A 60,948-nucleotide genomic window follows, 5' to 3' on the forward strand; every position below is an offset into this window, starting at 1 on the left:
GTTTCTGCAGAACACTAGACTGATATGAACGTCCCTCGGGGCGTTAGACTGATATGTACGTCCCTCGGGGCGTTAGACTGATATGTACGTCCCTCGGGGCGTTAGACTGATATGTGTATCCTACGGGATCACAAGACTGCGACTGTACAGGGTGTCCCAATAGAACTTTAACAATTTATTTTCCCCTGACGAGACCAGTAGAGGGTCTCTTACTGAGTATTGTTATACTCACCCTTCTTATGTTTAATTTTCAGGCAAAGGAAATAAAGGTGGCAAACCGACGAGGGGCAGGAAGGAAGCGTGATTGCCATAGGAAATGTGTCATTTTGCTTCCGCTTACGGTTTCTTTTGAGGTTTAAGATGTACTAAAACTTAGTTTACAAACTTTTATTTGTAAATAGTGTTATTTTTAAGTTTTCTTGAATATTTGAAAATCAGGCCTGAAGATGTATTGTTTTTAAATTGACTTACGTTTCGTTTTGTATCAACCAAAGTCTTTTGTTAAAAAATTAATGACCTCGACTTACCTAAAAAAGTTGGGTCGTTACACAAATATCTCACAAACTTCAAATTTTACGATATGATCTTTATAATCTCCAACCTAATATAATAATTTCAAATGGCAAGACTAATCCAACTATGCTATTCCAAAAATCACAAGATTACAATTTTAGTTGAAGAGAAACAAACTTAATTAAAGAAGCTTGAAACACGTGATCTTGGATGATCTTGGCTTACATCAAAGATTTACACTTCAACCACATGTATTTAAGACCGTTTCCAAATCCAACTATATTTACTGAAATATACACTAACCATATTGTATTCAACATGTTTAAGAAAGTATTTTCTTCCCTACATGCATTTCCTAAGAATAGGATCATTGGCCATTTCATCAAAGAATGGGACCATTCTACTAATAACACACTATTATTCTTTAGTAATAGAACCAACATGAACAATAATATATTGAACCAATGAATGTTATTGGCCATTTAAGTAATTTGAACAAAAAAATAATGTAAACAAGAATAGATAGTGAGGATGAAAGAGATGTGACTATTTTTTTCAGCCTCATACAATACTATAACTTAGAAAACTACTAAAGCTAAGCCAAAGTTTAGAAAAGTGAAAGTTAGGAGGATGAGTTTGAAAATATATATTGAAGAGGAATATAATGCAATAAGAAGTCCAATAAATGACACGAGAAGAAGCCTAGCATAAGCTATGTAAAGAAACCAGCTAGAGAATCAAAACATTTTTAAATAAGATACTAAAATTCAAGAACCAAAGTTTGGAATAATGTGCGACAAAGAATGAACAAGAGTTGTAAGTGATCCACAAATGCTCACGCTTAGCTTAACTACATCATCTTCCAAACAATTTTCAAGAATGGAATCAATCAACGACAAATAAGAACAATAACGTACTATCAAATTCTTCTTCCATTGTCTAGCTACAATAGAGTTTCAATGGTTAAAACTAAATTACAACATTGCAAATAATATTAAAGCATATCAAGTTAAAAAACATAAAAGAAACATAAGAGATTCAAATCAATGGAAGTGGTAAAAACAATTACTTGAAATGCTAAAATAGTCATGCCTTTGGAGATTCTAAACCCACGGGAGAGAATGATTTTGAAGCTAACTTTGTCTTTAGAAATTCAACACCTTTCTGTGTATAAGCCACAAACCTTACATCACTAAATTTAATTATTTGAGAAGATGAAGAAGATCGATTAATTATTTGTGAAGGAAGAAGATTGGTATCATCTCCATTTGGATATTGTAAACAAAAAGAGAGATGCAACGCAACAATATCCTAAAGTATTTATGAAGTTCATTCTAAGATAACAATAAAAAAGAATTTCCTATATGAACATAAAGCACAAAGGTTAAAAAGTTAAAACAAATCAATATCTTCTTGGACCTTCTTCAACAATATTAAACAAATCAATTCTTGAAGCACAAAGGTCTCCACAATAAACAAAATTTAAACTTCTTCAACAAATTCTTAAAACAAAGAGAGATCCTTTGCATGACTGAAATTAAACCTAAATGATAAATGGGACATGACAAGAAACCACATAAATGAAATCAAACCAAATAGAAATTTCCAAAACAAATGATTTTAGGGAACAAATTAGGATTTTAGGACAAAATTTAAATCTAGCTTAACTAATAGTCACACCGAAAGAGCTACGGGTGGCAGTGGCATTGTAAGATAGAGGTGACACGAGAAGAGACGAGGCAGGGGACAAGGATGGTGGTGGTGGTTCGTTCTCGGTTGCTTTCCCTTCTTGACAGAACCTGTGAAATACGGATGTGCAAAGGGATTTTAAAGGCACACTACAAACACATCCCAGCATGCACCGGGCATTCCCCTTACCGTCGACACTCTATTGGAGGCATTGGTAGTTCTCAACATCTTCCGAAGCTTTTACTAGTGTCGTAAGAAGTTTTCATCTAAGTTTTCACAAAATCAGTTTTTAAATGGTTTCTTTTCACCCAACGCCTAGTGTTATGCATCGGGAGTTTGTGTCTTATCTTCCAACGCCAACACAACAAGACGTCAAAAGATGTTTCCTGGTTTTCATAAATTTAGTCACATCCGCCTTTTCAATAGTATCGTCGGTGAAAGGTGATCCACTTGTACGTCTCCACATCCATGTTTAAGTTACAGAAGATAGCCTTGTATGTTAGTTTATTGGTTCTGTGTGTTAATGCAATTGTTTGTCAAATAAAATAAAATACATTATTTTATTAGATAAATAAAATGATTGTATCATACAACTACAACCTACAAGACTACAAAACCACAAAACTTAGGTATCAACCCCAACAATCCATATATATATGTAATTAATTAATTTCAATTCCACCAAATCCAATTGAACTTCAGATTTAAATAAATTAACACCCAATAAATAAAATTTAGTTTTAAACTAAAATTAAGGTAATTAATTAGATTAGAAATTATCTTAGTTTCTACAAAGTGTTTCAATAGCGTAGTAACATCATGTCTAACAAATGTTATCGTGTGTTAGATAACCTAAAACTTCACTTTTGTTCTACAAGCTATATCTAAGATTGGTTGGATTAATTTAATTTTAATGTAAATATTTATTAACTATTATCATGTTTAATCACTCGTTAATCTTCATATTACACAACTATAATTTTGGTTGTCATATCTATCTTTCGTTTTTTTACTGATCAATCTAGTAAAATATGTAGGATAATTTTGCATATTTATAACTTTGGGTGTAGTTGCATGTTTTAAATTTTTTTATGAACTTCATACTAGGGGTAATTTCTTAATAATTTAATGGTTGAATTTATGGTTAGAGGTGTAATCCTAATAATTTTTTAAATAACTTCGCATTCATCAATTGAAAGGAGAATTGCAAACTAAGGTAAAAGTAAATACCATGAAAGTCAAGCGATAAAAGCAAATATTTTTTTAACATAAGACTAATATTAATATTGCCTATACAAAATGACACAAGACATAAAAGAGAACAAAATTGGCGGAAGAATAAGTAAAATTCTCCTTTTTAAGACCCCAAAACCCTTGGGGTATTCTTCAACAATGGTGTCTAATTTTGGAGAAGTTGAACACCTTTTATGTGGAAGGGTTATTATTGGTGCTAATTCAACACAATTTTGCATTCCATTCATCATATCTATTCTTTAGGTATTGTTTTGTGTGGTGTTTTTGTTGGCAGGGATGCAAGTGTGTACTAAATAGTCTCTTAAAGCAAGAACTAATGAGATTTGGGAGAACGGAAGATGAACTTTGATATATATAGAGAAATCATAGGTGAATGTAAAGGCTAAAAAAGAATTTAAATCATCATAGTTGGCAAGCTTCCAAAATGAAGGGTGGAAAATGGTCATAATATCTCTTGAGAAATTAAAGAAACAGTTGAACTTTTTACATCCCATATTTAGGCAAAAAAAGTAGTTTTAAGCATGGTAAACTATTTATAGTTTCAAATTGGTGCTTTTTCAAAAATATAACAAACCGGAAAAATATTTACATAGTAAAGAACAATTTTAAAAATGGAAAAATGCCAAAGTCCCACAGTGAAAAAAACAAAAAATGCCCTAGCCAATAGGCGATTAATTAACCACACCTGCACATGTATATCTTCTTCTAAACGATCATAATATGGGATCGTGTAGGAAATTATACACGATCACGTAGGAAATGATACGCAGTTGTTAGTTTATAATAAACGATGATTTTGAAAAAGCCCTAGTAAACGATCGTGTATCTCGCCAGGAGATACGCGTTGAATGTCTAGGCAGTCATGCCTCTATGTAGTTTCGTGAAGTGACATTGTTGTGGGGCGTGACACTTGACATTTTTTAACAGTAAAAAATTATTGCTCTTAACAATTTTCAAACCATCCTTGAAGCCAGCTTTAAGAAACTCGAAGTTCATAACAGTTAATAAACGTCGAGAATTATAAGCGTTGACATTTTATAAACGTCAAGTAGTATTAATGTTCATGACATTTAAAAACATTCAAGTATGCTGATGTTAATGACATTTAAAAAATGTCAAGGATGCACTTGTTTATGACATTTAAAAAGCGTTAAGAATATGCTTGTTTATGATATTTGAAACATGTCAAGTCTGTTTTAGATTTATTTTATAAAATTGTAATTTAATTATATTTTTGTTCATGTATTGCCTTTGTAATCCCTGTAGTGTGGTCCAACAATCTTAGAAATATGCATGAAAGATATTCATTAGATAGAATCTCAAAGTTTTAACATATACAAACATCTCACCAACTTCAAATTTTACGATAGGATCTTTATCATCTCCAATCTAATATAATAATAATTCAAAATTGCAAAGCCAATCCAAGCGATTAACTAAAGCTTATGGACCTCAAGTTGATTGTCTTTGACGTTTAACGCGTCAAAGTTACTCAAAGTCATATCGTGTCCCACATGGCAAGCAAGAGTGTGTGTGGTCCAGGATGTGACACGCTGTCGCCAGTATGCTCACAAATGTCGATGGTTGAAAAATTGCCATCTTGAAATTTAAACAAGTATTCTGTTAGTGTTCCAAAATTTCTTTCTTTAGAGATGAAGTTACCAACAATCTTCAATGGGTTTTAGAAACCCCTTTTATCTCTCCAAAGAACGAAAAAGAACTTTCCCATATCATTGAGTTTCTTGATGAGAGAGTAGAAGTTCAATTTGAAAGTAATCGACTAGATTTTCTATTATCAAAGAAAATATTCGTTCTAAAGAATTTATAAGTTTAAAACCAAGTATATCTAGTACTCGAACAGAGGTACAACATGAGCCAGACAGATCAAGCTCTCTTAGAGTCAAATATGTAAAATTAGATCATGGTATACCAAATATTGAACATGAAGAAGACCATTGAAAGTCTCCTACTCAAATGGACATGGACGTAGGTTTGTCTTTCAAGCTAAATAAAGAGGCCTTTCAAAAAAAGTTAATTAACGTCAAAAGAAAATTAAAATGAGAGAGTAGCCTTCTTAAACATTATTATGAAGAAGAACAAAGTAGTTTAAGGAAGATTATTTCAAAACCCTTGAAATACTTTGAAATACTCCAAGAACATATATATTTATTCCGAGGGTTAAATCAAAGAAAAGATTTTGATTATCTATGTACAATTTGAGAAAAATAAACTTTGAGGACCGTACAAAAGAAGGAAATAAGAGCCGACTCTCTAATAGAAGATGTTGAATTAAAATGTGTTTATAACCAAATTGTTATTGCACAACCTTTTCAATTGATAAAAGAATTATCAAATGAACATAAAACTCTTCTATTAACTGAACAAATTTATAGAATAGAAGACATAATAATTAATCCTCTATAAGTCTCATAAGTGTGAAAGCTCTAAGCATGCAATCAATCAATGTATTCAATGAAAGTGATGCACAATCACTTCAGAAAAATCTAGAGAAACTAAATTTTGAAAAAACCAGTGAACAAATAAAAAAAATAAGTTTTAAACAAGATAAAAAAAGTCTACATCCATGTCTATTTTAGAATAGAACAAATAAAGAAAATGAGTTAACCGGTGGCTTTATTCCTATTAATGAGCTAGTTATTATGTGCACGTAATGAGTAAAGACAACCATGAAGTGCAAGGCTCACATGACATTAACAAGCTGGCCAATGCATGTTGCGATAGCAACCTAAACAACGAAAAATGAACCGAAAAGTTCTTCAAGGGATACTGGTGACATGGACCACATTAGTCTATATCGAGAATGATTCATGTTCTTGGCAAAAAGGAAAAAGTACAAGTTAATGTGTGATTTATGATTTATGATTTTAAATGAGGTGTTGGGAGCCTGTTTTATGAAAATGAATTTGTTGATTGTATTGTATTCCCCAAAAGATTTTCGAAAATGTCACTCACTAAGTATTTGATTTATGTGTTACATTTCCCTTCATCAGGTTATCAGGCATTGAGGCTGTTAAAATTTAGATTTTCGAAAATGTCACTCACTAAGTATTTGATTTTAAATGCGACTTGCTTTCTAGTTAGTACAAACAATGTGATCCTGAAACGTTCATGTAGAGATATAGAGGTGGAGACATCCTATATAAAGAGAGTTTACGTAAGACTGAAACCAGGACATAGCCACTTTATAGCCACTTTTAAGTTATAACACCGTTTGAAAATAGTTACTTTTAAGATTAGAAAGAAACAATTTTTACAAAGAGCAAAAACATTGGCTTAACTAATTTGATTCAGAAAAACTATTTTTCTTCTTCATATTTATGATGTACTTTCATCGAGGGAGTATGAAAGAATTACAATATTCTATTAATTTAATAAATATTAACCTAATAGCAATTTAAATCATATAATTAATTAATTAACTATTCAATTAATATATTTAATTAAAATCATATTTAATTAATAGGAAAATTGCATTGGATAACATTTTGAGAATATGATATAGCAATTATAGCAAATTTTTTTAGAATTTTTCAACTATGGCAAAAAATTCACTTCTCTATCTTTTAAATTTGATATTATTCCTAAACTACCATTCAATAACTTATTTCTCTTTCTGTTTTTAATGTCCTACTTATTATTTATTCATGCTTCCACTTTTTAAGGCTCTAATTATTTTTTTATTCTTCTACTAGAAAAATTACTCATGTACAAACACATATATAACACGTTCCATATTTAATTTTATATGATTAATTTCTTTTTATAGCTTTATCTACTTAGCATATATAATAAGTAAATAAAAAGATATTTCTAATCCGATAAGAGAAAGGTCTTTGAATGGATTCATTGTTTGTCCCTTATAAGAATAGAATCCATTCAAAGACCTTTCTTTTATCGGATTAGAAGTATCTTTTTATTTACTTTTTATATATGCTAAGTAGATAAAACTATAAAAACAAATTAATCATATGAAATTGGAACATTTGATATATCCGTATGTACGTGAATAAGTATATATATGCTAAAGAAATTATAATAATTTTAACCATACAAAGTAAAAATAAAACAAGAAAAAGATTGTATATTAAATTAGTTACAAAAATAAAAAATGGCTTTTAGATGCGTATCATCATCGTGATACATATATATTGTAATGATCAAAAGAAAGCAATACTTATATGCTAGCAAGAATTTATCTTGAAAGAAAAACAGAAAAAATGAAGTCTAACATTATTTCGGTCATATTTGTTCTATTCCTCATTTTCAATGGTAGGCACCTCCTTCCTTATCATTACAGTTTTAGAAGAGATCTTGTTTATATTAACAATTATTTTGTATTTCAATCGAATTTTACATATCTCGTTTTTTCTTTATATTTAAAATTTGTTTTTGAAGTGTTTGTTTGTATTATTGAAGGAGAGAAAATGGTGATTGTAAGCGCCCAAGGATGCTCGACTGTTTTGCCGTTGTCTGATGCAACACCTTGCGTCGATTCACAATGTTATTTCTTGTGTAGTCTTAATTATCATCTATTGCCAGGAAAGTCTGCAACATGTGATGGTCCTCATAGTTGTCTTTGTGTACACAAGTGTTGATGTTCAACCTCCTAATTTCCTATTTCAATAATTTTATTATAAATCTATAATTGACTATATAAAGTTTATTTGGAAATTATAATATTACCACTTTTTCAACCTTTCACTTTTGTTTCAGATATAGATATATATATTTGTTTCACCAAGTTAATTTTTTAATTAAAGCATTAATTCAAGGGTTTTGTGTGGATGATTAGTGTCACACGCCCTTCTAGGTCACTCACTTTGAATCTTAAAGGTGGCGTGATGTCAACTGAAAGCATGCATTCTCCCTTGAAACAACTTCAACTGACCCCTAATGTGAAAACACAAACATTTGCAAACGAAAGTCTTTAAACTTGGAAATAACTCAAAACTGTAGTGTATCCCATTTGGAAACGACTTTAAAAAATACCAAGTAAAATGTATATAAGACATGGAAATATAGATATTAATTTTCATAAAACATAAGGATACTTCTAAGAAATCATTTCCTTTCATGAGTGAAAACTAACTGGCTTAGCAGTAGTAAGTTCAACACATGGAGATTCACAATCTGTACTTGAAAAGAGGAAAAACATTTTGAAAGTGTAAGTTGATAGACTTAATGAGCCTAAGTTTTATAAAACAAGTCTTTATATAAATAGTTTAACATAACATTTATTAATAAACAGTCATTTCATAACATGAAACTTGACACATTGAACTTTTATAGCTTTTGGAAGACAATGATCCATAGCCATAGACAGTATTAAACCTCTTCATCCTAAGACGGAACAATCGATAGGAAACAACTTTCACCGTAATCCTCAATTTTTAAGGCATAAAAATATATCCTTTCTGATGGCTCTTAAACTATAGGCTTGTCAACCCTACCGACAACAATATATACTGACTAGGAGTAGGAGCAAACCAAATTGTGTAATAAGTAAGAATAACCTATATCCCTGCTTTTATGAAAGGAAGAGGAATGTAATTCTTAGAAGCAAAATTGGTAAACTGAATGCCCAAGCTGTGTAGAATAAAAAATATCATTGCTCGAAGAATGTTGGAAGCCTAAAGTTAGTCAAACCCAACTCTTTCATTCCATTAAACATGACATTCACGAGGTTAAAGAAAAAAACCCCTAAGATCTTGTTTCCTAAGAAAAAAACATGGATGGAAGATTTGAAGTACTGAAAAACTCTTTGGCCAAATATTTGAAGTACTGAATAACTCTTTAGCCAAGTATATCCGTATGTACATGAATAAGTATATATATGCTAAAGAAATTATAATAATTTTAACCATACAAAGTAAAAATAAAACAAGAAAAATATTGTATATTAAATTAGTTACCAAAATAAAAAATGGCTTTTAGATGCCTATCATCATCGTGATACATATATATTGTAATGATCAAAAGAAAGCAATACTTATATGCTAGCAAGAATTTATCTTGAAAGAAAACAGAAAAATGAAGTCTAACATTATTCCGGTCATAGTTTTATAATAAAATTAAGATAATTAATTAGATTAGAAATTATCTTAATTTGTACGAAGTGTTACAATAACGTAGTACCATCATGTCTAACAAATGTTATCATGTGTTACATAACCTAAAACTTCACTTTTGTTCTACAAGCTATATCTAGGAATGGTTGAATCAATTTAATTTTAATGTAAATATTTATTAACTATTATCATGTTTAATCACTTGTTAATCTTCATATTACACAACTATAATTTTGGTTGTCATATCTATCTTCCCTTTTTTACTCATCAATCTAGTAAAATGTGTCGAATACTTTTGCATATTTATAACTTTGTGTGTAGTTGCATGTTTTAAATTTTTTTATGAACGGCATACTAGGGGCAATTTTTTAATAATTTAATGGTTAGAGGTGTAGTCCTAATGAATTTTTAAATAACTTCGCATTCATCAATTGAAAGGTGAATTGCAAACTATGGTAAAATTAAATACCACGAAAGCCAAGCGATAAAAGCAAATATTTGTTTTTAACATAAGACTAATATTAATATTGCCTATACAAAATGACATAAGACATAAAAGATAACAAAATTGGCGGAAGGACAAATAAAATTCTCCTGTTTAAGAACCCAAAACCCTTCGGGTATTCTTCAACAATGGTGTCTAATGTTGGACAACTTGACCACCTTTTACGTGGAAGGGTAATTATTGGTGCTAATTCAACACACTTTTGCATTCCATTCATCATATCTATTCTTTAGGTATTGTTTTGTGTGGTGTTTTGTTGGCAGGGATGCAGGTGTGTACCGATTAGGCTCTTAAGGCAAGAACTAATGAGATTTGGGAGAACGGAAGATGAACTTTGATATATATAGAGAAATCATAGGTGAATGTAAAGGCCAAAAAAGAATTTAAATCATCACCGTTGGCAGGGTTCCAAAATGAAGGGTGGAAAAATGGTCATGGTATCTCTTGAGAAATTAAAGAAACAGTTGAACTTTTTACATCCCATATTTAGGTGAAAAAGTAGTTTTGAGCATGGTAAATTATTTATAGTTTCAAATTGAGGCTTTTTCAAAAGTAGAAAGAACCAGACAAATATTAACATAGTATAGGACAATTTTAAAAATGGAAAAGGGCCACAGTCCCACATGGAAACAACAAAAAATGCCATGGCCAACATGCGATTAATCGACCACATCTGCACAAGTAATTCTTCTTCTAAACGATCATAATATAGGATCGTGTAGGAAATGATACACAATCACGTAGGAAATGATACACAATTGATAGTTTATAATAAACGATGGTTTTGAAAAAGCCCTAGTAAACCATCGTGTATCTTGCGACGAAATACGCGTTGAGTGTCTAAGCGGTCATGCCTCCATATAGTCGCATGAAGTGATATTGTGGTGGGGCGTGACAGTTGACATTTTTTAACAGTCAAGAATTGTTGCTCTTAACAGTTTTCAAACCATCCTTGAAGCCAGCTTCAAGAAATTTGAAGTTGATGACAATTAATAAACATCAAGAATTATAAACGTCAAGTAGTATAAATGTTCATGACATGTAAAAATCGTCAAGTATGTTGATGTTAATGACATTTAAAAAATATCAAGGATGCACTTGTTTATGACATTTAAAGGCGTCAAGAATATACTTGTTTATGATATTTAAAAAATGTTAAGTCTGTTTAGTGTGGTCCAACAATCTCATAAATATGCATGAAGATATTCTTAAACTTTTTTCGTCGTGTCCGCTGACATACGTCGGGGAAAGTGAAAATTTTTCGTTACAATTTTCAATTAACTCAACGTGTGATAGGGTGCATGTCGTTGAAAGTGTAAATTAAAAATCAATATTTAAACTTTCAACGACGCACGCAAAGTTACATAAAGGAAGGGACTTTCCGCAACGTACAGGAACACAACTTCACGAAAGGGGCTTTCCACGACGTAGCATTGCGTGCATCGGTGAAAGGTAATCAACGACGACGCACCTTTCACTGACGTTTTTAGCTTCACAATTTTTTCGATATCTTGTAGTGTTTCAATTTTTCTTATCGCATCCTCCTGTTAATATACATATATACTTATACTATTATAATCTCATATTAATGTACCTATAATGCGGAGACTGATTTCATCTTCCTTAATACAAATTTGTTCACATTTCATCATTATTCCATTCCATTCTACTCTACATAATCATTTATGTAAATATTTAGATTAGCATAGTTTTATACTATATAGAAATTATATCGTCTCGAAATTAAAAGTAGACTTTATAACTAAGTTGGATACAAATTCCCTTGTTTGACCCTAACTTACCTAGGAAACCTCTCACTATGCTTACACTTGGACAAGCTCAAGAAAAACTTGTACTAAACATTGATCAATATGTATTTAACAATGCATACGTAGGACATGCACCTTTTATTGAATAATCCCAGCCTAGACGCCAGTTGAGTCACAGTATTAGAACCTAGCATGACATATCTACGAAAGAGTTTTTATAATAAAATCAACAAAATAAAGCCACCAAACAATCACCAAGATAAGGTATCCAACCTTGTCCATCTACTATAAACCATTTAGGCTATCACTTAAACATGATCCACTTAAACATCTCCACATACATGTTTAAGTTACATAAGATAACCTTGTATGTTAGTTTATTGGTTTTGTGTGATAATGCAGTTAATTGTCAAATAAAATAAAATACTTTACTTTATTAGATAAATAAAATACTTTATTTTATTAGATAAATAAAATACTTTATTTTATTAGATAAATAAAATGATTGTATAATACAATTACAACCTACAACACTACAAGACCACAAAACTTAGGTACCAACCCCAACGATCCATATATATTTGTACTTAATTAATTTCAATTCCACCAAATCCTTAAGTAATTCCAATTCCACCGAATCCAGTTGAACTTGAGATTTAAATAAATTAACACCCAAAAAAACTTAGTTTAAAAATAAAATTAAGATAATTAATTAGATTAGAAATTATCTTAATTTCTATAGAGTGTTACAATAACGTAGTAACATCATGTCTAACAAATGTTATCGTGTGTTAGATAACCTAAAACTTCACTTTTGTTCTACATGCTATGTCTAACAATGGTTGGATTAATTTAATTTTAATGTAAATATTTATTAATTATTATCATGTTTAATCACTCGTTAATCTTCGTATTACACAACTATAATTTTGGGTGTCATATCTATCTTCCGTTTTTTTACTCATCAATCTAGTAAAATGTGTCGAATAATCTTGCATATTTATAACTTTGGTGTAGTTGCATGATTTAAAATTTTTGATGAATTGCATACTAGGGTCAGTTTCATAATTATTCAATGGTTGAATTTATGTTTAGAGGTGTAGTCCTAATGAATTTTTAAAGAACTTCGCATTCATCAATTGAAAGGTGAATTGCAAACTAAGGTAAAATTAAATACCACGAAAGCCAAGCGATAAAAGCAAATATTTTTTCAACATAAGATTAATATTAATATTGCCTATACAAAATGACATAAGACATAAAAGAGAACAAAATTGGTGGAAGAACAAATAAAATTTTCCTTTTTAAGACCCCAAAACCCTTGGGGTATTCTTCAACAATGGTGTCTAATTTTGGGGAAGTTGAACACCTTTTACGTGGAATGGTAATTATTTGTGCTAATTCAACACAATTTTGCATTCCATTCATCATATCTATTCTTTAGATATTGTTTTATGTGGTGTTTTGTTGGCAGGGATGCAGGTGTGTACCGAATAGGCTCTTAAGGCAAGAACTAATGAGATTTTGGAGAACGAAAGATGAACTTTGATATATATAGAGAAATCATAGGTGAATGTAAAGGCTAAAAAAGAATTTAAATCATCATCGTTGGCAAGCTTCCAAAATGAAGGGTGGAAAATGGTCATAATGAGAAATTAAAGAAACAGTTGAACATTTTACATCCCATATTTAGGCGAAAAAGTAGTTTTAAGCATGATAAACTGTATATAGTTTCAAATTGGGGCTTTTTAAAAAATATAAAGAAACCGGAAAAAGTATTTACATAGTATAGAACAATTTTGAAAATGGAAAAAACCCACAGTCCTACATGGAAAAAACAAAAAATGTCATAGCCAACATGCGATCAATCGACCACACCTGCACATGTAATTCTTTTTCCAAACCATCATAATATGGGATCGTGTAGGAAATGAGACACGATCACGTAGGAAATGATACACAATTGTTAGTTTATAATAAACGATGGTTTTTAACAGTCAAGAAGTATTGCTCTTATCAGTTTTCAAACCATCCTTGAAGCTAGCTTCAAGAAAGTCGAAGTTCAAGACAGTTAATAAACTTCAAGAATTATAAACGTTGACGTTTTATAAACGTCAAGTAGTATAAATGTTTATGACATGTAAAAACCGTCAATTATGTTGATGTTAATGACATTTAAAAAATATCAAGGATACACTTGTTTATGACATTTAAAAAGCGTCAAGAATATACTTGTTTATGATATTTAAAAAACGTTAAGTTTGTTTTAGATTTATTTAAAAAAAATTATAATTTAATTATACTTTTGTTCATGTATTGCCTTTGTAATCTCTTCAGTGTGGTCCAACAATCTCATAAATATGGAGGACGATATTCATTAGATAGAATTTCAAAGCTTTAACATATTTATCTCACAAACTTCAAATTTTACGATAGGATCTTTATCATCGCCAACCTAATACAATAATTCCAAATTGCAAGACTAATCCAACTATTCTATTCCAAAAATCACAATATTACAATTTTAGTTTAAGGGAAACAAACTTAATTAAAGAAGCTTGAAACACATGATCTTCCATGATGTTGGCTTACATCAAAGATTTACACTTCAACTACGTGTATTTAAGACCATCTCCAAATCCAACTATATTTACTGTAATATACACTAACCATATTGTATTCAACATGTTTAAGAAGAATACATTAAAAAGAAAGTATTTTCTTCCCTACATGCATTTCTTAAGAATAGGATCATTGGCCATTTCATCATACAAAGAGACCATTCTACTAATAACACACTATTATTCTTTAGTAATAGAACCAACATGAACAATAATATGTTGAACTAATGAATGTTATTGGTCATTTAAGTAACTTGAACAAAACAATAATGTAAACAACAATAGATAGTGAAGATGAAAGAGATGTGACTATTTTTTTCAGCCTCAAACAATGCTATAACTTAGAAAACTACTGAAGCTAAGCAAAAGTTTAGAAAAGTGAAAGTTAGGAGGATGAGTTTGAAAAGATATATTGAAAAGGAATAGAATGCAAGAAGTCCAATAAATGACACGAGAGGAAACCTAGCATAAACTATGTAAAGAAACCAGCTAGAGAATCAAAACATTTTTAAATAAGATACTAAAACTCAAGAACCAGACTTTGGAATAATGTGGAACAAGGAATGAACAATAGTTGGAAGTGATCCACAAATGCTCATGCTTAGCTTACATCGTCTTCCAAAAAGTTTTCAAGTACTGAATCAATCAACCACAAATAAGAAAAATAACGTACTATCAAATTCTTCTTCCATTATCTAGCTACAATAGAGTTTCAATGGTTAAAACTAAATTACAACATTGCAAATAATATTAAAGCATATCAAGTTAAGAAAACATAAAAGAAACATGAGATTCAAATCAATGGAAGTGGTAAAAACAATTACTTGAAATGCTAAAATAGTCATGCCTTTGGAGATTCTAAACCCACGGGAGAGAATGATTTTGAAGCTAACTTTGTCTTTAGAAATTCAACACCTTTCTTTGTATAAGCCACAAACCTTACATCACTACATTTAATTATTTGAGAAGATGAAGAAGATCGATTAATTATTTGTGAAGGAAGAAGATTGGTATCATCTCCATTTGGATCTTGTAAACAAAAAGAGAGATGCAACGCAACAATATCCTAAAGTATTTATGAAGTTCATTCTAAGATAACAATAAAAAAGAATTTCCTATATGAACATAAAGCACAAAGGTTAAAAAGTTAAAACAAATCAATATCTTCTTGGACCTTCTTCAACAATATTAAACAAATCAATTCTTGAAGCACAAAGGTCTCCACAATAAACAAAATTCAAACTTCTTCAACAAATTCTTAAAACAAAGAGAGATCCTTTGCATGACTGAAATTAAACCTAAATGATAAATGGGACATGACAAGAAACCACATAAATGAAATCAAACCAAATAGAAATTTCCAAAACAAATGATTTTAGGGAACAAATTAGGATTTTAGGACAAAATTTAAATCTAGCTTAACTAATAGTCACACCGAAAGAGCTACGGGTGGCAGTGGCATTGTAAGATAGAGGTGACACGAGAAGAGACGAGGCAGGGGACAAGGATGGTGGTGGTGGTTCGTTCTCGGTTGCTTTCCCTTCTTGACAGAACCTGTGAAATACGGATGTGCAAAGGGATTTTAAAGGCACACTACAAACACATCCCAGCATGCACCGGGCATTCCCCTTACCGTCGACACTCTATTGGAGGCATTGGTAGTTCTCAACATCTTCCGAAGCTTTTACTAGTGTCGTAAGAAGTTTTCATCTAAGTTTTCACAAAATCAGTTTTTAAATGGTTTCTTTTCACCCAACGCCTAGTGTTATGCATCGGGAGTTTGTGTCTTATCTTCCAACGCCTACACAACAAGACGTCAAAAGATGTTCCCTGGTTTTCATAAATTTAGTCACATCCGCCTTTTCAATAGTATCGTCGGTGAAAGGTGATCCACTTGTACGTCTCCACATCCATGTTTAAGTTACAGAAGATAGCCTTGTGTGTTAGTTTATTGGTTCTGTGTGTTAATGCAATTATTTGTCAAATAAAATAAAATACATTATTTTATTAGATAAATAAAATGATTGTATCATACAACTACAACCTACAAGACTACAAAACCACAAAACTTAGGTATCAACCCCAACAATCCATATATATATGTAATTAATTAATTTCAATTCCACCAAATCCAATTGAACTTCAGATTTAAATAAATTAACACCCAATAAATAAAATTTAGTTTTAAACTAAAATTAAGGTAATTAATTAGATTAGAAATTATCTTAGTTTCTACAAAGTGTTTCAATAGCGTAGTAACATCATGTCTAACAAATGTTATCGTGTGTTAGATAACCTAAAACTTCACTTTTGTTCTACAAGCTATATCTAAGATTGGTTGGATTAATTTAATTTTAATGTAAATATTTATTAACTATTATCATGTTTAATCACTCGTTAATCTTCATATTACACAACTATAATTTTGGTTGTCATATCTATCTTTCGTTTTTTTACTGATCAATCTAGTAAAATATGTAGGATAATTTTGCATATTTATAACTTTGGGTGTAGTTGCATGTTTTAAATTTTTTTATGAACTTCATACTAGGGGTAATTTCTTAATAATTTAATGGTTGAATTTATGGTTAGAGGTGTAATCCTAATAATTTTTTAAATAACTTCGCATTCATCAATTGAAAGGAGAATTGCAAACTAAGGTAAAAGTAAATACCATGAAAGTCAAGCGATAAAAGCAAATATTTTTTTAACATAAGACTAATATTAATATTGCCTATACAAAATGACACAAGACATAAAAGAGAACAAAATTGGCGGAAGAATAAATAAAATTCTCCTTTTTAAGACCCCAAAACCCTTGGGGTATTCTTCAACAATGGTGTCTAATTTTGGAGAAGTTGAACACCTTTTATGTGGAAGGGTTATTATTGGTGCTAATTCAACACAATTTTGCATTCCATTCATCATATCTATTCTTTAGGTATTGTTTTGTGTGGTGTTTTGTTGGCAGGGATGCAAGTGTGTACTAAATAGTCTCTTAAAGCAAGAACTAATGAGATTTGGGAGAACGGAAGATGAACTTTGATATATATAGAGAAATCATAGGTGAATGTAAAGGCTAAAAAAGAATTTAAATCATCATAGTTGGCAAGCTTCCAAAATGAAGGGTGGAAAATGGTCATAATATCTCTTGAGAAATTAAAGAAACAGTTGAACTTTTTACATCCCATATTTAGGCAAAAAAAGTAGTTTTAAGCATGGTAAACTATTTATAGTTTCAAATTGGTGCTTTTTCAAAAATATAACAAACCGGAAAAATATTTACATAGTAAAGAACAATTTTAAATATGGAAAAATGCCAAAGTCCCACAGTGAAAAAAACAAAAAATGCCCTAGCCAATAGGCGATTAATTAACCACACCTGCACATGTATATCTTCTTCTAAACGATCATAATATGGGATCGTGTAGGAAATTATACACGATCACGTAGGAAATGATACGCAATTGTTAGTTTATAATAAACGATGATTTTGAAAAAGCCCTAGTAAACGATCGTGTATCTCGCCAGGAGATACGCATTGAGTGTCTAGGTGGTCATGCCTCCATATAGTTTCGTGAAGTGACATTGTTGTGGGGCGTGACACTTGACATTTTTTAACAGTCAAGAATAATTGATCTGAACAGTTTTCAAACCATCCTTGAAGCCAGCTTTAAGAAAGTCGAAGTTCATGACAGTTAATAAACATCAAGAATTATAAGCGATTATATGCATGAAAGATATTCATTAGATAGAATTTCAAAGTTTTAACATATACAAACATCTCACCAACTTCAAATTTTACGATAGGATCTTTATTATCTCCAATCTAATATAATAATTCCAAACTGCAAAGCTAATCCAAGCGATTAACTAAAGCTTATGGACCTCAAGTTGATTGTCTTTGACGTTTAATGCGTCAAAGTTACTCAAAGTCATATCGTGTCTCACATGGCAAGCAAGAGTGAGTGCGGTTCGAGATGTGACACGCTGTCACCAGTATGCTCACAAATGTCGATGGTTGAAAAATTGCCATCTTGAAATTTAAACAAGTATTCAGTTAGTGTTCCAAAATTTCTTTCTTTAGAGTTGAAGTTACCAATAATCCTCAATAGGTTTTAGAAACCCCTTTTATCTCTCCAAAGAACGAAAAAGAACTTTCCCATATCATTGAGTTTCTTGATGAGAGAGTAGAAGTTCAATTCGAAAGTAATCGACTAGATTTTCTATTACCAAAGAAAACATTCGTTCTAAAGAATTTATAAATTTAAGACCAAGTATATCTAGTACTCGAACAGAGGTACAACATGAGCAAGACAGATCAAGCTTTCTTAAAGTCAAATATGTAAAATTAGATCATGGTATACCGAATATTGAACATGAAGAAGACCATCGAAAGTCTCCTACTCAAATGGACATGGACGTAGGTTTGTCTTTCAAGCTAAATAAAGAGGCCTTTCAAAAAAAGTTAATTAATGTCAAAAGAAAATTAAAATGACAGAGTAGCCTTCTTAAAGATTATTATGAAGAAGAACAATGTAGTTTAAGGAGGATTATTTCAAAACCCTTGAAATACTTTGAAATACTCCAAGAACATATATATTTATTCCGAGGGTTAAATCAAAGAAAAGATTTTGATTATCTATATACAATTTGAGAAAAAGAAACTTTGAGGACCGTACAAAAGAAGAAAATAAGAGCCGACTCTCTAATAGAAGATGTTGAATTAAAATGTGTTTATAACCAAATTGTTATTGCACAACCTTTTCAATTGATAAAAGAATTATCAAATGAACATAAAACTCTTCTATTAACTGAACAAATTTATAGAATAGAAGACATAATAATTAATCCTCTATAAGTCTCATAAGTGTGAAAGCTCTAAGCATGCAATCAATCAATGTATTCAATGAAAGTGATGCACAATCACTTCAGAAAAATCTAGAGAAACTAAATTTTGAAAAAACCAGTGAACAAATAAAAAAAATAAGTTTTAAACAAGATAAAAAAAGTCTACATCCATGTCTATTTTAGAATAGAACAAATAAAGAAAATGAGTTAACCGGTGGCTTTATTCCTATTAATGAGCTAGTTATTATGTGCACGTAATGAGTAAAGACAACCATGAAGTGCAAGGCTCACATGACATTAACAAGCTGGCCAATGCATGTTGCGATAGCAACCTAAACAACGAAAAATGAACCGAAAAGTTCTTCAAGGGATACTGGTGACATGGACCACATTAGTCTATATCGAGAATGATTCATGTTCTTGGCAAAAAGGAAAAAGTACAAGTTAATGTGTGATTTATGATTTATGATTTTAAATGAGGTGTTGGGAGCCTGTTTTATGAAAATGAATTTGTTGATTGTATTGTATTCCCCAAAAGATTTTCGAAAATGTCACTCACTAAGTATTTGATTTATGTGTTACATTTCCCTTCATCAGGTTATCAGGCATTGAGGCTGTTAAAATTTAGATTTTCGAAAATGTCACTCACTAAGTATTTGATTTTAAATGCGACTTGCTTTCTAGTTAGTACAAACAATGTGATCCTGAAACGTTCATGTAGAGATATAGAGGTGGAGACATCCTATATAAAGAGAGTTTACGTAAGACTGAAACCAGGACATAGCCACTTTATAGCCACTTTTTAAGTTATAACACCGTTTGAAAATAGTTACTTTTAAGATTAGAAAGAAACAATTTTTACAAAGAGCAAAAACATTGGCTTAACTAATTTGATTCAGAAAAACTATTTTTCTTCTTCATATTTATGATGTACTTTCATCGAGGGAGTATGAAAGAATTACAATATTCTATTAATTTAATAAATATTAACCTAATAGCAATTTAAATCATATAATTAATTAATTAACTATTCAATTAATATATTTAATTAAAATCATATTTAATTAATAGGAAAATTGCATTGGATAACATTTTGAGAATATGATATAGCAATTATAGCAAATTTTTTTAGAATTTTTCAACTATGGCAAAAAATTCACTTCTCTATCTTAAATTTGATATTATTCCTAAACTACCATTCAATAACTTATTTCTCTTTCTGTTTTTAATGTCCTACTTATTATTTATTCATGCTTCCACTTTTTAAGGCTCTAATTATTTTTTTATTCTTCTACTAGAAAAATTACTCATGTACAAACGGATATATAACACGTTCCATATTTAATTTTATATGATTAATTTCTTTTTATAGCTTTATCTACTTAGCATATATAATAAGTAAATAAAAAGATATTTCTAATCCGATAAGAGAAAGGTCTTTGAATGAATTCTATTCGTACGAGGGATAAATTGAAAATTTAAGTGCAGATATGCAATGCTTCTTTGGAAAAAGAGATTGCAAAACTAAAGGATTTTAAAAACTAATGGATTCATTGTTTGTCCCTTATAAGAATAGAATCCATTCAAAGACCTTTCTTTTATCGGATTAGAAGTATCTTTTTATTTACTTTTTATATATGCTAAGTAGATAAAACTATAAAAACAAATTAATCATATGAAATTAAATATGGAACATTTGATATATCCGAATGTATGTGAATAAGTATATATATGCTAAAGAAATTATAATAATTTTAACCATACAAAGTAAAAATAAAACAGGAAAAATATTGTATATTAAATTAGTTACCAAAATAAAAAATAGCTTTTAAATGCTTAACATCACCGTGATACATATATATTGTAATGATCAAAAGAAAGCAATACTCATATGCTAGCAAGAATTTATCTCGAAAGAAAAACAGAAAAAATGAAGTCTAACATTATTTCGGTCATATTTGTTCTATTCCTCATTTTCAATGGTAGGCACCTCCTTCTTTATCATTACAGTTTTAGAAGAGATCTTGTTTATATTAACAATTATTTTGTATTTCAATCGAATTTTACATATCTCGTTTTTTTTTTATAATTAAAATTTGTTTTTGAAGTGTTTGTTTGTATTAATGAAGGAGAGAAAATGGTGACTGTAAGCGCCCAAGGATGCTCGACTGTTTTGCCGTTGTCTGATGCAACACCTTGCGTCGATTCACAATGTTATTTCTTGTGTAGTCTTAATTATCATCTATTGCCAGGAAAGTCTGCAACATGTGATGGTCCTCATAGTTGTCTTTGTGTACACAAGTGTTGATGTTCAACCTCCTAACTTTCTATTTCAATAATTTTATTATAAACCTATAATTGACTACATAAAGTTTATTTGAAAATTATAATTTTACCACTTTTTCAACCTTTCACTTTTGTTTCAAATATGGATATATATATTTGTTTCACCAAGCTAATATTTTATTTAAAGCGTTAATTCAAGGGTTTTGTGTGGATGATTTGTGTCACACCCCCTTCTAGGTCACTCGCTCTGAATCTTAAAGGTGGCGTGATGTCAACTGAAAGCATGCATTCTCCGTTGAAACAACTTCAGTTGACTCTTAACTTGAAAACATAAACATTTGCAAACGAAAGTCTTTAAACTAAGAAACAACTCAAAACCGTAGTGTAGCCCATTTGGAAATGACTTTAAAAAATACAAAGTAAAATGTATAAGACATGGAAGTATAAATTTTCGTAAAACATAACGATACTTCTAATAAATCATTTGCTTTCATGACCGAAAACTAACTGGCAATTCACAATTTGTACTTGGAAAGAGGAAAAATATTTTGAAATGGTAAGTTGATAGACTTAATGAGCAACAATTTTATAAAACAAATTTTTATAAATAGTTTAACATAACATTTATCAATAAACACTTCACACATTTAACTTTTATATAGCTTTTGGAAGACAATGATGCATAGCCACAGACAGTATTAAACTTTTTCGTTCTAACACGAAACAATCGATAGTAAACAACTTTCATTGTAATCCTCATTTTTTAAGGAATAAAAATATACCCTTCCTGATGACCCTTAAACTATAGGTTTGTCAAACTCTACCGACAACAATATATACCGACTAGGAGTAGGAGCAAACCAAATTGTGTAATAAGTAAGAAGAACCTATATGCCTGATTTTATGAAGGGAAGAGGAATTCTTAGAAGCAAAATCGGTAAACCGAATGCCCAAGTTGTATAGAATAAGAAATATCATTGCTTGAAGAACGTTGGAAATTAAACATGACATTCATGAGGTTGAAGAACAAAACTCCTAAGATCTTGCTTCCATCAATCACGTTGCCCACTTTCATTTCAGTCCTAAAAAACACAGTCACCAATGGCGTGGCATAGTAATTGTAGTAGATGAGATTTGAACACAAGATTTCAAGTTTTAAAGGGAAGGGCACAAGCACTATCTCAAAGGTAGAATATGGGAAAAACAAAGCATTATTTAAGATATATTGTAATTTAACGCGTCAAAATTAATATTAAAATATAAAAATCGGAAATGTGGGGAGTGGGAGGCATGTGCTCTTTTGGCCCCTTAATAGATCCGTCCATGGTCATACCAGTGATGGACATGATAGTAACTAATTGGATTGCCCGTCATTCAGAAAACCACGAGGGCAACAAACATTGAACCCACCACCCCATTCAACAAGATTCAATTTCACATCACAATGTGTCATTTCACAGAAAAAATGTTTATCAAAAAGTTAGTTTTTTGTGTGTTAATTATATACTTAGAATTCTACTCATTGTGCTCCTAAAACACCTAAACAATAAGAACAAAGTTTAAGAGGCAATTCTTAGTTGGAAAACGTTAATAAAACTACAAAAATGCCCAACAGACATCTCTTATCTTCAAGGTAGCCTCAAAACTCAATTCAAACACTTTTAATCAATCTCAGACTCTATTAGTGAATTTTCATGCATTATAAACTACCATTAGAGTTGCAAATGATCTTAGTAGAAAATTAAATAGAAAAGAAAACTTTGAAAGTTAAATTAATCGATAATGTTTGAAGTTACTCTTTACCCGATCACTCTTTTGAGATGAAAAAGGATATTGACAATCCATATAAAAATAACTGAAATAGCAAGACAACCACCACATCAACAAAACATATCAATTTTTTTAACAAATATGAACCTTTAATGTTGATGAATTTGGGCTAAAAAGAAACCATCGTCTTTTAAAAACCCATTCCTCCATCGTAATAAAACTTGAGCCGAAGTTAAATTTCAAGGTTGATATCAAACAAATATCATAAATAAAAAGGATGAAAAAGATACAAATTGACAGGGAAAATTATCAAAAGATTCTCAAATAATAACCCTCAAACGTGGAAATGTAATCTATCGTCTATATACTATATATATATATATAAAAGCTTTGATGTAGAGAAACTTTTTTTTTCCAATTTTACCCTTTTTCTCATTAGATTTGTTTTTTATTGTAATTTTATTTTTAATTATTTTTAATTTAAAATTAAATATTAATAAATACATATATATTAATAATTTTAACTTTTTCTTTGCAATTAATTATATCATTAACAATTTTCTAAAACCATTCACATCTCTCTATCTTCCACCCATTCAGATCTCTTTATCTTCCACCTATTCACATTCCCTTATTTCATATTAACTAATTTGTAATTATTTCAACCTTTCAAATTCTTTCGGTTTTCAAATGTTTAGGTATATATATTCCAATTTTTTTTTATTTTTTTTCATGTTCAAGTCACAACAAAAAGTTGTGTGTGAGGAAATTATTCTTCCAACAAGTTCAAATAAAGATTTGTGAGCCAAGGCTACAAAAACCCTCTGTTTTATGGTTGCTGCTGAGGTTACACACAATTTGAGGGTGAGGGGTTGTCTTCTGAGTTTATGCCATCATTTCGATGCTGCTTGCAAGCTTGAAGAGAGATTCCTATGTTGTTTCTTAGTCACTTTTGTTTTTGTCTAACATTATAAATAGAGAGAAAAAAAAAAGAAAATTTTGGATAAGCGAGAAGGGGAAAAAAATTGTTGTTTAGGCCTTATCGAAATTGAATAATAAGAAAATTTATTTTTTGTTAGCCGATTTTTTTATCTATTGATTTGGTCATCATAATGCATTAAAATGATCTTGATTTAAGTGAAAAACAGTTTTTTCTTTTAGAGGTATTATTCAAAATTTAAATTTTAAATGTTATTTTTCTTGAGTAGTCATTGAATTTATCCCAAAATTATTTTTGTTATTTTAAACATTTGATATGTGATTGGTACATGAAAAAAGTTCTACTTATCAATATAAAGTTTGATTGAATGGATTGTTTCATAGTCATACTCTCAAATTCTTTATATCTTTTAGCTCATTCTATTTATACATGCATATAACAAGTCTGGAGGAAAAACTCTCTCTATAAATAAAGTTCAAAAATGTATTTTCAACAATTATTTTCAAAAATCACGAGTAAACAAATATAGTTTCATTCTATTTGTGTGAAAATTAACGTGCATAGCACGTGTTGCCAACTAGTATATATAAAAGTATGGATGAGGATAAACTTTTTGTTTTCAATTTTGTCCTTCTTATTCGATTTGTTTGTTTTCTAAATTGGTTTTATTGTAATTTGATTTTTATTTATGTTTTAATTTGAAATTAGTTATTAATAAATAATTGGGTATTAATAATTTTAACATTTTTATTAACATTTCTCTAAAATCATTCATATCCCTCCATCTCCCATCTATTCACATTCTTTTATCTCATATTAATTATTTTGTATTTATTTCAACCTTTCAAATTCTTTCCGTTTTAAATATCTAGGTATAAATATCTCATTCTTTTTCTTTTCTGTTCATGCTCAAAATCATAACAAAAAGTTAGGGTAGAAAGAAATTAGTCTTCCAACAAGTTTAAATGAAGATTTGTTAGCCAAAGCTACAAAAGTTCACGAACCTTCGTCATATTTTTGCGATGCCCAGGAACAAGCAATCAATCGAATAAAAAAGATGATGAGAATTCAAGAATGAAGGATGTAAAAGTGGAAGAGTAAAAGACAACGATCATAAGCTTCATTTTCAAAAAATAACAAAGTGGCATGGGGATGTCAAAGAACTAGGTTTATCAATTTCTAATTATTGCTTTTGTAATTAAGTACGCTTAAATGTAGAATTTGCTTACCACAATAGTATATTATGGATCTTGTAATTAAAGGATCAAATGAAAAAAAAATGTCTCTCTATTTGTATTATTTCAATAATATATTTTCATTTAAATTTAATTATTCATTTCAAAATAATAACTAAATTATAATTCTGGGAAAATTTGTCAAATAATTATACTTCTCGAATATGATAGAAATGTATAAAATATATTAGAATTAACATAAATTTTCAAATAATAATCAAGTCAATGTCAATGTCCAAAATTCCAATTCATTTAAATATTTGATATGTAATTGATACATATAAAAAAAACTCTCCTCATCAATCTAAAGTTTGATTGAATTGATTGTTTCATAGTCATACTGTCAAATTCATTATATCTTTTAGCTCATTCGATTTCTACACGCATATAACAAGTCTTAAGTAAGAGATCTCTCTAGAAATGAAGCTAAAAAAATGCATTTCCAGAAATCATTTCTAAAAATCATTTTCAAAAATCAAAAGTAAATAGATACAACTTCATACTATTTGTATGAAAAATTAACGTGCATAGCACGTGTTACCCACTAGTATGCTAAAAATTAGGGATAACTGCAAATTTAGAAATTAGATTCAAATAATTAAGTATATAACAACATTTTAAAAAATTTGCAAATATAACAAGATTTGTCAAATTCTATCAATGATACAAGTCTATCACCGATAGACCATGTTGTAAATATTGGTTTATCATTTATAGATCATACGAGTCTATTAACGATACAAGTCTATCAGTGATAATTTTGCTATATTTGTATTTTTTTAAAATATTACTATATTCTTAGATAATTATTATTCCAAAGGAGCATTGCATGTGCACTTAAATTTTCATTTTATCCCTTATATATAAGAATAAAATTCATTCAAACGCCTTTCTTTTATTGGATTGGAAATATCTTTTTATTAACTTATTATATATGCCAAGTAGATAAAACTATAAAAGGAAATTAATCATATAAAATTAAATATAGAACATTTGATATATCTGTATGTACATGAATAAATATATATATGCTAAAGAAATTATAATAATCTGAACCATACAAAGTAAAAATAAAACAGGAAAAAGATTTTATATTAAAGTAGTTACCAAAATTTAAAAAAATGGCTTTTAGATGCTTAACATCATCGTGATACATATATATTGCAATGATCAAAAGAAAGCAATACTCATATCTTAGCCAAGAATTTATCTCGAAAGAAAAACAGAAAAATGAAGTCTAACATTATTTCGGTCATAGTTGTTCTACTCTTCATTTTCAATGGTAGGCACCTCCTTCCTCATCATTACAGTTTTAGAAGAGATCTTGTTTATATTAACAATTAATTTTGTATTCCAATTGAATTTTACATATCTCGTTTTCTTTTGTATTTAAAATTTGTTTATGAAGTGTTTGTTTGTCTTGAAGGAGAAAAAATGGTGATTGAAAGCGCCCAAGGATGCTCGACTGTTTTGCCGTTGTCTGATGCAACACCTTGCGTCGATTCACAATGCTATTTCTTGTGTAGTCTTAATTATCATCTATTGCCAGGGAAGTCTGCAACATGTGCTGGTCCTCATACCTGTCTTTGTGAACACAAGTGTTGATGTTCAACCTCCTAATTTCCTATTTCAATAATTTCATTATAAATCCATAACTACATCAAGTTTATTTGGAATTATAATTTTACAACTTTTTCAATCCTTGGCTTTTGTTTCAGATATGGATATATATATTTGTTTCACCAAGCTAGTTTTTTAATTAAAGCGTTCATTCGGGGGTTTTGTGTGGATGACTAGTGCCACACCCTCCATGGATCACCTGCTCTAGATCCTAAAGGTGGCATGATGTGAACTGAAAGCATGCATTCTCCTTTGAAACAACTTCAAAAGACCCTTAACTTGAAAACATAAAAATTTGCAAACAAAAGTCTTCAAACTTAGAAACAACTCAAAACTGTAGTGTAACCCATTTGGAAATAACTTCAAAAAATACCAAGTAAAATGTATAAGACATGGAAGTATACATTTTCATAAAACAAAGCGATACTTCTAATAAATCACGTCCTTTCATGACTAAAAAATAACTGGCTTGGCATTAGTAAGTTCAGCATACGGAGATTCACAATTTGTACCTGGAAAGAGGGAAAACATTTTGAAAGGGTTAGTCGATAGACTTAGTGAATAAGAATTTATAAAGCAAGTTTTTATAAATAGTTTAACATAACATTGAAGCTTAAATAACATTTATAAATAAACAGTCATTTCATAACATGAAACTTGACAAATTGAACTATTGCATAGCTTTTTGAAGACAATGATCCATAGCCACAGACAATATTAAACCTCTTCATCCTAAGATGGAACAACCGATAGGAAACAACTTTCACTGTAATCCTCTTTTTTTAAGGAATAAAAATATACACTTCCTGATGGCTCATAAACTATAGGCTTGTCAACCCTACCATCAGTATGGAGTTAACAACATGTATACACAATAAGTCTCATGGAATATGCAGACTTGGATAAAACATATTCAAAATCATTGAAACATTTTCTTTTGCTTTCATATTGTTCATCAATAAATCATCAAACATAGCATAGCTTGAGAAATCAGTTCTCGATACTCATTTATCATAGAACATGTCTTTGAACAAATAGTTTGAAAAGCATGCTTTATAAATAACTTTTAAATCAATATGTCAGTCAGTGTACTTGAACGGATCCTTGGTCGGAAAATTCCTCTAAAGACTTCTTGATTTGAAAAGTCCACATTTCATCCTTAATTAATCTTTTGATTATGAAAATATCCAAAACTTTTCTTAAAATTTCCAAAAACAACAAAACAACCCAAAGCAACCTAAAAATGACCTTCGACGCTCATGGCATGGCCTGGGGACCTTGCCGTGTGCTAAGCTCGCTGAGGTGAGTCACGCGTCGTGTGCTAACCTCACAGTGTGGGGTGTCGCAAGTGTAACAAGCATGCTTGTCCCGGGAGTTGTTTGCCTATGGTCGCATACCGAAATACCCCCAATTTATCTTGTCTTTATGTCTTGTATTTAGTTTACCTTTTTTTTTTTTTTTTTATGTCATAAAACTAGAGTGTGACGTTTTGGCTTTTACATATGCAAGCCTACCAAAGCTGAAAAAGTTCAAAATGTACTATATGAGATATATAGTAATTGAATCCACAATCAAGTATTGTCGCACTCTTTGCAATCAAAGCTTTTCTTTGCAATTAACAGTCTTCCATGATTTCTTTAACAATGATTTCAATGATTTTATTTCTCTCTCACGTTTTATAAAATATTTTCTCAAGAACGTGAAGGGAGGCTACATCGTACCGCGAGTTTGGTCGTTATTTTTATATTTTGATCGACTGACTTGTTGACTGTGTAAAACAACTGCCGCATAGTCACCCATCCCATGTTTGAAAGACTACGATTGTGGCAGTTGGTATCAGAGCCAAGTTGGCTTATTGACAGCTAAGACATAAAGATGTCAACCTCGAAACAACCGAGCAAGGCCCATGTAGATCGACTAGTAGAGCTTGAAGAGCAGATGCTCTACCTAGTGGAAGTTCCTGACTCCATCCGTTTCTTGGAGTCCCAACTTGAAATTTCTTAGAAAGTCAATGTTATTGATGTGGTGACCGATCCTCTCGACAGATTGACGATATAGGAGTGGTTAACAAGAGTTGACACTCTAGAGACAAGAGTTATAAGAACTGGAAACGTTACCTACGAGTCTGGGAGTAGTTCGACGGGCTCTGTTGCCCATATAGAAGAATGTGTGGTTGAGCTAAATAGTTCTCAAAAGACGATTTTGGAAATGATAAGTGGCATGTGAGAGGATTTCCGAGCTATCCTCAATGTTGTTAGGAATAAACTCGCAGAGGTGAACACGTAGATAAATCTCACGATGTGAGCAATGGCAAACCAAGCTTTAGTTGGAGGAGCAGTTTCGGTAAGAAAGATAAAGATTCCTGAATCTAAGCCCTTCTGTGATGTAAGGGATGCAAAGGCATTAGAGAACTTCATCTTTGACCTCGAGCAATACTCCAAGGCCACAAGTACAGTTAGGGCGAGGCCAAAGTGACGTTGGCGACCATGCATCGATCTGAAGATGCAAATTCATGGTGTAGGTCCCGATATGTTGATATTCAAGAAAGACATTGCATGATAGAACCCTAGGACACTTGAAAGAAAGAACTCCGCTGGCAGTTCTTTTCCGAGAACGTCAAAATCCAGTGGAAACTCCATGAATTTAAACACCCTAGCAACATTAGAGAGAATGTGAATCAATTTACAGGCCTGATGCTAGACATATGTGATGTCACACCCCACCCCAAGCACCTACTTGTTGTGCTCAAGATGTGGCATGATGTCAACTGAAGCCATTCACCTCTAAAACAACTCCAACTGACACTTGACTTAAAAATGTGAAACATCTAAAAAACGGAAGTCTTTTAACTTTGAAAATAATTTTAAAACCATAGTGTAACCCATTTGAAATGCCTTTTATAAATATATAAAACACGAAGATATAAACTTTTAAGTAAATACAACAAAACAATTTCTTTTATGGTTAAAAACTAAGTTGGCCTTGTAGCAGTAAGTTCAGCACAATCTCTACCTGTAATGAAAAATCATTTTGAAAGGGTAAGTTGAAAGACTTAGTGAGCAACGGTTTTAGAAAACATGTTTTCATAAACATTTTCATATAAAACTGAAGTTTAAATACATTTATGAATAACATTCATTTCATAACATGATACTTTAAACATTTACATAGCTTTTCGAAGACAATGTTTCAGCCACGGACAATATTTACCCCTTTGTCCGAAAACGGAACAGCCGTTAGAAATTATTTCCCCTCCTTTAAGGCATAAAATATACATTTCCTGATGGCGCATAAACTATAGGCTTGTTAACTCTACTATTAGTATGGAGTTAACCACATGTATTCAATAAGTCTCATGATATATTCGGACATGGAGAAAACATATTGAAATATTTTCCATGAACTTGATCAAGAAATCATTCAAACATGTTAAAAATTGAACATCATTTCATAAACATTTATCATAAATCATAACTTTAAATAATAACTTGAAATCATGATTTATAAACCATTTTCACAAGCTATTGCTTGTAAAGCTTGAAACCATATTTAATAAATAGCGCTTAAAACAATTTGTTACTCACAAGCTATTACTTGTAAAGCTTGAAAATATGTTTAATAATTACTTTAGAAATATCATTTAATCAGTATAAAAGAATTAAAGAACAACAAATGTAAGAAATGTAAGAATAAGTTAAACTACAAAACTAAACATCAAGAGTCTGTAAAGAGGGAATGAAAAAGTGGAATGGTAATACGAACTAACTTGTATCCAAAAACTGAAGGAAGAAATGTCTATGCATATCACACAACGAAGTAATGCAATGGCCTTGATGTGATACAACTCACTCAATCATGCTTACGATTAAGGCATCCCTCTCTTGAAGTTACTGTGCATCACATATGGTCACCTTTCGGGATCCATATGCCTAAGCATGCTCAAGTGATATATATCTAGAGGAGTTATTTATAAATCATATAAGATTTCACAATTAACAACAACGACCTCTTGGTTCTTGATGTCCACACTTATTTGCCTCTCGGGATACAAATGACAGAAATGACCTTCCTAAGGTGGAGTTTGTTGCCAAACTCCTCCTTGCACACGTTAGTCATGTCCTAGTTTCTTACCCTCTCGGGTAGTTGACGAAGAACGCTGGACAGTCGATAAAAGTAACTCAACTAACATGATAGAACTTATAAGTAAAACTTCTTATAAAAAATCTACTATCAACTTAACTACCAATAATACATGGACAAGTGAACAGTAAAGAACTAATGGATTGAAAATGGTATAAACATGTAATGTATATATATAAAAAAATGTTGTGTGAAACCCAATATTTCTTTAACCTTTGGATTTGCTAAGATTAGTGAAGGACAAGAGAAAATAAAATTTATGGGTAAAGAAGGTAAAAATATTTAGAATTTAAGTTTAGGTTTGAGTATAAGAAAAAAGTTGAGAAATTTGGTTAAGTATCAAATATTTGGTTTTTGGTTGTTCGGAGGTAATGTGGGCAGCAAAGGAAGGTAAGGTAACCTCCAAAAGGGTGTCATTTGGTGGCAAAGAGAGGCTTGAAAACCTTTAAAGAGTAGGTGTTTGGTCATGGATTAGGTAGCCAAGTAAGGAAACTAACCTTCTTGAGGTGATACTAGGCGTCTAGATAACTAGACAAGGAAGCAATTGAGGTTTGATAGGCATTTGAGGCTTATCTTTGGACAGCCAAGGACCATGTGAGGAAGTGTTAAGATGAGAGATTAGTTGGTGAGGAAAGGTGTCACGCGAGGAAGGATGTTGGGCGGCCAAGGCTGTCACACTAGGAAGGCTTGTAGGCAAGAAAGATTGATGGCCAAGTAGGGAAGATTTAGAGGTTACTTGGTCAAGCGAAAGTGCACAAGTGGAAGGCTTGACATAAGGAAGATTTGGCTAGGCGTTTGGCTAAGTGTTTAGAAGTTAGTATAAGGCTTGTTCATGCGAGGAAGGAAGGTTAGGCGACGAAGGATGTTAGGTGGCCAAGAGCTATGCGAGATGACTTAGAGGTTAGAAATATAAGTAGGAAAAATATGTGGCATGATGAGGGCATTCGGTTAAAAATAAGTCCATATGTATAAACCATGTCATCATTCATTTTTGCGGTCAAAGAGAACATGGAGGAGTTGTTGATGTGTTAACAAGAGCTTAGGAGGTGATTCTAATCAAGGATTAAGTGTCATCTTAATCACATGCAAGGGACTCTATAAATAGGCTAAACTTCAGCAATCAATTTCTCAAAACTTACATGTGCAAAATCACTCAAATTAGATTTTAAAGTTCAGAACTTCAGTCTAGTTTGAGAGAGGGAGTGTTGTGCAATTTGGAATCAAGAAGGTTTGTGATTGGATCAAGATTAGGCGAAAAGGTAATTTCTCGGGTGATTTTGAACAAGGTTTACTTCCAGAGGATTACAAGACTCGTTACTTAGAATTTTACTTCAAAAAATTGAGGTAAGAAGTTAAGAAAATTTAGAGCAACTTTGTAGAAGAAATTTTTATCAAAAGAGTTATGGACTTTTCGTTATGATTTTTCAAAGATGAGTCATGGTTCTAGAAGAAAGTTAAACAATGTCAAGGTAGTGGTCGTGAGTCATCCATGTGTAGGTGAGATGGGCTTGGCGTTTTGGTCATAGAGGTTATTTTGGGTCAGGTTGCAAGCACATGACAAGACCATGACACAACCAAGTGATAAGACGCACGCTCAAGCAGTGTGCATGACACTGCTTTAAGAGGTGTTAGCGCGATATAGGCTGTGTGAGGAGCACCAACGTGCGCGCCATGCACGCGAGGGGCACTGGGTAGGCGACAAGCACACACATGGAACCCCTTGCGAGGTTAGCATGGTAGGCTCAAGGCCATGCGCACGCAACCAGCCCCTTGCACCATGTCAATAGACTCTGATGGCTGTTTTCAAACTATTTTGGGTTCTTTTGATATTTTTGAGAATTTTTAAGGAAGTTTTGAATATTTTCATGTTCAAGAAATTAATTAAGGATAAAATATAAATTTTGTAGGATAAGGAGGATTAAGAGGAATTCTCGAGCCCAAGACTATATTTAAGTGATTGTGAGTAACTCAAGATTTCTAAATTATTTATTAAGCATGTTTTCAAACTTACAAGCAATAGTTTGTGAGTAACATCATGGTTTCTAAAGTATTTAAACATGTTTCAGGCTTTGCAAGCAAGACCTCATAAAATGATTTGCTATACATGATCTCAAGTTTTTATACAAGCCATGTTATTGATAAATGTTTACTGAAATGATATTTTCAAGCTGCGTTATGATTTCATGATTTCAAATACTTTCAAGGAAATATTTCATGTTTTCAAATGTTTTTATCCATGCCCGAATATTCCATGAGACCTATTGTGTACATGTGGTTAACTTCATACTGATTGTACAGTTAACGAACCTATTTTTAACTATGGGGCATAAAAAATGGTATATTATTATGCCTTAAAGGAGGACCATAAAATATGAAGTTATGGAGGACCGTCTTCGAAAAGCTATACAAATGTTCAAGTTTCATGCAATGATTATTTACTAATAAATGTATTCAGGCTCCAATTTTATACTAAAAGGTTTATGAAACTTGTTTTATAAAACTATTGTCACTAAGTCTTTCGACCTACTCTTTCAAAATGTTTTCCCACTTAAGCATCTCTGCGTGCTGAACATACTGCTGCCAGGCCAACGTAGTTTTCATTATACAAGGATATTGTTTTGTTTCAAATTAGTCATGTGATTGTTTGTTCATTATCCATCTTACATTTTATAAAAGATTTCAAGTTGGTCACACTACGGTTTAAAAGCATTTCAAGTTAAAATACTTCCGTTGTAGATATGTAGGTGCTCGAGATAGAGTGTGACATGTAGGCTTTCAGTCATTGTACAATATGAACTGAATATATATATATATATATATATATATATATTATATTACACAAAGAATATAAAAATGGAAGATAGAAGAGTGAAAAATAATACAAGTAGGGGGAGATATGGGAACTGGGTTCTCCACCACTCAAGCTCTAAGTTTTCACTTACAGTCTGACCGAAGAAGGAGACTCTTAACAGTTGAACTCTCTTTTGTGGTCTGTTCAAAACACCTTTTGGCCCATTCAGACCCCCAGGCCCCTTTCATCTTTGATGGAGGTGAAGACTTTTTATAGGCTGTTTTTGGGTGGGAAACTCCTGCTCTTCTGAGATTGTCAGTGTCGATTATAGCCTTGTGAAGTTACATCAACTCAAACTACCATTATTGTCTTCGAGTGAATCTTCCTCGCGTGAGGACATGGCTCCTCGCTTGGAGATGTTAATCGTCAAATGAGTTCTTATCGCGTAGTTCTTGTGCGAGATGTCTCATTTGATTCACTAGTTTCTTCCTTTCTATTCATCATGCATTTAGAGACATGAAAATTGCGTAAAACAAGCATAATGTTTATGTATGATGTATTTTCTAATACTTATGTATTTACAACACAAGTAACTCGCTTTGATCCTCTTCTTGTACTTTTTGACCTCATTATTATAATAAAAGAGGCTATAATAACGAAGATTTATACCCGTTATCAATAGCAAGTAGCAAATGTGGGCATTAAGTGCGAGAGGTTGCTGCCCTTAAACACAAAGCTCTATAAGCTTTATAAGCTTTATAAGTGAACACATAGATATACCTTGTTTAGTTAGGCTTAGTTATTTGGATCTCGAAAGGAGACCAAGTGTGGCGTTTAATGACTTTGAGAGGAACACGTCTTAATCATAAATTAGTTAAGCAAGTTGTATTGTATTAAGGCCTTCATATAGCTTAATCGCCTGGTAGCACTAGACATTTCTTCACCCCCTTCTTTAACACAAGTTGGTTCACACTTTTACCATATCAATCACCTCATTAAATTACCTCTACAAATTCTTTAGGTGTACATAAGTATGTATAGTTTATCTTATATTCTTTCATATTGTATAGTTTATTCTTTTATACTGCCTGATTGATAAGTATACCCTAGAACTAAGATTTGATATTAATTTTCTATGTTCGACCATGGATCATCCTGCATGTTTGTTAAAAAAAATTCAGAAAACTTGGATGCCTTACTAAAGTGTAAAAACAATTTTCAGAGTACTGCCTCTCTTTGCAAGAATATCTGCCTATCAAAACAAAAAGACAGGAAATATTTTATCATCATCACAACACGGTGGCGGTAGCATTGTTAAATGAAAAATTTGAGAAAGCAAAGTATTTATGATTATTTTATTCTAAACTTGCATTTCCACATTGTTAAGATTGCAATGTGGAAGTCTTCTTTATAAACCCATACATTCACTCATGGGTTTGGGCTCAAAGGGGCAACGAAGTTTTGAAAGGGGAGAGGAGATAGGCAAAAGTAGGTTTGCCGATATCTCTACACGCTCGCCGTTCGGGCGGGGCGAGGATATCTTGCTAAAAATTTATTTTGAATTTTCAAAACCATCTTTTATTTTAGAAACGTTTTCAATTGTTCGGTTTATTACAAACTGTAACTATTTCATCATTACATTATCGTTTATTGTTACATTAACTATCATAAAAAATAATTAATAGTTGACTATTGGAGCCTCTCTCCCCATACACTATATATATATCCTATCTCCCTTCACATTTAAAATAAAAAAATATTTTCCACCTCTAAAATCCTCTCAATCTAACCCCTCTTCGCATTCTACCTCTCTACCGGCCTAATTTTTTGTTTTTCGAGCATACGAGTATTTGTTTGAGTGTTGGTATTACGATCAATATTCAGTGCAGTTCTGATTGATGAAATACAACTGTTTTATCCTGGGAAAGACAAGGCTATACAAATCTATTTGCACAAAAGAGCAGAGTTGCGAAACGTCTTAAAGGAAGCGAGATCCACAACTCACCCTTCTTTATCTTAACCTGTTTTTACTTTGCAATAAGCGATTTGTCTAGGAAGACTATCTAGGTGATTTGAGTAGGCAAGATATATAGCACGTGATGTTCTGTCTAGGGTGAGATAGCACGCACTTTATCTAGACGATTTGTCTAGACAATAGTACTTCTAGGCATTCCAACAGACACTATGGTCCATATTGATTCAAAGAAACAACAGAACTTTTAATAATCATAAAAATCACTCGTTGAGGTTTGAGAAATATTCAAGCTCTCACAAGTAATTGGTCTAGTAGATCCCCTATTTCTAAACTACTTTGCCCTCTCTGTAGTTAGAGCTTCGCTCTCTAGCCCTTGATTTTGTTTTTCTTACTTTTTGTACTTTTTCTCTCATCATTAATGAAGCGGGAATGATGATGGTGGTATGAAAGTGCCCACCTAATAGAGTTGTCTTGGTGCACGTACTGACTCATTATTTATATGTTCTTTTTTAAATATATATATATATATATCAACTTAAAGCTCATAATTTTTTTCAATGATCACACACAAACTACATCATATAAGTTATTGTTATACATTAAGCCATAAACTCCTTGAAGAGAGTTTGAAACTTCACCATCTGCGTCTCAGGAAGAGCCACCAAAATATTCAGTCCACTATTGGTTTTTTCACTTTCATTTATATCTGGAAATAGCAATATGATGTCCTTTCTGTGATTCACCACAGGACAACTAGATCTTGGCTTTCCCCATGGATATTCAACATCTTCTAACCCTAATCTCCACCATGAAGACACCAAGAACTCCCCATTTGGAAACCCCTTGTAAAGCTCTCCCCAGTCTATGGCCGACCTCGCATACTCGTCCGTCATCCTTGTTGCTGCCTCCGATACCATCTCCACCACCCTTGAAAATGGCCCGTCTTTCAGCTCCTTGCATTTTGCAGTGGCGTACACTGTCAACACTGCATTCCCGCAATACGATGTTGGCAACGGTGGGTCCATTCTTGACCTATAATTTAGTATGAGAATATTAAGAAAAGAATAAATTTAACACAACCTATCAACTTAATTAATGACTATTTAACATTTTGCTCGTGTGTTCAATCGTTGATATTACACTTATTGAGCTTTATCTTTCAAGTTTATACAATTCTAAAATAATAACAAAAAAAAAAACAAAATACACTATCCCTAAAATTTTAAAATAAACAATATAATATAGTACACATCACGTCTACTTCTACATAGCTCATGGCCAAACTTTAAGATTATGCTCATGGTTATGTGAGGATGTAGAAACTAATGATATTAGATGACATGTCCATTGTTTGAGTTCGTTGGAAAATCAATTAAAGATAATTAGAAAAAAGATATTTAAAATATTTAAATGCTTTTTTTATAAAAAAAAAAACCTCTTTAACTTGAACCGTTAAGGAGTTTTAACTTATTGTGTTGTTTCCCATCCACCAGTTGTTGTCACATCTCTTGTTTGTCATAGGATCAAATTTTCCTTAAAAAGAGACTAAGAAAAAGGAAAATTGCAATACAAAAATACTAAAAAAAAGACGGTATATGACACCTATTTTTCTTTGCATATTGCGAATAGAATAAAATTAATTATATCAGACAGCTAGGATTATCGAACGACTATCAAACGATAATTATAGGACTATCGGACGACTATCAGACGGTAATCATAGAGTCATCAACTTTTAATTTCCTACTCTTTACAATTTAGAAAATATAATGACATTAGTCCTATTATCATAAACTTTTTTGTTATTTTTGCAAGGGTCTCTAAGAAAAATGTGGTAGGCAATGTGTCGATAAATAAACAGTAATTTCAAATAAAAATTTAGAGAATGTCCATTGAGCATAAGTATCTCACAGAGTATAATTTTGAAATTTCTTCCATATTTGTTTTTAATGGAAAACTTATTCATCAGGGAAGAAAAACAAATCAGTACATAAATAGACGAAACTTTCATACCTTAGAGACTTATTTAGAGGTATTTAGTAAACATGATGGATTAAATTGTTTGTTTTGAAACTTCAAATAGACATAAAATTCATACCTAAAAGATGAAGGGTGCATTTTATCATATATATGAAAAGTATAAAGGTAAGATTACAAGCCCTGACCCCAATGCTTTTTAGATTTTGGTCTCAAAAGTTATTAAACAACTTTACTCTAGTTAATATATTCTTAAGCTCTTAACTTTTTGTTAAATAGTTTAACATTTAGAGAAGTATATCATGCATTAAAAGGTTATTTATTAAACATTTTGGAGGTTGTAGACTTATGCCAACCACATTGCTAAGTGTTTGGACAAACTTATATGTATCTCGACTAATTTCATGGAATTACTATCTAACCCTATAATTCTCATGGAATTACTATCTAACCCTATAATAATTTATTTGAGTTTTAGGAAAATTCAAGATTTTAAAACATAGATATGTGACCAGCTTGCATTGAACTCATTCCCTCTTCTTATTCTATCAAATTCATGTCTTCTACTACCTATTAGGTGAACCTACCCTAGACTAAAATTTATAAATATGTTAAACACATTCTTAAAAGTCATGCTATTAGGTTAGAAGACGATTTAATAACCTTATGTCCACGGCGTAGAGCAACGTGGATTGTCTTTCGTAGTTGTCTTTAGCTTCGAACGACAGCGCCTTACACCTCCAAACAAGGGCGGTGACAACGTTGAATCCTGTGATACGGAGCTTTTTGCCACCATGGCCATCATCTTGTTTGCTAGTGGTCAACGGTTGTGCCTTTTGTTTAAGGGTGGCAATGTCTGTGCCACTTAACTTGAAGATCTTGAAGTCAAGATCTTGTGGAGTGGCTTCAAAGACTGAGGTGTTTGATGAGTCTGGAGAAGGTAGGGGAGTATCAATCTTAAGAAGTTCGTGATGTGGGAAAGTGACACGTGGTGGGGATCGAGCAGTCAGGAGACGTCTATCATGGCAGGGAGTCACAACCAAGGGCTTATTATCAGCTAGAGCAGCAAAGTTGTCTAAGAACTGCTTGAAGCTCAGGCCGTCAAATGCGCAGTGGTTCGTGGAAAATCCCATTGCAAAACCACCACATTTGAATAACGTAACCTAATAAATTGATATAATAAAACAATAATTAAAATAAAGAAAATTGTAGTAGGTGATAATTTGAGTTTAGAAAATCGTAAGTTTGTCATACACTCCTGAATTTTGCGGCAAATATGAGAATAAAAGTTCAACCCATGTGATACATTTGATACAGTTTATACACTTGATGCATCTGATACATTCAATACAAATTTGATACACACCTTATATATTCTTGATACATCTAATATACACTTGATACACATATTTGTATACATAAACGTTGAAAATGATAAAATATTAAAGGGCCTTAATTTAATGGTGCACATGCCTAATGACATTTAGGTAAATCAAGTAACGGGACATTTGTAAATAAGTTGATCTTTATCAACTTTATGCTAAAAAAAACATAAAACAATTTTTCAAGGTGACCGTTTTGGGGTAACGAGTGAGTTAATTATAGTCATGGGTTATTATAGTTGTGTCATAATAGTTTGTGTTTAGGGTATTGATTACTTTAATTTGGGTTATAATGTAGTATGTGCTTGTAGTTTATATTTTTTCAATAAACAAATATTTTTCCTTTTCCAATATAATCCTTTACCAAAAATCAAAATCTTTTATCATCATAAATCTAAATGTTTGGTATTTTGATTCTGTATGAAATGTGTACCAAGTATATAGGGTCAATTCCCAGCCCTCAACTTGAATTGATTAAGGATTTGGAGGGAGGGGGAAGGAGGGATTAAGGGTTGGAATTGATTGCATACTTTATCTTTTTTATTTACTTGTAAATTGTTTTAAACTTGATTGAAGTATTTTAGATCCATTATGGCAAGTGAAAGATTAGTTCTTTGTTTTTATTTTCTATATATATTGTTTATGTGTATTGAACTGTTACATTATTATGTTCATTTACTTGTACATTGTTTGGTATGAAGTATTTTAGATCCATTATGACATGTGAAAGATTAATATCACTCGCTTGTGGATTGTTTGGTAGAAAGTTTTGTGGGATGACTAGGTGAGTTTATTTAGGTGTACAAATTTTATGTTTTTGTTTACTTGTGAATTGATGTGCTTTGGAAATGTTCTTTAGTCATACTCTAAAATGAGATTTTATTTTCTTACTAGGTTTGGAAGAATCCATTGGAGCAGTGAAGTCAACTTGGAGCAATTGATTGATATAAGACTTTTTGTATGGTTCGTAGAAAAATCTTGGTTCCATTGTACTTATTTTAGGCTTGTTGGTTGCTAAAGATGTCAATGTTTATTCTTTTTGTATGTAAACTACCCTTTAACAAAAATTTGTTATTAGTCAATCCTAGTGTACGAATATTACAAAGTGTATCATAACGTATCTATTAAAGTGTTAACTCTTTGTTTTCATATGGGTGTGATGTATTAGAACAACTTTGTGATTGAACTAGTTAGTGTAGTGGTAGAGTGGTAAGAAGAAAAGGACATGTATTTTATTGTAAAAAGATGTAGTAATTGAGGAATATATGATAGACAAAAATGTCATAATATACGAATTCATGACATTTTGTAATTGTCGTTAATATCTAAAAAATGACATTTAATTTTATAAAAACTGTCATGGTTGGCATATCATTGACAGAAAAAATGTCATAATATACGAATACGTGATATTTTGTAATTGTCGTTAATATCTAAAAAATGACATTTAATTTTATAAAAACTGTCATGGTTGGCATATCCTTGACATGAAAAAAATGTCATATTATACTATTTTGTGACATTTTATAATTGTTGTTAATATACAAAGGATGACAATTATTTGTTGTCATAAAAATAAATAATGACAGTTATTTGTTGTCATAAAATATTAAGTAATGACATTTATTTTATATCATGAAAACACTTATTGTGACAGTTTTTTAAAACTGTCATTGATGGTCTTTCCACAATAGGTTATTCTATGACTGTAAATAATTGTCACAAATTTTATTTACGATAGAGAATAGCTGTTGTCGTAGACCATTTTTCTTGTAGTGAAGGATGAATAAGGAGTTCATGAAACTTAGAAATAAATTATTGGTCGAGTATAGAGAAAGAGTATCCCAGATTTTAAAGGGGGCAAAGTTTCATGTTAGTGGTTCTAGATGAATAAGATGTCCATGCAAGAATTGTGTGAACTCAATGTGAGAGTTATTAAAGGGTGTGAAGTGACATCTATTAATATATGAAATATCCCATCATACTGCCAATAATATGTATATATGGAGAGCCACTCTACTTACCTAGAGATTTTGAAAGATTTACCAAACGTTCACTACATAATGATGAAGAAACTAGCATAGAGTGGAACATTTTTGTTTAAGAAAAGGATTGTTAGATCTTATAAAAGATTTACATGTTCCAATTGAAAACAAAGAAACAACTAAAGAAGGGATCAACAATGAAATGCCCTCCAATGGTAAAGAATGAGATACGACAAACTTATTTGAGGATTTAATGAATGAAGTATGTAATGAACTATACCCTGGTTGCTTAGAATTTTTCTCAAACTTTTTAATTAATTTGATGAATATAAAGTTCTCAACGTCTCAAGTGACAAACCGTTTAACATGTTGTTTAGGAGTGAATAGTTTTATTCTACTTGTTGTTTAGGGGTGAATGGTCCTACTTTACTTGTTGTGTTGAGGGTTAGGTAGTGAACTTTTTTATTCGAGTATAGAAATTTTGTACTGATCATTGTGTTGAGGGTGGGTCTTTGCTTAATATGTTGTTTAAGGGTAAATGCTTTTGCTTTACTTGTTGTGTTGAAGGGTGGGTTGTGAACATTTTGGTTTCAATATAGTATTTTTCTGCTCGTTTTTTAGCCTAAGAGTTATGTAAAACTTTTTATTTAACTTGTTATGTCGAGGGGTGAGGTGTTTGCTTAAAATGTTTTGTTTAGGATTAATGGTTTTGCTTTACTTGTTCTTTTAATGGTTGGGTTATGAAACTTTTGGTTTAAACATAGTACTTTTCCGCTCGTTTTTTAGCATCAGTGTTATGTCAAACTTTTTGTTTAACTTGTTTGTTGCAAAGGGTGGATGTTTGCTTAACTTGTTGTTTAGGGGTGTGACTTTGTTTTTAGGTGTGAGTTTTGCTTAACTTGTTCTGCGTTGAGGGGTGAGTTGTAAATTTTTTGGTTTGAATGGAATATTTTTCTACTCGGTTTTTAACCTCAAATGTTATGTTGAAGTTTTTGCACTGAGAGATGGGTGTTTGTTTAACTTGTTGCTTAGTGGTGTTTTTCTAACTTGCGTTTCTTAATGTTAGATTCTCTTTTTGTAACAATGTGCTTTATTTGATTTGATTACTATAGGTCAAAAGTTGTACAAAGATGACGTCTGGAGATGGTTTTTGGAGATGACATTATCTTCTCTGATGTATATATTATTCAAAAGCACTCTATAGACTATCATGTAAACTTTTTTATAGCGTAACTTTCATTACAAAATACATATAATTTTGTATACATTGACTTTGTGTTACAAATTTGTTATTTATTATATATCATTTGGTTTGATTAATGTTATTTTTAGTTTTAGTTTATTTAGTTCAGTAAAAGAAAAAATAATGAAAAATAAAGTAAAAGAAAAAATAATGTGATATAATAAAGTGGTGTTAGTAAGGAGTTCATGTTTTGACACATTTTTGGATACTTCTTAGTGAATTCAGCTGTCAAAAGATCCTCTTTTTTCTCGTAGTGTCATGTAGGTGGAACTTTTTTTTTTTTTTTTGTCATTTTTGCAAAAGTAAATGCTTGTGGTATGGACATAATATTTTAAACTTATTTTTCCAAACGTGTGAGAAGCCCTTAAAATAAAAATAATAACCACAATTATATTTTAATATTAAAACACACTTTAAATTGTAAATATTTGGTCTCTATAGTTTTTTTTAGAGAATGTTAGAGTTTAGTCCAACTATGATTTAAAAGTTATAATCTAGTCCTTATAGTTTGATAAAATCTCATTAAATAACCTTTATGCTTTCAAATAAAAGGAAAGTTGTGAAGCCCATGCTCTTAAGTGGAGGGGTTGTAAAGAAGGATTTTTGTATAGAAGGAAGTTGCAAAATTACCAAGTATAAGGATTAAGCATTTTTAGGAAAAGTATGTGTTTTGACTAGGTAATGTGAGGAATGAAAGTGTTGCGTTTTGAGCTAGGTGAGAAAGAGCTAGGCGAGGAAAGAAAGTTGAGAAACTATGATGACTCATTAATTCAAATTAGTCAGCGAGATACATGTTGGGTTAAAGTTAAGCATAGTTAGAGGAAATATTAAAGCTACACGTATAAGGTACTAAGTTAAAAGGTGACGTGCTAGGTACGGGTTTAAGGATGACTAATCCAGCTTGATCTTAGTATAAATAAGCCTTTGAGTTCAAATGGAAAGCTACAAAAAAGTTCTAATAAGTACTAATTAGTTCTGCCAAGACAGTTCACATCAGAAGAGGAGAGCTTGAGTTAGGCCTTAGGAAGAGGTTAGGAGGAAGTGTTTGGCTTTATGTTGTGAGTGACCTTTCAAAGAAAAGTGTAAAGATTTTTAAAGCTTTTCTTTCAAAGTCTTATTATTTTATGTACAGTAGTGTAATGCATGTTATAATATTGTTTAGGGTAAATATGAAAAACATGATTGTTTGAAAGTATATTTATGAGTTAAAGTATGTGTTCTTATGTTGCTTATATGCAAGTAAACCATTAGCTTTATTTCTTTCATGAGCTAGTTGTTGTGTGCACATAAGAGTAATGACAACCATGCACATAAAAGTAAAAGCATGAGTGGTCTGCATGGTGAGAAGGTGGTTGGATGCGTTGAGAGGTTCGCATTCGAGCTAATCGCCTGAGTAACTAGAACTAAACGAGGTTCCACAAACATATTTGTGGTGAAATAAGAATCATCACAGTAGTCTATGTGTTATGAAGGTTCAATGTCCAGACGAAAGGAATAAGTAGAGGTAATGAGATGTTTCCTATTCTCAACATGTGTTAAGGCGTGAGAAGTTTCTTATTCTCAAATGTTTTTTTATTCTCAACATGTAGTAGACACCACCTCTTTATAGACTATTCCCCAAGCTCCATAGCTCTCAACTTCAAAGCACTTCTCAATTAAGAGCTTCTCGCCATTTGGACTTTTCTCTAGCCCTTATGTAATCACTTCTATATTCCTATTAATAAATTTGGGTGTCTTGTTAGTCCTTTAGGTTTCCCTTTTGGGTTTCCTAAAGCTTCTATCTGGCATTTTGTCTCCTTTTAGAAAAACAAAAAAGCGTTGAGAAGTTGATCTTATAAAATAATTTTATTCATGTATTTGTAGTCCCAAAAAGGTTTTCCTAGAATGTCACTCATTAAGCATTAGGGTTACATTTTAAGTTACCTTCCCAGGCAAGCGAATCGAAGAGGCTGCTAAGAAAAGGCGAGTTTATGCGCTAGACATTAAAGAGCTACTGCAAGGCGTTGGAATTGAGGAATTTAGTTTTATTTTTTATTTAAATATAATATGGAGTTAAAGGGAACCCTTCGTCATTGCCCAATATGAAAACCCATATTTCCTTCATCACTCAGACAGCACCAATTTGGTTCTTGTATCCGATCTCCTCACTGAATCAAACTATACTTCTTGGAACCGTGCCTTCCTTCTTGGCCTCACTGTCAAGAATAAAGTTGATTCGTTGATGGAACCTTAACATGCCCCACAGATGCCCTTCGAAGTTCTTGGATTATTTGCAACAGTATCGTCACTACCTGGATCCTAAACTCAGTCACAAAGGAAATTGCAGTCAGTATTTGCTTCGCAGACTCTACTCGAGAAATTTGGCTAGACCTCCAACATAGATATCAACGACAAAATCGACCATGTATTTTCCAATTGCGCTAAGAACTATCAAATCTCACTCAAGACCAGCAGTCGGTCACTACATACTTTGCAAGAGTCAAGACACTATGGAATGAATTAGCCGTATATCATCCTTCTTGTTCCTGTGGAAAGTGCTCATGTGGAGGAGTAAAGAATCTTCAAACCCATTTCCAAACAGAACACGTAATGTCGTTTCTGATGGGCCTTAATGATTCCTTTTCACAAATTCGTACACAGCTACTATTAATGGAACCAGAACCAACATTACAGAAAGTCTTTTCTCTTGTAGTTCAAGAAGTTGAGCAACGTACATCAACCTCTCAAGTAAGTACACCTAACCTTCCCATAAATTCTGAAAAATCAGCCATGTTAGTGAAAAATATTTCACAAAATCCACCACAATCCCGCTCAAATCCATCAAAGAAGAAAGATCGTCCTGTTTGTTCCCACTACAATATCCCCGATCACACAGCTGAAAAATGTTATTGCCTCCATGGTTTTCCTCCTGGATACAAAACCAACCGTAACAGTAAGACTGAACCCACTACTACTACCCCTGCCCACACTGACTCTCTTTCAAACATGAATGTTGAGCAATGCCAGAGTCTTCTCACCATCTTACAATCTCACTTAGCCAAAATTAAGACAGAACCCATTGCAACCTCTCTACCTTCATCATCTTCCGCTGCTTCTTCATCATTTCATGTAGCAGGTACTTGCTATCATTTATCAAAGTCCATATCTCATCTATCTTACTAGATAATTGACTCTGGAGCTACTACTCATATATGTTGCTCACGAGAATTGTTTGTTTCTTTAAAGTCTGTTACTGATTGCAATGTATCCCTCCCTAATCACACAAAGTTCTCTGTCAAATTTGTTGACACTATCCAAATACTTTCTGACCTATTACTTGAGGATGCACTATTCATTCCTGAATTTTGATTCAACCTAATTTCAGTCAGTGCCTTGACTAAGAGACTACCTTACAAAGTTCATTTTGATGATGATTTTTGTCTAATTCAGGACAAGTCTTTTTTTAGGATGATTGGCAAAGCTAGACTTTAACAAGGGCTCTTTCTTTTACACATAAGTATTGAAGCTAATGCTCATCATTGTAATTCTATCAGTACATCTTGTATTTCTTTACATACTTGGCACAATAGACTTGGTCACCCCTCTAGTAAACATGTAAATGCCTTAAAAGGAATGATATCTTTTGACACTCATCAAGATAACATTCCTTGTTTAGTTTGTCCTCTAGCCAAACAAAGAAGACTGGCCTTTTACTCAAACAGACATATATACAATAAAATTTTTGATCTGTTACACTTTGATATATGGGGCCCCTATCAATCTCTTACACGAAATGGCCACAAATATTTCTTAACACTTCTAGATGATTTTTCATGATATACTTGGATCTTTTTACTCAAGAAGAAGTCAGAAGTACTCATTCCAATTTTTTTTACTCTCATAGAGAATCAATTTGAAACCACTTTAAAGAAGTTCCGATTTGACAATGCCCCTGAATTATCTTTCACTAAATTTTTCAATAAAAAGGGTGTCATTCACCAATACTCTTGTGTTGGCTGCCCAAAACAAAATTCAGTCATTGAAAGAAAACACCAGAATTTGCTAAATGTGTCACGGGCACTGTTTTTTCAGTCACGTATACCTACCAAATTCTGGGGAGATTGTGTCTTGACTGGAGCCTTTCTAATTAACCGACTGCCATCACCAATCATACAATTAGAAACTTCTTACTACCGATTATTTGGACACCATGTTGATTACAACTCACTCAGAACCTTTGGATGCCTATGCTTTGCATCCACTCTCACTTCAAAAAGATCCAAGTTCCATCCACGAGCCACTCCAGCTGTCTTCATCGGATATCTACCAGGAGTAAAGGGATACAAACTCTTTGATATTCAGCATAAAAAAGTTTTCATATCAAGGAATGTCAGCTTTCATGAATCCATTTTTCCCTTTCATATAATTACTAACACTGATGAAGTTGTTGATCCTTTTCCAAATTTAGTATTCTCAAGAAATGCTACAATCTCTCAGCCTATTTGCAGCCAGTAATATGATCAACCACCAGAGATAAGCAGTCCTAATGATGACATTACCAATAATACTGAATCCAACAGTAATGAAGAAAACATTGATGAATCATAAATATAGCAGAATGTTAAATCCCAAATTCATCAAAATGCATAATATACCAACATAGCACCTCCTCATAATCCAGCAACAAGGAGATCTTGCAGAATCTCAAAACCACTATCCTACTTACAAGAATTTCACTGTGGCCTCCTATTAAACCAACCCCCATTATCCAAGCCAAAATTCTCACTACAAAAATATCTATCCTGTGATAAACTTCTCCAAAACCACAAACATTTTTCTCTCATCATCTTATCCACATATGAACCTCAATACTATCACCAAGTCGTAACCCACTTACATTGGAGACAAGCAATGAATGATAAGTTCATAGCTATGGAGCAAAACAACACCTGGACAGTAGTTCCATTTCCAAAGGATTGACATTCCATTTGGTGTAAATGAGTTTATAAAATCAAACATAAAGCTGATGGATCCATTGAAAGGTATTAAGCAAGATTGGTAGCCAAGAGTTACACTCAACAAGAAGGCCTAGATTACATGGAGACATTTTCACCAGCTGACAAGCTTGCCACTGTCAAGGTACTTCTTACACTTGCTATCTCCTTTGACTAGCCATTAATACAATTAGATGTCAACAATGCATTTCTTAATGGAGACTTATTTGAAACCGTATACATGGATCTTCCTTTGGGCTATAAACATAATGTATCCTCAAGTCATACCAAACTTGTATGCAAGCTTAATAAGTCAATATATGGCTTAAAACAAGCATCGAGACAATGGTTTGAAAAATTCTCCACTACTCTACTACAGCTTGGTTTTACACAATCCAAGTCTGGTTATTCTTTATTCATCAAAGGAAAAGGGAAATCTTTCTTAGCATTATTAGTCTACGTGGATGACATAATAATTACTGACCCTTCAACTTATCATATTGAAGTCTTAAAGAAATACCTCCATACTTGCTTCAAACTCAAAGACCTTGGCACCTTAAAATACTTCCTTGGATTGGAACTTGCAAGATCATCAGATGGTCTCTTTCTCTCACAGAGACAGTACACCCTTCAATTACTTGAAGACACTGGTTTTTTAGCTTCAAAATCAGCACCTTTACCCATGGATCCCAACCTAAAACTTCAATCTGATTCTGGAGAAGTACTTTCTGATCCATCAGCATACAGACATCTCATTGGCAGACTTCTATACCTAATTGTCTCACATCCATACATTACCTTTGCAGTACATAAGTTGAGTCAATATGTAGCTCAACCTCGACAGACACATTTGCTTGTTGTTCAAGCACTCTTACGGTACCTAAAAAGTTGTCCGAGCCAAGGTATACTTCTCAAAAAGTCCTCGTCCTCAACTAAAACCATTCAGTGATGCAGATTGGGCGTCATGCATTGACTCCTGAAAATCTATCACTGAATTTTGCATATTCATGGGAGAGGCATTAATATCCTGGAAGGCCAAGAAACAAACCATTGTATCGCGCTCTTCAGCAGAAGCAGAATATCGTGCTCTTGCCACAACAACTAGTGAACTTACCTGGATGAATCAATTAATGAAGGACCTTCACATTATGTCCCCATCACTTGCTGCTGCCATATATTGTGACAATGATGCAGCCATCCACATTGCCTAATCCTATTTTCCATGAACGAACAAAACACATCGAACTTGATTGTCACTTTGTTCGTGAAAAGAGCCTCCAACATCATATCAAACTGCTGCCAATACGTTCCATTCAACAACTTGCTGACATCTTCACCAAACCACTTCCGTCCCATGTTCTTACTCCTTTACTTTCCAAGATGGTTGTAGTCAATCTATTAAGTCCATCTTGAGGGTCGTATTAGAGTTAACTAACCCAGTTAGTTTTTAGTCAGCATCATTGTTGTTACACAGGTATATTTCTGTTATTAAAACCGTTGTAATAATTGGCTATTTATATGCCCTATTCATTTCAAATAAATCAAGAAAGGGTTTATTTACCTTCTGCCTTAATAATGCCTATCAATAATAGATGATAGTAATCCATATTGATAGACATAAAAATATTACTATATTTTTAAATATTTTAATTCATTTAACTATATTTAAAAACAATTCTATGATATATAATTAATTAAAAAGGATACATTAACCAATCTCAAAGCAAGTAAAAGTTGTGGTTTTTGAGAAGCATACAAATATTTTTACAAACATGGTGCTTTTTTTCCTTAAAAACGACATTAGAGACTTTCTTGTTTCTTTTTTTTGGGCTAAAACTTGTTATAAAGTTATATCAATACCCAAGTGGCATTAATTAACTTAAACTTGTATAAAACTTGATATCATTAAAGTTTGGTGAATGTATAAATGTCTCCAAAGTTTAAGCAAAAATTAAATAGAAAGGTAAAATTTTAACTTTCAACTAAGTTTAATTAGTGTTCAATATGATAAAAATCTAAAGTTTCTAGAGTGCAAATTGAGAATAAGTTTAGGGATATATAAATGAAATTCTCTTTTCACTAAAAGGAATAGAATAGAATGTAGGGTTACACCCCATCTCCATTCACCAGAACAAATATATTAAAAATATTATTTTAAAAAGAATTATTAATTAAGTGACAAATTATTATTAGAAATTTGGTTTTGTTACACAATAATAGATGCAAGTGGAAGCATTTGTATAGAATATAAGAAGCATTTAAGAAGAGGTATTAAATGGAACGACCAGTGAGAAAAAGTGATGGGTTGATAGTAATGAATAAGTTAGAGATAGATATATATATTTGGTAACACTTGTGATAAACCTCTCCAAATTAACAAATGAAGTTTCATTGTTGTGTGTGATCTCCATGGGCACTGTTTTAGGCTTGTTGCCATTTATTTATTTCCTTTTATCATCTATTTTTTTATGCTTCTTTTGGACAAAATTTTATTATGAAGTGAATTTATAACAATGATAAAGAAACAAAAAAGGAAAGTAGAATATTGGTGATCCAGTCGTGAAAGAAAATTTATGGTAATGGATAGGTACAAGTTTATTTATATATTTTTTAATAAATAATTTCAAATTATATTACTAACTTTCATGTATGATAAAAGTCTATTATCAATAGACTTTACTTTACATGGTTTAGTTTAGACTTTTAAGCTATATTATTATTATTAATAATAACAATAATAATAGTAAATTCTAAACTATAAACTTTAAATTTTATCATCGATATATTTTGTTATATTTATATTTTTTTAATATCGGTAACAACTAATTGTTATAAATCATTTTATGTTTGTAGCTTGAATTATAGTGGTTGGTATTTTTAACTATTATAACTTACGGACAAGATTACTATCTCAAATCATTTTTTGATATTGTTTTTGTTATTTCTTATTCATTTATCTTTTTTTCTCTTTGTTTACTATGTTTTCTATTTATTATACCCAGACTAAAATAGTCCAACCCCAAATCTAAACCATTATATTTAGATTTAAGTAGGCAAACTACATACTCTTATATCCGATCATTTATTATTACTCGGGATCTTTAATAACCAACAAATGAAAAATCACCTCAAAATTTCCTAAAATATCAACAAAAACATCAAAGAATTAATCGGAGATAGTTTTAAAGAAATTAGTCGAGGCACGTCAAAGTCAACTAGCGAAAGAACATGAAGATAAAGAAAAAACCCGAACAAAAGAGATGAAATGTACCTGAAGAATGACAAGTGGTTGATCATGAGGCTTGAAAAGGGCAGCCAAAGACTTAGTAACAAGCTGATGAAAGGCAGGATTAGGGTAAACCAAATCTCCAATCTCATCCAAACAATAATCACTTGAAGCCACCACAAAGCCAGCCCCAGCACCATTACAATCAATCTCTAAACGCCCATTTTCATGGCTAACTTTCAATCTTCCAGCCAGCAGTTCATAGGGCACTAGGAGCTTTGAAAAAGTGGTTTTCATTTTCTCAATTATAACATGGGATGGGAATTTGGTGTGGGGTGAAAAGAATTGGAGTGTTTCAACGCTGAAGTTGAGGACTTGGTCTATGTTTGTCAAGAATAACACATTTGATTTCTTCTTTTGATCAGTTTCTAATTGGGATGGAAATACCACACTACACTCTTTGATGCTCACTTTTAGGTCTTGTGGAAGAAGAATTGGACTCTTTTGGTGGAAGCTTCCCATTTTTTATCTCACTAATTGTTTGATTTCTAGACGTAGTTTCCTTTCATTTGTGTGTGTTGTGTGTTGTTGGGTGTTCTTATACCAAAAATCTTGTGCGACTTTTGTTGGATGTACGGGTGTATAAAAGAGCCCATACGTGGATAATGCAGCTCCAAGCTGTATAATACATGTCTTTACTTATCACAATTTCTTTATGTTCATAAAAAAATAATTGATGTATTTAAAAAGAAGTAGAAAGAAATTTTCATATACTATATTATAATTCCGGATGGCTAGGGATGTTTTTATATTGTCTACCATTCATTCCAACATTTTAGTTAGGGTTTAGCTTTGTACTACTTTAACATGCATAGTTGTTTTTCAATAATAGCTTATATTGTCAAACATAAGTTTTTCAAAATCATGAGTTTAATCTTAGTAATTTATCTTAGATGATATATAATTAAAGTCAATTGGTGACATATATTATGAGTTTTGAATACAAGACCTCTTGAATTAATTCGGTTTGATACTATCTTAAATTATCGATTGAGCTAAAAGCTTAAGCTAATGGGTGAATGTAAATTTAATTATATATATTAATTTAATTTACTAAGTTTAAATTATGAACTATTAATCCTCCCCTTCTGTTATCATTTGTCGTAAAATAATACATATTTGATCAAAATTGTAAATAACTTTCAAATTATATGTTAGACAAAATATGATAGATCCTATATAGTTTAAATATAGGTGCACTTTTTAAAATAACAAAATAAATTGAAATAATTACAAGTTATAGCAAAATTTTGGATTCTAACAATGATAGAAACTGATAAACTTCTATCATTGTCTATTAATGTCATTGATAGAAGCATATCAATGTCTATCAATGCCTATTATTGATGGAATCTTAAATTTTGCTATATGTTGTAAATATTTTGTCAAATTTGCTATTTTTGACAATTTTCCTTATATATATTGACAAGCTAGCTAGAATGTCTTGTTAGGGAAACAATTTTATATAAGATAGTAGGAATTTAGGCCATGGACTTCTGAATCTCTTTCTATAGCCTCTAAACGTTAAAATGGGTATAATAGATTCCTAAATTTTTTATTTTATTTTTTATAGATTCGTGTAGTTTTAAGTTTATATTGAATATATCTCTTATATATATATAGGTTAATTTTCATAAATATAACAAAACGACAAACTATTTCGACTCGTGTAACAAAATGAAAGAACCTATGAAGCTGACCATTTTTTTTAAATATGTCATGTTTAACCTTCCTTTTCATCGTCTTTCTTCTCTTCTTCTTCTATGATTTTTTTTCTTTCCATCGTCTTTTTTATCTCTTCTTCTTCTGCAATTTTTCTTTTATTTTTTTTCAAACGGTTATTTGGTTGTTTAAGATCGAGATCATGAAAAGAAATCGTTGGGATATTTGATAGCCAAATGTAAATGATTGTGTACCAAAAATAGCAAAATCTAAACGATTGTTTACCAAAGAACTTTTAATTTTTCGTTTAGATTTGGGTAGCCCAATTTAAACGATATATCAAATATAAACGATCGTGTACCAAAAAATCTTGAAAATAATTGTTAAAATTTGGCAATCCAAATTTAAATAATCAAATCTAAACAATCGTGTACCAAATATAAATGATCGTGTACCAAAAAATTTTGAAAAAAAAAATCGTTTAAATTTGGCTACTCAAATTAAACCTTCAAATCTAATCGTATACTAAAAAATCTTGAAAACAATCGTTTAGATTTGGCTACCCAAATTTAAACGATTACATCTAAACGGTCGTGTACCACTACAAAAAATTGGGAGTTTTCCAATGCAAGAAAAATTGTCGGGAAACATGACATCGGTAGAAGTCGGTGTTTTTCGACGCATCTTGGTGCACGTCGGGGGAAGGTATTTCCTTCGATGCAGACTCATTAGCGTCAGAACTATCCATAATGGTTTAAGGTTCCTCCAATGCAGTACGAGGTACGTCGGGACATGAGCCCCTATTCCCGACGGGAAAGTGTAGCATTGAAAGAGGGTGGACAATTAATTGCACCGTTTGGCCTTACTCCGATATGGTGTCAGGTGCATTGGAAAATGTGCACCTATTCTCGACGTCTACATTGTTGCATCGGAGGAAGGGTAGATCATTAATTGTACGTTATGCCTTCCTCTTGGCCATGACATACATCTTACATAAACATTTAATTGCATGCCAACTCCCTAGCTATTTTCCATTTGGCGAATGGATGCGATAGGTCCAGTCGAGCCTGAAGTCTAAAATGGACATCGTTTCATTTCTTTAGCAATTGATTGTTTTACTAAGTGGGTGGAAGTAATGTCTTATCGAGAGGTGACAAAGATAACAGTGATCAAATTTATAAAAAGAAAAAGGAGATTATATGTCATGTCTTATTAAAACTATAATGTCAGATAATGCTCGAAATTTGAACAATGAATGATGAAGAAATTTTGCGATCAATTCAAGATCAAACACACCCCTATAGCTAAAACGTGAATGGGGCATTTGAAGTTGCTAACAAGAATATAAGAAAATCAAGCAAATGATAATTGTAACATACAAGGATTGATGTGACATGCTTTCTTTTGCACTACATGGATGTCATACATCTATTCGAACTTCAACTGGGCCAACTCCTTTTTCCCTAGTATATGGCATAAAGGTAGTTCTTCCTATTAAGCTAAGGTAGTGATTCCATCGTTACGAGTTCTTATGGAAGCTAAGTTACAAGAGTCAGATAGGTCCAAAGTTGCTATGAACAACTAAACTTTGTGGAAGAAAAAGGGCTAACAATATTATGCAAAGGTTAACTTTAACAAAGGAGAATGACAAGAGCTTATGACAAGAAAGTATGCCCCCGAGTTTTCAAAGAAGGTGATCTAGTTTTAAAATGAATTCTTTCGTTAAAAAAGGATCACCGAGGAAAATGGACTCCAAACTATGAAGGACCTAACATAGTAGAAAAGACTTTTTATGGGGGAGCTTAGATCTTGGTTAGTATGGATGGTAGCAAATTGGCTAATTCAATGAATTCAGATCATGTGTGAAAGTACCATGCGTATAATTAAAGTCAACAAATATCTAAGAGAATTGTATTTACCGTTGGTTAAATCGAACCCTTGTTATTAAGTAAGGTCGAAGTTTGATCAGGTTAGGTTCATTTACATTTATCGTTGGTTAAATTAAACTAGTTTGCCATTCAGCTGTGTTGAAGCCTTGTCAAGACAAGTCCATTTATTTGTTATGTTATTAAGATGAAATCCTACAACTAGGGATTTCAACATTTTATGATCTTTACACTAGAATTCAATTGTATTTTCAAGCATTCATGTATTCAAAATACTTTGTCTTTTTCCTTAATCTATCTGTTCAAACCTTCAAGGATGCACAAGAGGGAGGGGACTCTAGATATTGTCTTTTTTTTTTTTTAATTTGTTTTATTTATTTATTATTATTAAGTTAATTTTCATAAATATAACAAACGGACCAAATATTTACAACCCACTTAACAAAATGAAAAAGCGCATGAAACTGACCAATTTTTTTAATATTTCAAGTTTATCCTTCCTTTTCATCGTCTTTCTTTTCTTCTTCTTCTGCGATTTTTTTTCTTCCCATCGTCTTTTTCTCTTCTTTTGTAGTTTTTCTATTATTTTTTTTTCAATTGTTATTTAGTTCAAAATCGTGTACCAAATATATAAAAGATCTATTTTTTTCAAACGTGGTTGTTCCAAATATAAAATATCGTAAAAAAAATCATTGGATATTGGATAGTCAAATCTAAACGTTCGTGTATCAAAATAGCCAAATTTAAACGTTCGTGTATCAAAATAGACAAATCTAAACGATCGTGTACGAAGAATCTTAAAAAAAAATCGTTTAGAATTAGGTAGCCAAATTTAAACGATCAAATCTAAACAATCGTATACAAAATCTAAACGAATGTTTTCCAAATATAAACGATTGTATACCAAAAGATCTTGAAAAAAATCGTTGATATTTGGCCAATCCAAATCTAAACAATCAATCTAAACGATCGTGTACAAAAAACACTATGAAAAAAAACATTTAGATTTGGTTACCAAAATTTAAACGAACAAATCTAAACAACGTGTACCAAAAAATATTGAAAAAAATTGTCAAATCTAAATAATCAAATATAAACGATCATATAGGAAATAATAGCCAAATTTAAACGATCGTTTTCAAATATATTATGTGCATTGGATATCAATTAATTGCGATGCATTTTTTGTGTTTCCCATCATGGACCTATGAACTTTTTCCATTTTTGAAATTGTTCTATGTCGTGTAAATATTTTGTCATTATGTTATATTTTTAAAAAGTCTCCTTACTATTATTTTTATTATTTATTTATTTCATATTTATTTATTTGTTTTATTTATTTATATTATTATTTTATTTATTATTATTATTATTTCTTTTTCTCTCTCTTCTACCCATTCCCCCATTTAATTTTCCCTCTTCTTCCTTTAATGTCTTCCTTTCCCCTACTCTCTTTCTAATTCAAACAAAAAACTCAACTTTCTCCTCACTTTCATTTCTCAACGACTCTTGCTGAATTATTGCTAAATTAAAGAAGCAAGAGGTGGAAAAAAAGGATTTCAGAGTGTTAGGTTGGAAGGAGAAAAGATTGAGAAGTCGAGAAAAAGATTGGCCGAACAAAGAAAAGAACCGAGAAAAAAGGAAAGATCGAGAGAAAGCATTGAAGGAATTTGAGAGTAGATATTGGAAAAAGAATTTAGAAGTTAATTTTGAAAGAAAAAGAAGGCGAAGAAGGAGGAGGTTGAAGAGGAGAAAATTTTTTTAAAAAAAATTTGGAAAGAGTAATCTATCCCGAAGTCATATGTAAGGGACACCTTGAAATTTTAAAGAGACACAATCACTATACCAAAAGCAGAATATAGTAAATAAACGTATTATTTAAGATATATTGTAATTTGACAATTTAAAACTAATATTAAAACACAAAAAAACGAGAATGTGAAGAGGACACGTAGTATCCTCACTTATTAATAAATCCGCTTATGGTTGAAACATCTTAGAGTAGAAAGGAGGGAAAGAGTTTTAATAAAGGTAGTGCATATGTACTCTTGTTATTATTTTATTCCTTATGATAAAATGCAGTGGGCCCCACTTATTTATATAATATTTGGTGGATCCCACCTTTTTACTTTGGTGAATTTCATTCTTATTTCTTGATTTTTAAATTTTTTTATGAACAATTTGTATGTAATAGAAAATTAAAGTATTGTAGATTTCAGATTTGTCATTTGTTGTTTTTCAATATCCTAAGACTGTTTTTTATTTTACTTATTTTTTCTTTTTTATTATAATTTATTCTTCTCTTCTCGGTGTTATTAGTTTCTTTATATTATTAGTTTTTCTTTTTTATATTTCATTTTTTTATTTTCTCTTTTACAATTTCTTCCTTCTTCATCTCTCATCCTCTTTCATTTTTTTCTTGCTCATACAAGATCTAAACAATATTGATACAAAATCTAAACTGATCATATATCAATATATAAACGATCAATTGTTTATCTCAGATAGACAGAGATAAACCACTATCACGAATAGATCATTGAAATTTGGTACAACAGATACTTTAGATTGAGTACAAAATCGTTTAAATTGAGTACAACGGTACAAGATCGTGTACCAAGATCGTTTAGATTTGGTATAATATCATGTATCAAGATTGTTTAGACTAGATTCAAGATCATTTATACTAGGTACAAGAGTACAATATCATTTGGACTTCTTACAAAGGTAGAAGATCGTTTTAGACTAGAGAACAAAATCGTTTAGACTATGTACAAAATCGTTTTTTCGCACATGTGTAATCAATTAATCTCGGAGTATTTTTGTTATTTGATGTTATGAGTTTGTGGATTATTTTTTTTAAAATTGTTTTATACAGTGTAAATATTTTCGTATTTTGTTTATATATACAGAAAACTCATTTTTTATTATTTGTTATTATTATTGATTTTGTTACTATTTTGGTTAGTGAGGTTGTTGTTATTATTATTATTATTTATCTTTCATTTGTTAATTTAACCTAGTTTTTACTTATCCCAACAATCTAGATTTTATAATTTCTTAAAGACAAACTCAATACATTTTTTTAGTTTCACTTTATATCTTACTTCAGTTTTTTAAATCATTGGATGTAATCAATCCTCATATATTTGATTTTTTTTTTTTATATATATACAATAAAATTTTATTCAATGATTTCAATTTTCTTTTCCATTCTTTAAAATCTAAATCGATGTTAGTTTAAGATTTCTTTTAGGACACTTAATAAAACTCTTACTTTTGAATTACATAGATTTACCTTTAGAACTGCTAAGTATAATTAAACATTGATTATAGAATTCATTAATACATCATAATAATATAGATTCATTAAATTTATCCATCAAACTACTCATTTTATAGATACTTGTAACAAATAATTTAATTAAAATTATTATTTGATAGTTAAATAATTAATTTTCTTAAAATTTTATAGAGTTTTTCTGATTAATTTTATAAATAAAATATAAAAAGAATTTATTACCGTAGTCCTTTAAAAGTTGATTAAAAAAATTAATAGATGAATTATAAAAAACCAAAAACAAAAAATCAAATAGGGCCTCAAATAAGGTATGAATTCGATTGAAAATAATTATAAAAGTAATACTTATTTTCAAAGATAAAAGTATATAAACACATATGGTCCAAACTTCGAAGATAAGAAAACTAATATTTGATTTAAAGATGGCAATAAATTTGAATGAATGAACTGAGTGATAATGGAAGAAACAAGTCACCGGTAGTTGGGCGTATCATTAAAAATGTGGTTGACAAATTAGGTAATGGAGATAAAAGAACAGAAACGATCGTTGGGTTCATCCCCTTCGTCACTGTCCATGCCTCCATTTTTAAAGTACGTACCGTCTCTTTGCCTGTTCATAGATTTCCTTACCTACAAATTTAGACCTGTGTATATTGTTTTAGGTTCTTTATAATGATAGTGTTTTGTTTTCGAGAAAAGAAAAAGAAACAAAAAAATATATATGTATACTTATAGTTGTAGATGTTTGGGTTTTGGACAACCCTCCAATAGTGAAATAATGCATGTGTAATATTGAACTCTTTCTGGACACATTATTCAACTTTGTTTGGATATAGAAAACCATCCCTCAATACCAAGGAACGTTCTTTTAACGTCTCGTTTTTTTAAAACAATATTAGCGGTGTTAGAAAACTGACTAAAATAATTTTACTCCGTCAAAAATACCTCAAAACCAAGTGTTCGCACGAGATTAACTATATTAATCTTTTATTTTTACTCGTTAAGGAAAAAATCATTTTTAAACGACTGTACCCTTGCTAACTTCAAAAATTAACAATATTGCTCTGACGTTAATGTTTTGTATTGACGCTTCTACCATTGTCAAAATTCTAAATTTACAATATTCACAATTTACAAATTCTATTTGTCCAAATTTATTTATTACTTACACGTACTTGTTCCATTATTTGATTACCAAATTATTTATTATAAGCACTAACATATAAATAAATTTACTTTTGGTAAATTACTATTAAATAGAATATTTTATAAACGCGTATTTTAGTAAAATTACGATTAAATAGAATATTTTATAAACATATTTTTAAATAAAATTGGTATTAAATAGAATATTTTATAAACACGTTTGTTACTATATTTTTAACATGATTTCAATATAAAAAGTTGTTTGTAATTAACGTGAGAAATAAATCACAGACAACAAAATATGTTTGGTTTTCTAAATTTCAAAATTTAAAAAATATGAGTTCATAAGTTATTTGTAATAAACATGGTAAATAAATTACACTCAATCAAAATACGTTTGATTTTTCAAATTCCACGACTTTAAAAATATGAGTTCATAAGTTGTGTTGTAATTAACATGAAAAATAAATTGTTTATTATAATAAAACTAAAATATGTTTGGTTTTCTAAATTCCATAATTTAAAAAAAAAAAAAAACTATTGAAATATTCAACTTAATCTTCCCTATAAATAGTCTATGCATTGTCAATGAATTTATAAAAAAGTTTTTGAGGAAAAAATTATTCTTTTTCATTTGGGTAAAGATATTGATTCAACCTAAATCTCAATCACTTAATATTAACTTTTATCTCTATTTTTCTTTTACATTTTATTTTGAGAAACTGTATTTTGATTTTTTTTAGATTACTAGTTAATATTTATAATTATTTGTATAAGTTTCAATTTAAACTACTCTTAATCTTGGCAATACATTGATACAAAATCTCAAACATATTAAAAATATGCATGTTTTGGAACTTTCTCAAAATAATTAGAGTTCCAAAATAATTAGAGTTTTCTAAATATAAGAACTCTTTCAAGTAGAAAGACAAGCAACCAAGCATCTAATTATCAAATGTTTTAAAGAAGAGATAGTTTCAAATTTAGCTATTAGATATAAAATAATAAAATATATAGCAATACTTTTAAATAATTGTAAATATAGCAAAAATTGTTAAATTATATCAATGATAAAAGTTTATCACCGATGGACCATGTTGTAAATATTGATCTATCATTATAGATCATATAAATCTATCGATGATACAAGTCTATCAACGATAGTTTGGCTATATTTGCAATTTTTTTAAAATGTTGCTATATTCTTAATTATTATTCCTAAAATATGGTCATCAATTATAATTACCCTTTAAACAATAATAATTATAATTTATTAATTATTTTATTTTTTACCTCTTAAGATTGATTTTTTTCTAGCACACACAAAAATCAATAATATCAAGTATTTATGATGATCTTGAAGCTAAGTAATTAGAGGTTTAATTCCGGCATCCCACTTATTGTCAAAAAAAAAAAAAATGAATTTTCAATTTCTTTGAATGAAGGAAAAAATTGTGGTAGAAGACACAATTAAATTTCATGATAAATATATTTAATAATTTTAAATATTTATCCTTTTACAAAATATATTTATTTGAATTAGATACTTCAAATCGTTGATAATTTTGTTTTATGATTAAACGAACAAAATGAATTGTCTTTCTAAAAGTCAAAGGTTTGAAATTGTTATACTAAAAAACTTATAATAACATTATCACACATGCAACATACACGTCAATATTTTCTAGTATCTATAATTACCATGCTTAAAATAGAATCGTTACGATCATGTGTATATATGCACCAGTACAGGTAAAACAATATTAAACAATGGTTATCAAAACGTGGGTTTTTCTTAGTATATACATGAAAGGACCATGTGACACAGATTGCCAAAATCTGAAAGTAGAAATATGGAAAAGTGTAGCAACAGTCCAACTTCCTATTCAAAACAAGAATATCAAAATAATCAAGAGTTGCATGCAAAAGTTTAATTTTGATTCAACTACTACATTGAACAAATTTATAAATTTTAAACACAAAACCCTTAAAATATTTAAAGAGGACTTACTATTAGGTATCAAATTAAGTTGCATTCATGTCATCAACTTTTTAAATG

General features: G+C 31.0%; 2 protein-coding genes across 2 annotated transcripts; one reads left to right on the plus strand and one right to left on the minus strand.

Moving 5' to 3' along the window:
- Positions 1-36,574: 36,574 nt before the first annotated feature.
- LOC101217816 (omega-hydroxypalmitate O-feruloyl transferase) lies at positions 36,575-51,561 on the minus strand. The gene is made up of 3 exons (XM_004138843.2): positions 50,880-51,561; positions 38,689-39,188; positions 36,575-37,080 (listed from the first exon to the last, which is right to left on the minus strand). The coding sequence occupies exons 1-3, from the start codon at positions 51,354-51,356 to the stop codon at positions 36,648-36,650; spliced, it is 1,410 nt and encodes a 469-aa protein (XP_004138891.1). The 5' UTR covers positions 51,357-51,561; the 3' UTR covers positions 36,575-36,647.
- On the plus strand, positions 44,485-49,181 carry LOC116402241. Its single transcript, XM_031881500.1, has 2 exons — positions 44,485-45,750; positions 48,415-49,181. Exons 1-2 carry the CDS (start codon positions 45,225-45,227, stop codon positions 48,555-48,557), a joined length of 669 nt encoding a protein of 222 aa, XP_031737360.1. The 5' UTR covers positions 44,485-45,224; the 3' UTR covers positions 48,558-49,181.
- Positions 51,562-60,948: the final 9,387 nt, after the last annotated feature.

The sequence above is a fragment of the Cucumis sativus genome, chromosome 2 (genome assembly GCF_000004075.3).
Source record: "Cucumis sativus cultivar 9930 chromosome 2, Cucumber_9930_V3, whole genome shotgun sequence".
NCBI classification, from domain to species: Eukaryota; Viridiplantae; Streptophyta; class Magnoliopsida; order Cucurbitales; family Cucurbitaceae; genus Cucumis; species Cucumis sativus.

Coding starts and splice junctions, on each gene's coding strand:
- LOC116402241 (XM_031881500.1), top strand. CDS start 45,225: ATGTCGTTTCTGATGGGCCTTAATGATTCCTTTTCACAAATTCGTACA. Junction 45,751..48,414: donor TTCATCATTTCATGTAGCAG/GTACTTGCTATC, acceptor TTACCTTTGCAG/TACATAAGTTGAGTCAATAT.
- LOC101217816 (XM_004138843.2), bottom strand. CDS start 51,356: ATGGGAAGCTTCCACCAAAAGAGTCCAATTCTTCTTCCACAAGACCTA. Junction 39,189..50,879: donor AACCACTTGTCATTCTTCAG/GTACATTTCATC, acceptor TCAATTTATTAG/GTTACGTTATTCAAATGTGG. Junction 37,081..38,688: donor CTCTACGCCGTGGACATAAG/GTTATTAAATCG, acceptor ACTAAATTATAG/GTCAAGAATGGACCCACCGT.